At 44.0% G+C, this 71,925-nt stretch overlaps 2 protein-coding genes and 1 non-coding gene across 4 annotated transcripts; all 3 read right to left on the reverse strand.

Moving 5' to 3' along the window:
- Positions 1 to 779: 779 nt before the first annotated feature.
- LOC129394101 (centrosomal protein 20-like) lies at positions 780 to 37,282 on the reverse strand. 2 transcript variants are annotated; one of them, XM_063597582.1, is made up of 7 exons: positions 33,354 to 37,282; positions 22,924 to 23,556; positions 19,009 to 19,206; positions 17,948 to 18,019; positions 14,817 to 14,901; positions 8,506 to 8,642; positions 780 to 2,579 (listed from the first exon to the last, which is right to left on the reverse strand). In XM_063597582.1, exons 2-7 carry the CDS (start codon positions 22,958 to 22,960, stop codon positions 2,503 to 2,505), a joined length of 606 nt encoding a protein of 201 aa, XP_063453652.1. In that variant the 5' UTR covers positions 22,961 to 23,556; positions 33,354 to 37,282; the 3' UTR covers positions 780 to 2,502. The 2 variants fall into 2 exon arrangements, with proteins under 2 accessions (XP_063453652.1, XP_054955282.2); XM_055099307.2 differs by lacking the exon at positions 17,948 to 18,019 and having other exon boundaries at positions 33,354 to 37,277.
- Positions 12,175 to 12,278, reverse strand: LOC129394354 (U6 spliceosomal RNA). The gene has a single exon (XR_008621557.1). It is a non-coding gene; the product is annotated as a U6 spliceosomal RNA (small nuclear RNA).
- Positions 37,283 to 55,958: 18,676 nt separating the features above from the next.
- On the reverse strand, positions 55,959 to 62,947 carry LOC129394278 (large ribosomal subunit protein eL15-like). The gene is given in 1 exon segment (XM_055100206.2): positions 55,959 to 62,947. A coding segment is annotated over 1 exon segment (600 nt). The 5' UTR covers positions 60,990 to 62,947; the 3' UTR covers positions 55,959 to 60,389.
- Between the last annotated feature and the right edge of the window lie 8,978 nt (positions 62,948 to 71,925).

Here is a 71,925-nt window from a genome sequence, read left to right on the forward strand (position 1 = left end):
TGACCTCAGGTGATCCGCCCGCTTCGGCCTCCCAAAGTGCTGGGATTACAGGCCTGAGTCACCAAGCCCGGCCAGCAGTTTTATTTCACTTTTATTTTAATAAGATTCCTGAACACCACACAATCCTCGAATCGTGGTTGTTACCAAAAAATCAAGTACCAAGTGGCTGGGAAGCATTGTCCCAAATGCCTTTAAAGGCATATTCTCACAAATGTTCATCTTTCATGTACACTTGGCTTTAAAAGAACACATCAAATTTTACATCATCATAAAGGTATGTGAGTGATACACAAATGTGTTCTTGCACATCATCATAAGGCTATTAGTTTGTTCTGTGCAAGCATATACGCTAAGCTTCCATTTATCTTCTTCAAAAGCCACCTCTGCTCCTGCTATGAGGTTTTAGATCACCCAAGTTGTACATTTCCTAAATCCCTCTTCAGTTCCCATTCCCATCCTGTTTTTGTGTAAATCCAAGTTTTCTCCTAAAACTTCTGTAGCATCTCTAGAAGATAAGTTCTCCCAACAATTCCAAGAAACCCACGAGTAAGGTACTTAACATAACACGTTTATGAGAAGGGTTGGCTTGTCCTCTGTGCTTTTCCTTCCTTCCTATAAACATGTACAGATGGCAGGAAAATACCCCCGCCTCCACCCCTCGACAGCGAAGCTTCTGAAGATCCCGACGGAAGGCCTGGCAGCCATCTCCAATCATTCTTCTGTTTTTGATGTGTGGCTTTTGATGAGAGAACAGTGATATGAACACCCTTTGCACCAAAGTGACTTGCTTATTTTTTTTATTAAATGATACATTGAAAGTATAAAAAGTTGCCGCAGTACAAACAAATTACAGAATAATGCATATAAAAGTGCTATGGACTACACGTGACAATTCTGTTTAACTTCCATCTTGATGATTTTATATCAGTATCCAAAATTATATACACCAGCATTTTTTCCCAATATAGTCTTACATGATTGCAATTCCTGAGGTAAACTAAGTGTCCGCTGCCAACATCCTTGGACGAAAACCAAGTCCCCCGGGAGAATTCAGATATTTATATTCACACATACAATACAACGGAATTCATCAATGTAATCAGATATTGCAGATTTAAAAATGGAAAATGGACTCTTGCAATACTTCTGCATCCATATATAATTTTACCAGCAGGGCCTCCCGAAATGTTGTGTAAGTATAGTTTAAATGGATTTCATTAATAAGTTTCTGCATTTAGATAAAAATTCTTGGCTAATCTGTAAGAAGTGAACACTGACTAGCATTGCCGAATAGAAAATCAAAAGTTTCAACAATTTGCAAAGCAGCACAGAATTGACACCCTAAAGAGGATGCCAATTTTGCTAACTACAGCTCTTACCACTCTTCTCCATGGAAAACCTTTAAGCTGAATGTTGTCAGTGTTTAGGTGCGCAGGCAAAATTTAATTCTGAATATACCATCGAACTTTTGCCAATCAGGAGCTATCTATCATCATAGTCAGTTGTTTTCAATGAAATGAGCCTGTGGACACTACATTAAAAATACTTCTTTAATAAATATCGAAGTAGCGTATTAGAGATAGCACATACTATTTTTCTATCCCAAGAATAAAAATTGATGTTTGATAAGAGTTTCGGAGCCCAAACAAGTAGGGGGCTGGCCCTCTTCTGGCTCATCTGTGATTGCACAACCGAGGGCCACACGGAGATTAAACAATGCCATCTTTGAAAAATCCCTTTCTGGTATTTCTTCCAAAGCCTGTCTCTTCATGCTTACTTCACATTCTTTATCTAATAAAATAAACTCTTTGTTTTATTTACAGCAAAATTATTACAGCAAATTTACTTCTCCTCTACCTTTTAATTAAATCTTCCAGTAAGCCAAAGTCTAAGGAAAGAAAAAGTACATTGTTGCCTATTGAAAAGGTAATACAAAGCCCTTTCATTTCCTTACAAACTTTAAGGGCCTTTATAATACTTCCTAAATGGCTGGGCTCAGTGGCTCACACCTGTAATCCCAGCGCTTTGGGAGGCTGGGGCACACAGATCACCTGAGGTCAGGAGTTCAAGACCAGCCTGGCCAGCATGGTGAAACCCCATCTCTACTAAAAATACAAAAACTACTCCGGTGTGGTGGCACAGGCCTGTTTTCCCAGCTACTTGGGAGGCTGAGGCAGGAGAATCACTTGAATCCGGGAGGCGGAGATTGCAGTGAGCCGAGATCGTGCCACTGCACTCCAGTCTGGGTGACAGAGCGAGACTCCATCTCAAAAAAACAAAAAATACTTTGTAAAAACAATACTTTTTTTTTCCAAGTCAAATCCAATAAGCTAGATGACAAGAGTTAGCTTTTATTCACCAATGTAGTTAAACATGAGGGGTGTTTTGTAGAAACTCAAATTTCTACAAACATTAGTGGTGCATTTTGGTAACATTGGGACAATAAATAAGTTATTTAATTAATAATACAATTTTAAGACGAAAGATACCCCAAACAAAGCATTATCTGTTGACTGCCTGAGAAACATGAAGATCTTCAATGTTAGTACTTTTCTGCTCCTCCTTTCTTAGGTGGTCATCTGAAATGCACAGAAACCAATGTTAATACTTATCCCAAGTCAAAACACACAGATAGGTAGACATAGCTACAAATATCTTAGGATGTTACATATTTAATATTCTATGAGTACTTTAGATGGTTTAGGACAATGAAAAAAACCCATTATTTTTTAAACACTGTTGAAGAAATCAGAGGCCAAGTGTTGTGGCTCACGCCTGTAATCCCAGTACTTTGGGAGGCCGAGGTGGGTGGATCACCTGAGGTCAAGAGTTATAGACTAGTCTGGCCAACATGGTGAAACCCCGTGTCTCCTCAAAATACAAAAATTAGCCGGGCGTGGTGGCAGGCGCCTGTAATCCCAGCTACTCGGGAGGCTGAGGCAGGAGAATTGCTTGAACCCGGGAGGCAGAAGTTGCAGTGAGCCAAGATCGTGCCATTTCACTCCAGCCTGGGCAACAAGAGTGAAACTCGGTCTCAAAAAAAAAAAAAAAAAAAAGAAAGAAAGAAATCAGAAATGTCTGGCATTAGGGACTCTAATTATTCAAAAGAGTTTCTTGACTTTTTTTTTTGAGTAGAGTACAACCTGCAGTAAACCCATGCATAAGTAGTTACAAACCTCTCTCTTACATGTAAGGAATGAAATTTGCAACAAAGGACAAGGTGTTCAATCAGCATTTTGAGGGTTGCCAAAGCTCTTCAATTACAACACAATGAAAACCACTTCAAATAGGATCACCTGAGGTCAGGAGATAGAGACCCTGTCTCTACTAAAAATATAAAAATTAGCCAGGCGTGGTGGCGGGCACCTACAATCCCAGCTACTTGGGAGGCTGAGGGCAGGAGAATCGCTTGAACTCAGAAGTGGAGGTTGCAGTGAGCCGAGATCGTGCCACTGCACTCCAGCCTGGGCGACAGAGCAAGACTCTTGTCTCGAGAAGAAAAAAAAAGAACCTAGAGACTTAATATCCTAATGCAACAAAAATGTAATGCAAAAACTAGATTCTTGAGAATATATGAACCCCAAACACTTTCTACAACTGACAAAACATCTTTCTTGCAACAATTTTGATAATAGGAAAAAAATATATACATAAATTTAGATAAGCTGCTAGAAAATGCAATTTTATCACTGGGTTTTCTAATTCTACAATGTGATTATACACACGCTTTATTAGTTCTCAGCTGCTTATTCTCAGTGCCAATACTACTTTAAGGGTCTGGCAAACAGATGGAAATCTCTCTCCCTTTATTTTAGGTAACTTTGCTGGACAGAAAAAAATTAACAATTTCCTCAGAAGGCAACAATTTTAGGTCTTCTAGAAAAGTGTTATAAAAAATGAAGTCTAGTATGCTTGATAGATGTGCAATAAAGTTAAGCTGATGACTGTCCCTATTATAAAAATCTGGTCTTTCATTTACAATAAAAATCTTCGCCAGGAATGTAGTCCCAGCTACTTGGGAGGCTGAGGTGGGAGGATCACCTGGGCCTGTGAGGTCAAGGCTGCAGAGAGCCATGATTGTGTCACTGCACTCCAGCCTGGGAGACAGAGTGAGACCCCATCTCTTAAAAAAAAAAAAAAAAGAAAAAAATGTGTGTGTGTGTATGTATATATAAAGTTGAATAGCAAAAACTACTTTGCCTTCAAGATTACAAGCACTAACAGCAGCAGTACAAATGCACTGGCTGTCATTTCAAAGGTGGGTGTGCCTACATAAACCCTCTTCATTTTTTTTCAGCACTGAAAACTTGGATGAGAGAAGCACTTTTTCATCTTGGCATGCTTTGGACTTACTTCTTTCTTTCCTTTTTTTTTTTTTTTTTTTGAGACAGAGTCTCGCTCTGTCGCCCAGGCTGGAGTGTAGTGGCGCAATCTCGGCTCACTGCAACCTCCACCTCCTGGGTTCAAGCGATTTTCCTGCCTCGGCCTCCCGAGTAGCTGGGACTACAGGTGTACACCACCACGCCCAGCTAATTTTTGTATTTTCAGTAGAGACAGGGTTTCACCATGTTGGCTAGGCTGGTCTCGAACTCCTGACCTCAGGTGATCTGCCCACCTAGGCCTCCCAAGGTGCTGGGATTACAGGGGTGAGCTGCCATGGCCTGGCCTGAACTTATTTTCAAGTAAAAGCCAATTTAGTTTCAGGGTTTGATATTTCTGTTGAATGAGCTTCTGTGGAGACAAGGTGCTGTGATGTAGAGAATAAGGATTTTAGTATCTTCATAACCTTTTCAATGCTGTCAAATAAGAGTTACGGAGACAGTGAGCTAGAGTTGAGGAAGTAAATGGAAAGCTTAAGTGTGTTACTGAAACATGATGCAATTCTGGCTGACAACTTTCAAGGCACTACACAAAGAGGTTGTGTCAATAAAATTTTTGATGACCAAGAAAATAATTTGCAAAATCACTGTTCTTCCCCGATTCATTCAGCAGTCATCCTCATTTCTGAGCTGTCTGCAGAGCTTTCCACAGAACAGGCACCCAAGGTGGCTTTACTGACTTGAACTCGATTCTGATGTTCCTGGCACTTTAGTGGTGTACAGGTCGTGTGTCTAGGTGTCTCTTTCCCTCCCTCCCTCCATAAATACCTTTCTCTCTATGGTGTATGCGTAATCTACCGCTTTCATCTCAGAAGAACAGAAATTGGTTAGGAAATAGTGTTCCTTATAACTTTCTTACTAGTCATGAGCCGTGAGTATTAACAAGGCTGATTATGAAACTTACAAACCAGAAAGTTATTTCTCAAGCGGTTATTTTTCTTTATGGGACTGATAGTATCAATGACTTGGGGTTGCTGTGTTAAGAAGTGTTAAGGTGTACAATATCCACTGGTGACAACTGAACTCAGAAACCCATATTGTCATATATTCTTGGTAAGTGTATAGACTGATAAAGCCTTTTTGGAGGGGAATTAGACAATATCTACTACATTTTTAAATATGCATATCCTGTGAACCAACAACTCTACTTTAGGCATCCACACAAGAGAAACGTGTAGACAAAGATACAATGTTACATCACAATACTGTAATGTGTGGACAAAGATACAATGTTACATCACAATACCGTAAAAGCAAAATATTTAAAACTAAATAAGAGTGATTATAAGATGGGAGACTAGCCTGGGCAACAGGACAAGACCCTGACTGCAAAAAATTAAAAAATAAGCGAGGTGCAGTGGTGCACCCCTATAGTCCCGGCTACTTGGGATGCTGATGTGGAAAGACTGACCCCAGGAGTTTGAGGCTACAGTGAGCTATGATTGTGCCACTGCACTCCAACCTGGATGACAGAGTAAGACCTCATCTCTAAAATTAAAAAAAGGATGATTGTAATAATACTCTGGAATATGAAACAAAGTTAAAAACGAGATCTACACGTATCAACAAGTGAAAAAAAGCAAATTGCAGGATAACGTGCACCATAACAATGTATATATATTTAAATACACAGAAATGAGTCCCGAAGGGGCTGGGCATGGCCAGATGCAGTGGCTCATGCCTGTAATCCCAGCACTTTGGGAGGCCAAGGGGGGTGGATTGCCTGAGGTCATGAGTTGGAGACCAGCCTGGCCAACACAGTGAAACCTCATCTCTACTAAAAATACAAAAATTAGGCGGGTGTGGTAGCACATGCCTGCAGCCCCAGCTACTTGGGAGGCAGGAGAATCACTTGAACCTGGGAGGCGGAGGTTGCAGTGAGGTGAGATTGTGCCATTGCACTCCAGCCTGGGTGACAGAGTGACAGTCCATCTAAAATTTAAATAATAATAATAAAATAAAATAAAATAAATAAAATAAAATAGAAATGAGTCCCAAAGAATACCCTGCAAACTGCTAACAGGGACACCTTCTATAAAAAGGGAGAAGAATTGAGGAGTTAGGGAGAGGCAAGAAGGAAGAAAGGAAAGTTAAAGGGAACTTTTTACTATTTAAAAAATTTAGAGATTTACTCATGTACTTGCACTATTAATGTTTTATTTTGCTCGTTAAGTACTTGCCAATTAGTAGGCAGTAATGTCAGTTCCTTACCAATCCCTAAAAAGAGAATTTGGAAAACTTCTCCATAATCTATATGTGGAAAGGTATACGGGAACAGCAATCAAATGTGCTGATTCTGCTACTAATTATCTGCTACAGGCCTTAGATGAGTTACTTAACCTCTTAGTATTGGAACCTTCTTAAAGTTTTCTCAACTATGAAATAAGTAGGTGGGAATGACTTATTTTCCAACATTCCATCCAGTTCAGCATTCTAACATATATAGAAAGATATCTCCTAGTGCAGTCAGAAACCACCTCCAAAATAGGTTATCCTGATTCACTGTTTACTTTCAGACCTCAAGAGACACCAAGCATCTAACATGGTCACTACTGGTCATAGCAGTTTAGGAAACTACAAAGGCAATCCACATTTTAGGCGTTTCCTAAAAGTTCGTGTCAACATTCAAGATTTACATTTGTTCTGATAATTGGCAGCCTAAACCCCACCTTTAACTGTCCTTAAAAATTGACCAGCTCTTGGCTGGGCGCGGTGGCTCAAGCCTGTAATCCCAGCACTTTGGGAGGCCAAGGTGGGTGGATCATGAGGTCAGGAGATCAAGACTATCCTGGCTAACACAGGGAAACCCTGTCTCCACTAAAGATACAAAAAATTAGCCGAGTGTGGTGATGGGCCCCTGTAGTCCCAGCTACTTGGGAGGCTGAGGCAGGGGAATGGCATGAACCCAGGAGGCAGAGCTTACAGTGAGACGAGATCACACCACTACACTCTAGCCTGGGCGACAGAGCGAGACTCTGTCTCAAAAAAAAAAAAAAAAAAATTGATCAGCTCTCTACCACAACTGCAAACACTGAGCTATAACCCACTCAATTCAAATGGTGAAAATGGGATCCCATTGCTGGGATAATCAAAATAAGTCAGGGCCAGGTACAGGCTCGTGCCTGTAACCCCCACACTCTGAGAGGCCGAGGTGGGAAATCACTTAAGACCGAGTTCAAGACCAGCCTACTGAACACGGTTGAGACTTCCATGTCCACAAAAATTAAAAAATTAGCTGGGTGTGGTGCCTGAAGTCCTAGCTACTTGGGAAGCTGAGGCAAGAAGGTGAGAGGATTGCTTGAGCCCGGCAGTTCAAGGTTACGGTGAGCTATAATAGCACCACTGCACTCTAGTCAGGCGACAGAGTGACTAGAAAAAATACATAAAAATTTATGTATTTTTATGTCTCAAAAAAATACATAAAAATTTAAAAGCTACCAAAAGCTCATTTAAAAAACAGGCAATCTGAAAGAAATGTGGGCGATTCTCCTAACAATCTGTAACTTGTAGGTAACTTCCACTGTAACATAAACAGTATCCTAAAAATGCAAATGACTTCTCTATCTGTATTTAGCAATCTTACCTTTTATTTTGCAGTCATGGAGAGGAAAAAAAATAATCACTTGATAAAAAGCTATTTATTCAGTATACCAAGGATCTAAGCTGCTCCAAATACTTACAATTTACATGAAAATTGGAGTTTTCAGTATTTTTTTATTTTTTTAAAATTTAATTAATATAATTTTTTAATTAAAAAAAATAGAGATGGGGTTTCACCATGTCACTTAGGCTAGTCTCAAACTCCTGGCCTCAAGCGATCCACCTGCCTCGGCCTCCCAAACTGCTGGAATTACAGGCATGAGCCACTGTGCCTGGCCCAGAGTTTTAAATACTTCTATAAAGAAATGACATCTAAGAATTCTGCCCAGTTATGCCTCCCACCCTTCCCTGTCCAAGATTCTTTACAAAAAGCATTCTGTTTCTTGGAGTAACATAGGCTAGCCATATTAGATATAAGCAGAATTAAACTATGACTCAAAAGCTCAGTAAAGACTCCAAAAGAAAAATATATAGGAAGAAAACATATTTGCTGACAGCTAAATGATGAATCTTGGAAAACTCATACCCATTGGCTTTCTTCTACTAGGTTGTCTGCCAAGACTTGGGTCTGAAGGCTGAAGTGAAGGCCCTTTCAGAAATGCATTCTGGATGCCATCCTTAGTTCCACGCAAGAAATGGGCTAAAATCCCATATAAAAGAGGTCTATAGCAGGAAGAAAACAAAACAAAACCAAAAGCTAATAAATCTGCATAAACGGGAAAAGCTTAAAACATTTATTCTTTAAAAGGTAACCTCTGACATCAAAAAGACCAAGTGATTCACTAGACTTTAAAAAGCTGCATGATTATCCAAAATGCAAATTGTTCATACTTTTAAATTTAAGAGTACCACTTAATTTCACGACAATTTTAAAACCCAGAGAAAACATGTTAACAACTTAAACCTCATCTACACTGAAATATCATTTCTATCAATCCACAGGAATCTATCTTTTAAACTCCAAAGTCCAGTAGAGTATTTCCCAATACCTAACCCCATCTAATACACAACAGGTATTCAATAAACACCTCTTGATTAATAAGTCCTTGCCCTGAAAAAGTCTTAGGTCCTGAGAGCCAGGTGACCTGAGTTCAAATCCTGGCTTTGCCATTTGCTAGCTGTGGGACTCTGTGTAAGATTCTTAACCTCTCCAGCCTCATAAATGTTTCTTCCTTTATAAATTAGGATAAGCACCGTCCCTCCCTTATAGGGCTGTTATGCACTAAATGAGTTAATAAATGTCAAGTGTTTTTTACTGTGCCTGGCACATATGAAATGGTATATAAATGTTAGCTCCTGGGTAGCTAACATTTATTTAGATTAATATTTATATTACCTAATATTTTAAAATCTTCTTTATAGTTTACAGAACATATACCTCTTCTCATCTAATCCTCATCGTGTAATGTCAAGATCATCAACCGCAATTTATAAAGGAGAAAACCACAGCCAGGAGATTTGCTAGAGATTCCCCCAGATAGTAAACAAAGTTTACACTTGAACCCCAAATCCCATATTGTTTTCCTTACAGTGTGCTGCCTGGGAATTTATATTAGTACTCCTGCATCAAGGAAAGCTGCTCTGCTGACAATCAAGAGTGGTACAATGGAAATGTTTTCCTTTGTTTCCAATCTCAAGTTTGAAAACACAATTAAAAGGATTTAATCTTTATTTTTAATTTTTGTGGGTACATAGTAGGTGTATATATTTGTGGGGAGGATTTATTTTTTGAGATATGTATCTATTTACTAGCTGGTATAATGGTTTACAGTACGACACTCCCTTCCAAAGATGGAATCTCATTGCCCTCTGAGTGTGAGCTGAACTCACTTCTAACTGGCACAAAGCTGACTTCAGAGGCCACGTGGTAATGGCCCTGCAGCTTCCTCCTTGCTTTCTCTCTTGGATTGCTGCCTTTGGGAGAAGTCAGATGCCTCAGGACACTTCAGCAGCCCTGGAAAATTACATGCACTAAGGAATTGAGGCCGCCTGTCAATATCATTATGAGTTTGGAAGCAGATAGTTCAGCCACATTCAAGGCTTCCGACTACAACCCTGGCTGGCATCTTGACTCCAACCTCAAGGGGGAGCCTGAGCTAGACTTACGTGACTAAGCCAATCCCAAATCCCTGAATATTCCACAAATAATCTATGTTGTTGTTTTAAGCTACCAAATTCTGGAATAATATCACACTAATTTTTCCATGCCACAGGGAAACCAGGAAAGTAAGTTTTTTTATTTAATAAGATGCCGCAACTCTTATGAAAGCGTCACCTAGTAATATAAAACAGGTCTCTTTGTTTACTTTAATCTTCTCCAAAGTGTTAACTGGTTCAAGATGATTTTTAAATGTTAAAAGTTTTATTTTTTAAATAAATATTCAAAAAAATTTACTTGTGATTAAAATTTTGGGTTGGACATGGGGGCTCAGGCCTGTAATCCCAGGACTTTGGGGGGCCAGCCTGGCCTCAAACAGGAGTTTGAGACAGCCTGAACAACATAGCGAGTCCCCTAGCTCTACAGCAATTTTATTTTAAATTAGCCACAGAAGGTAATATGCACCTGTGGTCCCAGCTACTTGGGAGGCTGAGGTGAGAGGATCGCTTGAGTGCAGAAGGGAGAGGCAACTTGCAAATTCATGGATTAAGGTTTATCTTTTAAAATAAGTTTCAAAAAGATAAAGAAAAGTGCGGCCTCACAATAACTTGCCTGTAATTCTGAAATGCAAAATTCTGAAAACTGGATTCTCTTCATATATCTGGCAAAAAATCATCAGATGGCAAGGGTTGACCTAACAAGGCTATTACAGACTTTATCTTACTTTGTGTGAAAACATTAATGTGCTGGGTGTGGTGGCTCAAGCCTGTAATCCCAGCACTTTGGGAGGCCAAGGCAGGAGGATCACCTGAGGTCGGGAGTTCAAGACCAGCCTGACCAACATGGAGAAACCCCATATCTACTAAAAATACAAAATTAGCCGGGTGTGGTGGCATGCTCCTGTAATCCCAGCTACTCAGGAGGCTGAGGCAGAAGAGTCACTTGAACCCAAGAGGCAGAGGTTGCAGTGAGCTGAGATCATGTCATTGCACTCAAAAAAAAAAAGAGAAAGAAAATATTAATGTGATTGTGGAATACTACTTTAGGACTCCCTGGCACATACATGTAGTATTTGGTAGATGTACCATATTACTTTTTTTTTTTTTTTTTTAAAGAATTGAAGTCTCGGGCTGATGGCTCACACCTGTAATCCTAGCACTTTGGGAGGCCGAGGCAGGAGGATCATGAGGTCAGGAGATCGAGACCATCCTGGCTAACACGGTGAAACCCTGTCTCTACTAAAAATACAAAAAATTAGCCAGGCGTGGTGGCATGCGTCTATAGTCCCAGCTACTTGGGAGGCTGAGGCAGGAGAATCGCTTGAACCTGGGAGGCGGCACTTGCCGTGAGCCGAGATCACGCCACTGCACTCCAGCCTGGACGACAGAGCGAGACTCTGTCTCAAAAAAAAAAAAAAAAAAGAACTCTCGCTGTGTGGCCCACACTGGAGTGCAGCAGCAAGATCATGGCTCACTGCAGCCTCAATCTCCTGGATTTAAGTAATCTTCTTGCCTCACCCTCCTAAGTAGCTAGGACTACAGGCATGTCATTTTAAAACCCGAAAGCATTTGGATTTTCAAACATGTATCTGGCCTCAGTGGTTTCAGATGCAGCACTGCAGATCTGTAAGTAAATAATATGAGTAATATGTGACTATGGCAAACTCTGTGAATGCCAATCACTGAAGTGTGAGAAACAAGGGCTTAAAGAAGTTACCTAACTTTTAAAAAATAAAGCCGTTTTAGCACCTTTTTTTTTTTTTTTGCTTCCTCATCCTCTCTCAAACTTACTTCTTTTTTTTTTTGAAACGGAGTCTCGCTTCTGTCGCCCAGGCTGAGTGCAGTGGCACGATCTCGGCTCACTGCAAGCTCCACCTCCCCGTTTGATGCCCATTCTCCTGCCTCGGCCTCCCAAGTAGCTGGGACTACAGGCATCCGCCACCTTGCCCGGCTAATTTTTTGTATGTTTAGCAGAGACGGGGTTTCACCGTGTTAGCCAGGATGGTCTCCATTTCCTGACCTCGTGATCCGCCCGCCTCGGCCTCCCAAAGTGCTGAGATTACAGGTGTGAGCCAATGCACCCGGCCTTCTTTTTTAAAAAAATATGAAACATTTCACGAATTTGCGTGTCATCCCTTTGCCGGTGCCATGCTAATCTCTGTACCGCTCCAATTTTAGTTTATGTGCTGTTAAAGTGAGCACAAACTTCTTAATACTTTCATCTGAAGTAGGTATCTCAAAAGCTACCAAGAAGCCAGTAGGAGTATAGTCATTGCTTATTTCCATCAACTGCTAAATGTAAAATGATGTCTTGTATTAAATGATGTAATAACTCACTGCTCATCCTAAGTCACGCTTAGATTCCCCCAATTTTTTTTCCCACTGTTCTCAATTATACAATTTTTATACTTTTCAAAACACTTGTTACCAGGTGCAGTGGCTCATGCCTGTAATCCCAACACTTTGGAAGGCCAAGGTAGGTGGATAACTTGAGCTGAGGAATTGGAGACCAGCCTGGCTAACATGGTAAAAAAAATACAAAAATTGGCCAGGCATGATGGTGCATGCCAGCGTATGCCTGTAATTCCAGCTACATGGGAGGCTGAGGTGGGAGAATCGCTTGAGCCCAGGAGTTCGAGGCTGCAGTGAGCCATGATCAAGCCGCTGCACTCTAGAGACCTGGGCAACAGAGTGAAACCCTGCCTTGAAAAAACAAACAAAAAAACCTCACAGCACTTTGGGAGGTGGAGGTGGGCAGATCACTTGAGGCCAGGAGTTCGAGACCGGCCTGGCCAACATGGTGAAACCCCATCTCTACAAAAAAATATGAAAAAAAATTAGCTGGGCATGGTGGTGCACACCTGTAATCCCAGCTACTCAGGAGGCTGAGGCAGAATCGGTTGAACCCAGGAGGAGATTGCGGTGAGCTGAGATGGGGCCACTGCACTCCAGCATGGGCGACAGAGCGAGACCCTATCTCACAAAAAGGAAAAAAGAAAAAAAAAGAAACACGGGAAGATGAGAGGAAGAGAAAGAGGAAAATGCCATAAAGGAGTTACTATCTGAACAGGGCCAAAAGAAAGGAAAGATGCTCCAATAGAAGTTAAGATGCTCCAATAGAAGTTAAGAGGGAGAAAGGTGATGTAGGGTTTCTAGGATAAGGGAATGGTTTACAAGGCAAAGCAGCATAAAGTTGCAAAGTGTCTTCCAGACACAATCAGAAATCAGGTGTGAGCAGATACAACAACAGACGGGTAGAAAGAGGTGTAAAGTGCTACGCTAAGCAATAGGGACTTCACTATACACACAATGACAAAGGTAGTATATGATCCTGGAACATTAATTTTACACAAGGATTTGTGGGAGAGTTAGATTTAACTGGAATGTCATTTAAAACATTTATATAGTAAAGCAAACAACTTTCAGAACTTTTTTTTTTTTTTTGAGACAGGGTCTGATTCTGTCACCTAGGCTAGAGTGCAGTGGTGTGATCTTGGCTCACTGCAACCTCTGCTGCCCAGGTTAAAGCGATTCTCATGCCTGAGCCTCCCTAGCAGCTGGGACTACAGGCACACGCCACCATGCCTTGCTAATCTTTTTGTTATTTTTAGTAGAGATGGAGTTTCGCCATGTTGACCAGGCTGGTCTCAAACTCCTGACCTCAGGTGATCCGCTTGCCTCAGCCTCTGAAGTGCTGGGACTACAGGCATGAACCACCGCGTCTGGCTAGAGATGGGGTTTCCCCATGTTGTCCAGGCTGGTCTTGAACTCCTGAGCTCAAGTGATCCATCCACTTCAGCCTTCCAAAGTGCTGGCATTACAGGCACGAGATACCTCACTTGGCCTTAAGAACTTTTAAGATGAGAAAACGTAAGGCTTCAAAGAAAGTTCTAGATTTAAAAAAAGGCTGCTTTAAGCTATGTTCTCAGGTCTCCTATGTACTTTTTTTTTTTTTTTTTTTTGGCTATACAGGGACTCTCCAGAAAAAGTTTAAGAAACACTGAAATAGAAAAAAACTAAGAAAACTAGAAAGTGGTCATCCTCCTTTTCAAGAGCATAGTTGGTGAGAGGAGGTACACAGAGGGCAAAGGACAGAGTAATAGTAACGAAAGCAGTGGGCTGATTCAGTAATCTTGGTAGAAAAAGGTATTCAAGCAGAAGCTTGGGGTTGGAAGTTCATAGTTTTTGTTTTTGTTTTTGTTTTTTTTTAGGAGAGGAGAGATCTGAGTACATTCCTAAGTTGGAGTGAAGGAAGAGTTAAATATGAAGAAAACAACTGACAAGGCAAAGTCTCAGAGGCCAGGCATGGGGGGCTCACGCCTGCAACCCTAGCACTTTGGGAGGCCAAGGCAGGAAGATCACTTGAGGTCAAGAGTTCGAGACCAGCCTGGGCAACAAAGCAAGGCCTTGCCTCTACAAAAATAATTTGAAAATACAAATAAAAGTTGAAATTATGAATTTAAAAACAAACAAACAAAGCCTTAGAAGGACAAAGGATCAAGAAGTCAAAAGGAGCTAACTCCAGAAAGAAGATGCTTTGTCACTCTGAAGCCATGTAATTTTAGCTTCAGCAAACACAGATCTCATCTGACTTATTCACTGCTGCACACCCTGGATTTAGGACAATGCTTGACACACACTAGATCTGAATAAATACTTGAATTAAAATGAAGTAAAACCACCATGGTGCAATTATGACTCAATACAATATGTGGAAACTTCTTTAAAAAAAATTCTTACATTGTATTATCCTTTGATTCTTCAAATGCATTTAGTTCATGGATGAGAAACTGTCTGTCCAATGGAACTACAGGTTGACCAGATTCTGGGAGAAATAAATTCATGAGAACACTGAGTCTATTAAACTAAAAAGCAAATAAGATTTTGAAAAGAATCACATTTACCAGACATACACTTTTTAGATTTTGGAAGAATGATGACAACACACACCAAGACAGATCAAATTGCCTGTGATTTGATGACTTTCAAAATATCTCTTTTGTTAAATGCATGTCTTAATACAGTTTAACATAAATTCACTTTTTAAATTCCCCAGTGTTTGGTTGGAAAAATACCATTTCTATATCCAAATTATAATACTAAATTTTGGAAGTCTGTTTATCAATAACTTATTTTTGAAAAGAATATCCACTTGGTGACAATACTTATAAATAAAAATTAAAGTTAACCTGAAGTGTGGGGCAGCTGGAACTTTCACACTTTGCTGGTGGGAAAGCACAATGGTACAGGCACTTTGGAAAACAGTTGAGCAGTTTTCTTATAAAGGTGAGCGTGCACTTAACCACACAACCCAGCAATCTCACTCTTAGCTTTCTACCCAAGATTAATGAAAACTTATGTTCTCACAAAAACCTGTATGTAAATGTTTATGGCAGCTTGATTCCTAACTGCTAAAACTAGAAACAACTCAGTGCCCATCAACTGGTCATAGATGAGCAAACTAGCACAGCCACACAATAGAACAGTGTTCAAAGGAAAAACAAACATGGCTGAATCTTGAACGTATTACACTAAGTGAAAAAAGGCAGACTCAAAAGGCTACATCATGTACGGTTCCATCTACAGCAGGGGTCCCCAACCCCCGGGCCACAGATTAGAAACTGGGCCACACAGCAGGAGGTGAGGAGTGGGCAAGCAAGTGAGGGAAGCTTGATCTGTGTTTACAGCTGCTGCCCATCACTAGCATCACTGCCTGAGCTCTGCCTCCTGTTGGCAGAATTAGATTCTCATAGAAGTGTGAACCCTATTGTGAACTGCGCATGCGAGGGATCTGGGCTGTGCACTCCTTATGAGAATCTAAGGCCTGATGATCTCTCACTGCCTCCCATCACCCCCAGATGGGACCATCTAGTTGCAGGAAAACAGGCTTAGGGCTCCCACTGATTCTACATTATGGTGAGTTATAATTATTTCATTATATATTACAACATAATCATAGAAATAAAATGCACAATAAATGGAGTATGCTTGAATCATCCCGAACCATCCTCCCAGGTCCATGGAAAAATTGTCTTCCACGAAACCAGTCCCTGGTGCCAAAAAGGCTGGTGATATCTTGATTGTGATCTGGTAGTCATTACACAACTGCAGGCATTTGACTAAAGTATAGAACTGTACAGTTTAAAAGGTAAATTTTATTGTATGTAAATTATATCCCAGTTTTTTTAAAAAAGCCAAACCATTTAATATGAAAACTTGACTAACTGTCACTATATTTCATTCTGGTGAAGCCCAAGTCCCCGCTATTTTCATAATTTCTTCTTTTCTGGGTGTAACTGGTATCATACAGCCATCTATAACAAACAAAGGAAAGCAGAGATGCTGATATCAAAGATCCTTAAACCATAAAAATCATGAGTCTTTATGTAGTTCAGACGTATGTTTAATATTAAATAAAGGATCTGTAATGAAAAATTCTAACTTCACAAAGAATTCATTCTCTCTTGCAAAATCTACTTCCTGGCCTCGCTTCTTTGCTGAGGCATGAAGTAGTCAAAGCAGAGATGGAACCTGAAATGAGGGAATCCGATGACACACATTCAAGGTGCCTCAGACCAACCCCCAGCTGCATCCCCCACCCCACCAAGTCCAGGGGTAACCAGGATTCTGACTTATTTATATCCATCCAGTCTCTCCTCACTTTTTTGAAAGAAGACATTTAAAAAGTCAGCAGAAGATATTAAAAATATTCTCACCACTCAATAACTGTTACACTTGAAGAGCAAATTTATTTCTCAAGAAATAAAATTCAACAGATAAAGGGAATTTATCTTTATCTCCCCACCCCCAACCCCCAATATCATTCTCTGCCTCCTATCACTAGGATGAGTTTGGAGTTTCCCGCTGCTAGAGTCTGGATATTTGTCTCCGCCCAAATCTCATGTTGCAATGCACTCCCCAGTGTTGGAAGTGGGACCTGGCGGGAGTTGTTTGGGTCGTGGGGGTGGATCCCTCATGGCCTGGTGCTGTCCTTACCACAGTGAGTGGGTTCTCATGAGAACTGGTCATGTATAAGTGTGTGGCACTAACCTTCCCCACCCTTGGCCCCTGCTTTCACCATGTAACGTGCTTGCCGCAGTGAGCAAAAGCTCCCTGAGGCCTCCCAGAAGCTAAGCAGATGCCAGTGCCATGCTTGTACAATCTGCAGAACCGTGAGCCAAGTAAACCTCTTTTCTTCAACCGGGTGCGGTGGCTCACGCCTGTAATCCCAACATTTTGGGAGGCCGAGGCGGGCGGATCACGAGGTCAGGAGACTGAGACCATCCTGGCTAACGGTGAAACCCTGTCTCTACTAAAAATACAAAAAATTAGCCGGGCATGGCCTGTAGTCCCAGCTACTTGGGAGGCTGAGGCAGGAGAATCACTTGAACCCAGGAGGTAGATGTTGCAGTGAGCCGAGATCAATCCACACTCCAGCCTGGGTGACAGAGCAAGACTCTGTCTCAAAACAAACAAACAAACAAACAAACAAAAAAACCTCTTTTCTTCATAAATTACCCAGTCTCAGGTGTTTATTTATAGCAATCCAAAAACAACCTAATATACCAGCCTAGTCCTTTATAAATACCATGCTTTTAGATACATACATTTGTAAATGTACCTAAGCACTACATAGTAGTAATATTTCAAAGTTTTATCTCTATCTATCTATCTATCTATCTATCTATCTATCTATCTATCTATATAGATACACACACACACACACAAATAGACATATATCTACATATCTATATATAGACAGGGACAGGTTTTTTTTTTTAAGAGACAGGAGTTGGACCAGCCTGTCCAATATGGTGAAACCCCGTCTCTACTAAAAAATACAAAAATTCTCCGGGCCTGGTAGCACACACCTGTAGTTCCAGGTACTCGGGAGGCTGAGGCAGGAGAACTGCTTGAACCCGGGAGGCGGAGGATGCAGTGAGCTGAGATCACAATAGAGTGAGACTCCGTCTCAAAAAAAAAGAAAGAAAAAGAAAGAGACAGGGGTTGGGTGCAGTGGCTCATGCCTGTAATCCCAGCATTTGGGGAGTGTGAGATAGGTGGATCACCTGAGCCCAGGAGTTCAATACCAGGCTGGGCAACATAGTGAGAGCTCATCTCTATAAATAATTAAAAAATTTAGCTGGGCATGGAGGCATGCACCTGTGGTCCCAGCTACTCGGGAGACTGACGCAGGAAGACTGCTTGAGCCCAGGAGGTGAAAGTTGCAATAAGCCATGATCGCACCACTGCAGTCCAGCCTTTGCAACAGAGCGAGATTCTGTCTCTGGAAAAAGAAAAAAGAGACAGGGTCTCTCTCTGTTGCCCAGACTGGAGTGCAGTGATGCGATCATGGCTCACTAAAGCCCAGAGCAATGGGCTCACATGATCACCCCCTCCCCGACCCCTGCTCAGCCTCAGCTAGGACAACAGACACGTGCCACCATGCATGGCTAATTTTAAAAACTCTTTTCAAGAGATGGGGTCTCCCTGTGTTGCCCAGGCTGGTCGCGAACTCCTGGGCTCAAGTAATCTTGCCTCGGCCTCCCAAAGCACTGAGATTACAGGTGTGAGCCACCTACCCAGCCTATTTTTTAACAAATAATATACTTAATCAGCGTATATTTTTAAAGCTTAATACACAGGAAAAAACTGGTGGCAAACAGGACAAAACGTCAACAATTGTTTATTCTCGGTTACAGGAATTATAGATGATTTTTCCAAGTATATGCCTAGTTTAAGTCATTATTTAGTTATGTATTTTCTCTTGTAAGAATCTGTTTAAGCTACAGAAAGAACCCATGTGATTTTTGTGTCCCAGTCACCCAGATGGCACTATCTGGTAAGGGAATTAGATTTCTAGGATAAACAGTTTCTGAGAATTGGGGAAAGGGGAGAAACAGATTTTATGTGATAAATAATAACCACTTACCTGCTATGAGGACAGATGCTGTATACTTATATTTGTTGAATTCTAAATACTCTCGAATTAATTCATTAATTAGAAGGTTTTCATGAGACAATGATGGTCGGGGTTCACGGTCATCATCTAGGGCATTGAAAACTTCAGCTCGGATCCTTGCTTTTAAATGCCCTAATACCCCCTTTTTTTCCAAGGTGTCCTTTAAAACTGTTCGATATAAAATATTAAGGCTTCAGTTACAGAGTAAATTTGTCATTCTTAGGCATACTTTGAAAAGAAATGTTGAAAAGATAAATGGTACAAAAACAGCTCTCAAGCAGCTCTTAATCTAAACATTGTGACAAATTATTAAACAATTACACTACCACCAGCCATGTTTATACTAAAACATATAGTTCTCATGTTGCAGTGATTTAGTCTTAATATATTTGAGCAAATTCAAGTTTATTCCTACATCATCATCACTGTCAGGGGCTGTAGTCTAATACATATTCTTTTTTATTTTATTTATTTATTTATTTTTTTGAGACACAGTCTCGTTCTTTCACCCAGGATGGAGTGCAGTGGCACGATCTCAGCTCACTGCAACCTCTGCCTCCCAGGTTCAAGCAATTCTCCTGCCTCAGCCTCCAGGGTAGTTGGGACTACAGGCACGTGCCACCACGCCCAACTAATTCTTTTTTGTATTTTTAGTAGAGACGGGGTTTCACTGTGTTGGCCAGGATGGTCTCAATCTCCTGACCTCGTGATCCACCCACCTCAGCCTCCCAAAGTGTTGGGATTACAGGTGTCAGCCACCGTGCCTGGCCAATACATAATTCTTTAGTGAGGGGAAAAGGCAGGGGATAGGATTATAGTTGCTTACTGAGACCTGAACTTAAGCCCCAGTCTCTCATATATTTTCAAGAGTGTCTGCCACTGCACACAGGTTCTGCTTGTCACTAACAACCTCTGGTCTAGAAAGATGATTAAAGAAAACAACTACATTCCATAAAAAAAGTCTGTTGGGTTACTGTGTAAAAACCTTGATGGCAGGGCATGGTGGCTCATGCCTGTAACCCAGCACTTTGGGAGGCTGAGGCGGGCGGATCACGAGATCAGCAGATCGAGACCATCCTGGCTAACAAGGTGAAATCCCCCTCTCTACTAAAAAAATACAAAAAATTAGCCGGGTGTGGTGGCACGCACCTGTAGTCCCAGCAACTTGGGAGGCTGAGGCACAAGAATTACTTGAACCTGGGAGGTGGAGGGTGCAGTGAGCTGAGATGGTGCCACTGCACTCTAGCCTGGGCGAAAGAGTGAGACTCTGTTTAAAACAACCAACCAACCAACCAACCAAAAAAAAAAACACAAACCTTTGATAATCCACAACCCTTTAGGGAGTGAAAAGGTGTTGGGTTTTTCGTTGTTGTTATTTTGAAACAATCTCGCTCTGTCGCCAGGTTGGAGTGCAGTGGCACGATCTCGGCTCACTGCAATCTCCAGGCTCCCTGGTTCAAGCAATTCTCCTGCCTCAGCCTCCCGAATAGCTGGGATTACAGGTGTGCGACACCACGACTGGCTAATTTTTGTATTTTTAGTAGAGACAGGGTTTCACTATGTTGGCCAGGATGGTCTCCATCTCCTGACCTCATGATCCACCCGCCTCAGCCTCCCAAAGTACTGGGATTACAGGCATGAGCCACTGCGCCCACTGGCCTCGTTGTTTTAAAGACAACTATGAGTTAATTCCTTAGAACAGTAGGATTCTGACAGTGGGGTGCTGCTGGCACCTTAGTGCTTAACTTTAGCCAGCTGAGTTTTTCGTTGTCTCTGCAGCCTCAAGTACCAACTGCTAGTAGTTACCACCTATTAACCCTGCGGTTCTCAAACTTGAGCATGAATCCTCATCACCTCCAAGACTTGTTTAAACGGATTGTTTGCTAGTCCTCCCCATAGAGTTTCTGCACGCGCAGCTCCGCCCCACTCACCCTGCGGCGTGGTCTGTAGCCAATAGGCGCACAGCTCTCGCCCCGCCTACTTCCGCCCCTCTCAGTTTATGAGCTCTGCGGTTGAGTGGGTGGTGAATGTCGACCAGAGACTCCACCAATCAGCGAGCGCTCTCGGAAGGCCCAGTTGAGTGAGACGGCAGGGAGGGCGGGGACTGAGGCAGTTGAGAGCCTGGCATCTAACTCCCATTCTCCTCATTATAATGTTGAGGCATTTAGCCCTCAGGAAACAGAATCTCCCTCTCTGATCTTCTCCTGTCCACCTCTGACCTGCCTCAAGCAGGACTCTAATCTGACTGTGGGTCAAAAGACCCTCATTCCAGAAAGGGTTCTGCCCGGTACCCTCACGGAAGAAATGCTGCACAGAGAGGCCAAGAAAAGTCTGAGCAGACAGCCTTTGCTGGGTTTAGATCATGCACTTTCTGTCCAATCAGATTTCTTTTTTTTTTTTTTTTAAACGGAGTCTTGCTCTGTCGCCCAGGCTGGAGTGCAGTGGTACAATCTCCGTTCACTGCAACCTCTCCCTCCTGGGTTCAAGCGATTCTCCCGTCTCAACCACCCAAGTAGCTGGGATTACAGGTGTGCACCACCATGCCTGGCTAATTTTTTTCAGAGTTCCACTCTTGTTGCCCAGGTTGGAGTGCAATGGCACGATCTCGGTTCACCGCAACCTCTGCCTCCTGGGCTCAAGCAATTCTCCTGCCTCAGCCTCCCAAGTAGCTGGGATTACAGGCATGTACAACCACACCCAGCTAATTTTGTATTTTTAGTAGAGATGGGGTTTCTCCATGTTGGTCAGGCTGGTGTTGAACTCCCGACCTCAGGTGATCCGCCCACCTTGGCCTCCCAAAGTGCTGGGAATACAGGCGTGAGCCACCACGCCTGGCCTGTCCAATCACATTTCTATACGGTGTTCAATCACACCTATGTAATAAAGTGTCCCATAAAAACCCAAGAGAACTGGGTTGGGAGAACTTCTGGATAGCAGAACACATGGAGGTTCTTGAAGGGTGTTGCATTCAGGGAAAGCATGGAAGCTCCACACCCCTTCCCCTATACTTTGCCCTATGTGTCACTTCATCTGTATAGACAAAATTAAGTTTCCCTGAATTCTTCGAGCCACTCCAGCAAATTAATGGAACCCAAAATGGGGGTTGTGGAAGCTCCAACTTGAAGGCGGTCCATCAGAAGTTTCAGAGGCCCAGACAGACTTGCGACTGGTGTCTGAAGGAGGGCAGTCTTGGGGACTGAGCTCTCACCCTGTGGGAAATGACACTATTTTCAGGTCGAAGATGTCAGACTTAAATTGAAGGACACCCAGCTGGCATCAGCTGCAGAAATGATTGTTTGCTGGCCAGGCGCAATGGCTCAAGTCTGTAATCCCAGCATTTTGGGAGGCAAAGGTGGGTGGATCACTTGAGGTCAAGAGTTCCACACTAGCCTGGTGACATGGTGAAACCTTGTCTCCACTAAAAATACAAAAAATAGCTGGGTGTGGTGGCATGCACCTATAATCCCAGCTACTCAAGAGGCTGAGCCAGGAGAATCGCTTGAACCTGGGAAGCAGAGGTTGCAGTGAGCAGAGATCATGCTATGGGTGACAGAGTGAGGCTAAACCTAAAAAAAAAAATTGTGTGCTTGCTGGTGGGGGGATTTCCCCACACATTTCTGGGGTCCACAGAAGTATTCTGTGTTGATTATTGGTGTGTTGATGTGCGAGCAGAGCAAAAACACGGTTTGAGAAAGTTTATATCCAAAAAACTCCTGAATATGTTGATGAGGAACTCAGAGAGAGAGGCAAATAATAATGTGATTGACTGATTGGCAGTGGTAATCATACGGTAGCTAACATTCATTATACTCTCTGTATGGCAACGACTGCTGTAAAAGCTTTACATTAAGTATTCACTAACAACCCTATGAGATGGATACTTACATGCAATTGTCTCAAGTAAAATTGTATTTAAAAACATACTGGCCAGGTGTGGTGGCTCATGGCTGTCATCCCAGCACTTTGGGAGGCTGAGACAGGCGGATTGCTTGAGGCCAGGAGGAGTTCAAGACCAGCTTGGTCAACATAGTGAAACCCTGTCTCTACTAAAAATACAAAAAATTATTTGGGTGTGGTGGCACACACCTGTAATCCCAGCTACTTGGGAGGCTGTGGCATGAGAAACACTTGAACCTGGGAGGCAGAGGTTTCAGTGAGCTGAGAATGCGCCACTGCACTCCAACCTGGGCGACAGAGAAAGACTCTGTCTCACAAACAAACAAAAAACATGTACTAATGACCAGGCACAGCACTTCATGCCTGTAATCCCAGCACTTTGAGAGGCTGAAGCGACAGGATCAGTTGAAGCCAGGAGTTTGAGACCAGCCAAACCAACAAATCAAGAACCCATGTCTTTAAAAAAAAAAAAAAAGTAGCTGGGCATGGTGGCACACGCCTGTGTTCCTAGCTGCTCAGGAGGCTGAGGCAGGTAGATTGCTGGAGTCCAGGAGTTCAAGGCTGTAGTGAGCTATGACTGCACCAGTGGACTCCAGCCTGGGCAGCAGAGCAAGACCCCATCTCTGAAAAAATAAATACCTTTATACATACATTAAAAACATGCACTGACATTGAGTAACACACTGAATTGCTGGGGATATGTCGAAACAGGCACTGCCATACATAATTGGTAGGTAGGCAATCAACACCACCATCCAGAAGGCAGTTTGTCAATATCTAATCAGATTTTCACACCCTTTGACTCATCAAATCTACTTCTAAGAATGTATCTTACAGATATAATCACACCTACTTACAAAGGATATAAGTATAAGAATATTCATTCACTGTTGATAGTAGAAAAAACTATGCACACCTTTCAGAAAGGCTAAAATAAAGACTACTGACAATACTGTTGGCAAACACACATGTACTGCTGGTGGGAAGACAAAGTGGTATAGTCACTTTGGAAAGCAGTTTGGCAATTGCTTATTAAGTCATAGGTACACTTGGCCCAGTAATCCCAAAACTAGGTGTTTGCCCAAGTGAAGTAAAAACTTGTAGACCGGGCGCGGTGGCTCACGTCTGTAATCCCAGCACTTTGGGGGGCCGAGGAGCGTGGATCATTTGAGGTCAGGAGTTTGAGATCAGCCTGAGCAACATGGTGAAACCCCGTCTCTACTAAAAATATAAAAATTAGCCAGGCATGATGGAGCATGCCTATAATCCCAGCTACCCAGGAAAATTAGCCAGGTGTGGTGGCACATGCCTGTAATCCCAGCTACCCAGGAGGCCGAGGCAGGAGAATCACTTGAACCCGGGCAGCAGAGGTTGCAGTGAGCCGAGATCGTTTCACTGCACTCCAGCCTGGGCAACAAGAGCTAAAGTCCATCACACACACACACAAAAAAAGAACTTGTAGCCAGGCACAGTGGCTTATGCCTATAATCCCCACAGTTTATGAGGCCAAAGCGGGATGAACGCTTGAACCCAGAAGTTTGAGACCGGCCTGGGCAACATGGTGAAACCCCATCTCTACAAAAAAAAAAATTACAAAAATTAGACAGGCATGTAGGAGTGAACATGTAGTCCCAGCTACTCCAGAGGCTAAGGTGAGAAGACCTGCAGAGCCTGGGAGGTCCAGGTTGCAGTGAGTAGTGATCACACCACTGCACTCCAGTCTGGGCAACATAGTGAAACTGTGTTTCAAAAAAATAAAAAATGTCCTCTGGTGAGGACTTGGTGATTGAGGGTCAGTGTTCAATGGAGACTTACTTTTTTTTTTCTTTTTGAGACAGTCTCTGTTGCCCAGGCTGGAATGCAATAGCACCATCATAGCTCACTACAGCCTCGACCTCCAGGCTCAACTGATCCTTCAGCCTCCCGAGTAGCTGGGACCACAGGCACGTGCCGCCACGCCCAGCTATTTTTATTTTTTGTAGAGATGGGGTCTCACCATGTTGCTCAAGCTGATCTCAAATTCTTGGGCTCAAGCAATCCTCCTGCCTCGAACTCCCAAAGGGCTGGGGTTGCGGGCATAAAACACCACACCCAGCCTTACTTTTGTCCATAGACTTATTTTAATTTATTAATTAATTAATTTATTTGAGACTTGCTCTATTGCCCAGGCTGGAGTGCAGTGGCACAATCTGGGCTCATTGCAACCTCTGCCTCCCAGGTTCAAGCAATTCTAGTGCCTCAGCCTCCTGAGCAGCTGGGATTACAGGTGCACACCATCATGCCTGGCTAATTTTTGTATTTTTAGTAGAGACAGGGTTTCACCATGTTGGCCAGGCTGGTTTTGAACTCCTGACCTCAAGTGATCCTCCTGTCTCGGCCTCCCAAAGTGCTGGGATTACAGGTGTGAGCCACCATGCCCAGCCTAATTTTAAATTTTAACTATGTACATGCATTACTGTGCACAACCAGCTGTGGGCAAGTACAGCCCAATAGCCCCTCCTCTTCACTGTCTTGAGTATCTCTTGCTCGTTGTTGAGGGCCCGTCTAGCACCATGCCCCATAGGCTGCCTATAGGAGTCCTTTTGACCCTTCAGGCACCCACACAATTCTGGAAATGTGGCTGGACCAACAAATAGTGGGAGCGAGTGGTAATCCATGTGTGACATGCGAGAGGTGCACATTTTTTTTCTCTCTCTTTTTTTTTCCGTAGAAATATAAAATGTTTGTAGAAATGTAAAATCTTTTGTTTTTCTTTTTTTTTCTTTTTCCAGACAGGGGTTAACTCTTTCGCCCAAGTTGGGCTGCAGTGGTGCAGTCACAGCTCACTGCAGCCTCAACATCCCAGTCTAAGGGATCCTCCCACCTCAGCCTCCTGAGTAGCTGGGACTACAGGTGTGTGTCATCACACCTGGCTACTTCTTTTATTTTCTGTAGAAGCAGAGTCTCGCTATGTTGCCCAGGCTAGTCTTGAACTCCTGGTCTCAAACAAATTCTCCCACCTCAGCCTCCCAAATGCTGGGATTACAGGCATGAGCCACTATGCCCAGCCTGTAATCTTATTAGAATACAGCCATGCCCCCCACTTTTTTTTTTTATTTTTGAGACAGGTTCTCACTCTCACCCAGGCTGGAGTGCAGTGGCATGATAAGGGGTCACTGCAGCTTCAACCTCCCCTGGCTCAGGCAATCCTCCCATCTCATCCTCCCAAGTAGCTGGGACTACTTGTGCATGCCACCATGCCCAGCTAATTTTTTGTATTTTTTGTAGAGATAGGGTTTCGCCATGTTGCTCAGACTGGTCTTGAACTCCTAGATTCAAGCATTCTGCCCACCTCAGCCTCCCAAAGTGCTGGGACTAATTACAGGCGTGAGCCACCGCATCTGGCCGCCTGCCTGTTTCTTAATGCATTGTCTATGGGCGCTTTTACACGGCAACAGAGGAATTGAGAAGCTGCAACAGAACTCACTTAAAATATTTTACCCGGCACTTGAAGAAAACATTTGTCCACTCTTGAGTTCTTTTTCATACTTTTTCTAGGCCACAGGTATATTATTAACAGATTAACCATTATTTTTTTCAGCTATAGCCAATAATAATAAAAAAGAGCAACTCACATTGATGGTGCCCTTATTGTGTGTGTGTCGTTTCATGGCATCCTGAAGACAGCTGAGAGACAGATGTGATCATGCCTGTTTTACAGATGGAAACTGAGGTTTGGAGGGTTGAAGTTGCTTCTGAGTAAATGGCTGATTCAGTGCAACTTGACCCCAGTTCTGCTCCACTCACCCAACGTTGCTCAGCCGTTTTCGGTTGTTTCAGTTTCACTGCAGACACTTCTCTGTTCTCCCCCTGCCCTCCTTCTCTCCCCCAAACTCTCTCTCTTCCTTCTCCTCCTTTCTCTTCTTCTGCTCCCCAATCCCCCTCCTCCTCTTTCATCTTCTTCCTCCTCCTCCTTCCTCCACCCAGCCCTCCTCCTCCTCCCTCCTCCTCCCAGCCCTCCTCCTCCTCCTCCTCAACCTCCTCCCCTTCTATCTCCTCCCCCTCCTCCTCTTTCTTCTCCCTCGCCCTCCTCTCTTCTTTTCTCTCCCCCAGCCCCCTCTCTACTGGGCCTTTGCATGTGCCCATCCCCCAGCCTGGAAACTTCCTCCTGTTCTGGTTAATTTCTGCTCATTCTCCAGGTCTCAGTCTACCTTTTTGTTGTCGTTGTTGTTGTTGTTGAGACGGAGTCTCGCTCTGTTGCCCAGGCTGGAGTGCAGTGGTGCGATCTCGGCTCACCGCAAGCCCCGCCTCCCAGGTTCACGCCATTCTCCTGCCTCAGCCTCCCGAGTAGCTGGGACTACAGGTGTGCGCCACTGCACCTGGCTAATTTTTCGTATTTTTAGTAGAGATGCGGTTTCACCATGTTGGCCAGGCTGGTCTCAAACTCCTGGGCTCAAGCGATCCACTTGCCTCAGCCTCCCAAAGTGCTGGGATTACAGGCATGAGCCACCGTGCCTGGTCTCCAGGTCTGTTTAAATGTCATTTCTTCCTAAAGCTTTCCTGGCTAATTCGATTCTTCTTCTCAAATATATCTTGGGGGGTGGAAGGTCTGAGAAGAGGGAGGGGCATAGAGATAAAGGAAGCTTCCAACAGAGGCGCATCATCAATGCCCTTCTCCCAGGTCCAAGGTCATACCCCTGGCTCGAGGGGAGGCCGCTTCCGATGCCTGGTCCATGCTGGGGTATCAAGTTCCAGCCCTCTCACCCCAGTTTGGGACAATTCTGTAGGATCGCCTCAATGGCAGAGCTTGCTGAGGGATTAAGCTGAGGCCTTTGTAGGCCGCAAGTTTGAGACCAGCCTGAGCATCATAGTAGGACCTTGTTTCTATGAAAACATTTTTTTAAAAAATGAAACTTCCCACATGACAATTTTTTTTTTTGAGACGGAGTCTCACTCTGTCACCCAGGCTGGAGTGCAATGGTGCGATCTCAGCTCACTGCCACTTCCGCCTCCCAGGTTCAAGTGATTCTCATCTCAGCCTCTCGAGTAGCTGAGATTACAGGTGCTCACCACCACGCCTGGCTAATTTTTATATATTTTAGTAGAGATGGGGTCTCGCCATGTTGGCCAGGCTGGTCTTGAACTCCTGACTTCAAGTGATCCGCTCATCTCTGCCTCCCAAAGTGCTGGGATTACAGCCATGAGCCACAGCGCCCGGCTTCCCCATGACAATTTTAAACATGAGAACTATGTACATGCCACAGTCTGGAACTTGGGATCTCACATAATCTTGGATTCCTTGTTCTCAGTCCCCATACAGAAGGGAGGAGGGCTGGCCTTTGGACTCCCCCAAATCTGGGTTCGAATCCCAGCTCCACCACTGCAGGTCTGGTTGCTCTGGACCAGTTACTTAACGTTCTCTAAATGTCAGTTACATCCGTGAGATAAGCTACCTCGCGGGACTTCATTCAGTCCTTCTTCAAATATCTGTAGAATATTTGTAGGCTGAGGCCTTTGCTGGGACCGTGGAGAAGCCCAACTTCCTCCTCCCTTTCCCCCACTTCCTAGGCTTTGATCCAGCCCAGGAGCCTTGATCGAATTGATCTCTCTTTCAAGTCTTCCAGGGAGGCTGTGACTCAATTGTAGAAACCAGGGGCAGGTCCGGGCTGCCTGTGGTCTACTTGCTCCACTTCCTCAGGTGCTCAAGGGTGACTCATCACTCAGTAAGTTCAGAGCAGAGGGTGTTCTCCTCAATGTGTGCCAGGAGCACAGCAGGAATGTAGGCACCCTCAGAGCTCCCCAGAATTCCCTGACCCTGGACCACACTGTGGCATTGCAGCCTATGTGGGGCTGAGGCTCTGTTTCACATTGGGTGCCCAATGGACTGCTTTACAGGACAGATGCCTTGTTATCCCGCTCTGCTCCGGTAGAACAAATATTTGTAGAAGGACCGAATGAAGTCCTGCAAGGTAGCTCATCTCACAGACGAAACTGATGTTTAGAGAACATTAAATAACTGGCCCAGAGCAACCAGACTTAAAGTGGTGGAGCTGGGATTCAAACCCAGATTTGGGGGAGTCCAAAGGCCAGCCCTCCTCCCTTCTGTATGGGGACTGAGAACACGGAATCCATGACCATTTGAGATCCCAAGTTCCAGACTGTGGCATGTACATAGTTCTCATGATTAAAATTGTCACGTGAGAAGTTTCATTAAATTTTTTTTTTTTTTTTTTTTTTTTGTAGAGACAAGGTCTCACTATGTTGTCCAGGCTGGTCTCAAGCTCCTGACCTCAAGCGATCCTCCTGCCTCAGCCTACCAAATTGTTGGGATTGTAGGTGTGAACCACTGTACTCTGCCCAGAGGTTTCAAAGTGGACTTTTTTTCTTTAATCGAGATGGGGTCTCGCTATGTTGCCCAGACTGGTCTCAAACTCCTGAGCTCAAGCGATCCTCCCGCCTTGGCATCCCAAATTGCTGGGCTTACAGGCATGAGCCACTGCACCTGGCCTCAAAGTGGAATGTTTTTAGTGGGGAGAAGGTGCTGGATATTACTGTCAGTCCTTTAGAGGAAGTAAAATAAATCCTACAGGTACATTGACATTCTCAGGTCACTTTCAGAGGGATGAGCAATAAATTCATTCAATGCCTTCTTTACTAAAAGCATTAGAAATAAAGAAATTCTGGAAGTAAATCTTGCTGAAATGCATTTTGTCAGGGGAACTCAGTTGAACAAAAACTAAAGGTTGAGTTCAGAAAAGGTAAATGTCTTTTACCAAGATTTAGTTCTTTTCTTCCAGGTAGATATGCCTTTTCTTAGGATCTGGAGTGAGAGGCTGTTGGAAAATAAGGGTTGGGGAAAGCCACAGATGGAATTTGACAAATTGGAGACAGCTACTTAATAGAAACGGCATCTCATCAGACAAGTCAAGGCAACTGTTGAAAATATGACATGTCTCTCTATCAGCCATTCATGGCCCAGGACACTATGGCAACCAAATCCAAACTGCTGGTTCAAAGAGATTAGTCTGAATCCCAAAAGAATCCTAATTCTCTCCTGATTTATTAAGGAAGAAAACAACAACCGCCTTTATTTGCAATATTATTGCATTGCATGCAATCCTAGGAAAAGGTGTGGCTGTTATTTTTGAAGAAGTACTCACCCTATACTAGATACAGTATGAAACATTATTCATGCATCATTGCATTTATTTCTCATGCGATCTCAAGAGGTAGACGCTACTGTCATCCTGATTTTAAGATGAAGAAAGCAAGCCTTAGGGAGTTAAAGGGAACTGCCCAAGGTCAAACAGCTGGAAAGAGACTTGGCCAGATGCAAAAACAGTCTGATGCCCGGTTCAAGGTCCTTTAGTTTCATCTGTCCAGCAAGTAGACAGAGTATTTGATACTTGGGCTGGACTAGACAAATCTATGATGTGTAGTTGTTCTATGAACTCACAGATCCTAGCGTGAAGAGTTTTTTGTTTTGTTTTGTTTTGTTTTTTTTAGATGCAGTTTCGCTCTTCTTGCCTAGGCTGGAGTGCAATGGCGTGATCTTGGCTCACTGCAACCTCCACCTTCCGGGTACAAGTGATTCTCCTGCCTCAGCCTCCTGTGTAGCTGGGACTACAGGCACCCACCACCACGCCCGGCTAATTTTTTGTATTTTTAGTAGAGATAGGGTTTCACTATGTTGGCCAGGCTGGTCTCAAACTCCTGACCTCAAGTGATCCACCCGCCTCAGCCTCTCAAAGTGCTGGGATTACAGGCGTGAGCCACTGTGCCTGGCCTTTTTTTTTTTTTTTTTAGACAGGGTCTTGCTCTGTCGCCCAGGCTAGAGTGCAGTGGTACAATCATAGCTCACTGTAGCCTTGAATTCCTGGGCTCAAGCGATTCTCCCACCTCAACCTCCCTGAGTGGCTGGGACTACAGGTGCATACCATTACAACACCTGGCTAATTTTTTTTTATTTTTTAATGTTTTGTAGAGACAAATTGTTGTTATGTTACCCAAGGTGGTATTGAACTCCTGGCCTCAAGTGATCCTCCCACCTTGTCCTCCCAAAGTTCTGAGATTACAGGTGTGAGCCACTGTGCTTAACCAAGTGAAGACTTTTTTGGCTAGCTCAACGCTGTAATTCCAGCACTTTGGGAGGCCGAGGTGGGTGGATCACCTGAGGTCAGGAGTTCGACACCAGCACGGCCAACATGGCAAAACCCTGTCTCTACTAAAAATACAAAAATTAGCTGGGCATGGTGGTGGGCGCCTGTAGTCCGAGCTACTCAGGAGGCTGAGGCAGGAGAATTGCTGGAACCTGGGAGGCGGAGGCTGCAGTGAGCCGAGATCACACCACTGCACTCCAGCCTGGACGACAGAGCAAGACTCTGTCTCAAAAAAACCCCAAAAACAAAAAACAAAAATCAAAACAAACAAAAAGCCCAAAGGAGGACTTTTTCATACTGATAAAGAATGTAGGATAAACCTGATACCCTCTCCAAAATCTCTTCCAATTTTCCTAACCTCTGTACCAATGAGGACTTCCTTTCCTTTCTGACTTTTGATCAATGTAACAAAAATAAAATTGAAGCAGAGAAGGGTTAAGTATGTTGCTCAAGGTCTTGCAGGTGATTTGGGTTAGAGCCAATCTTGAACTCAGCCAGGTGAGGTGGCACCTGGTTCCATGACTGGACCCTCCCTGCTGCACTGGTTCGTGAGAAGATTCTTACACACATGTCCCTGATCTTGAAGCTTTGATTTTCCACCTAGAGCCCCACTGCAGCATCCTGGTTATCTGCGCAAGCTCTGTTGTTACACTGAACTGGATGGTGAATCCTGGGTACCTGTGTGGCCTTGGGCAAAAAAAAAAAAAAAAAAAAAAAAAAAGCACCTCTCTGAGCTTCCATTTCTTTCATTCTTTCTTTCCCTTTCCCCTCTCCTCCCCTCCCCTCCCCTTCTCTCTCTCTCTCTCTCTCTCTCTCTCTCCCTCTCTCTCTCTCTCTCTCTCTCTTTCTTTGTTGGAGTCTCCGTCTGTTGTGCAGGCTGGAGTGCAGTGGTGCAATCTTGGCTTGCTACAACCTCTGCCTCCTGGTTTCAAGTGATTATCCTGCCTTGGCCCCCCGACCAGCTGGGATTACAGGCATGCACCACCATGCCAGCTAATGTTTGTATTTTTGTAGAGATGGGGTTTTGCCATGTTGGCCAGGCTGGTCTCAAATTTCTGACCTCAAGTAATACGCCCATTTTGGCCTCCCAAAGTGCTGGGATTACAGGTGTGAGCCACCACACACGTCCTTGAGCCTCCATTTCTACAGCTATTAAAAGGAGGCCATAATAGTACCTAACTCCTGGGATATTATCGTGGCTAAAATGAACTAATGGGCCAAGTGCGGTGGCTCACATCTGTAATCCCAGTACTTTCGGAGGCCGAGGCGGGTGGATTACCTGAGGTCAGGAGTTCGAGATCAGCCTGGCCAACATGGCGAAAGCCCATCTCTACTAAAAATACAAAAATTAGCCAGGTGTGGTGGCTTGCACCTGTAGTCCCAGCTACTCGGGAGTCTGGGGCAAGAGAATCGCTTGAACCCAGGAGGTGGAGGTTGCAGTGAGCTGAGATTGTGCCACTGCACTCCAGCCTGAGTGACAGAGCTAGACTCCATCTCAAAAACTAATAATAATAATAATAATGATAATAATAATAATAAGATGGGCCGGGCGCAGTGGCTCATGCCTGTAATCCCAGCACTTTACTCTACTAAATCTCTACTAAAAATACAAAAATTAGCCAGGTGTGGTGGCGGGTGCCTGTAATCCCAGCTACTTGGGAGGCTGAGGCAGGAGAATCACTTGAACTTGGGAGGTTGAAGTGAGCCAAGATGGCGCCATTGCACTCCAGCCTGGGAAACAGGAGTGAAACTCTGTCTCAAAAAAATTAAATAAATAAATAAATAAAATGAACTAATGCATGAAGAGCACTTAGTTAAGTTAAATAAATAAATAAAATTTTAAAAAGTTAAATAAAATTAAATAAATAAATAAATAAATAAAATGAACTAATGCATGCAACAACTTAGCACAGTGCCTAGGACATAATAGGCACTCGACAAGTGGGCTGGGCGTAGTGGCTCATGCTTGTAATCTGAGCACTCTGGGAGGCTGAGGTGGGCAGATCACCTGAGCTCAGGAGTTCAAGACCACCCTGGGCAACATGGCGAAACCCCATCTGTACAAAAATTACAAAAATTAGCTGACCATGGTGATACCCACCTGTAGTTCCAGCTACTTGGGAGGCTGAGGTGGGAGGATCACTTGAGCCCAGGAGACTAAGGTTGCTGTGAGCCGAGATCATGCCACTACACTCCAGCCTGGGGGACAAAGCTAGACCCTGTCACACACACACACACACACACACACACACACACACACAAAAGTGGCTATTTCCTCACCATTCCCCCCTTGGCAGGTCACAGCCCAGTCCACTCCACTCCTCCATGGTCTCCATTCTTGTCGCCTCAACACCAGACGGCCTGGATTAGGTGTGTAAGAACATATTTATGCTCCAGTTTTCTCTTGTCAAATTCCTCATCCTTCCTCTCCCCTTCCCAGATGTTCTCCATTCTCCGCAAATCCTCTACCTCACCTCCATCTTCCACCTGCTCTTTGGTCACTCTGTCTCCTACTCAACTAGGAAGACCCTAGGAACCCTCCACTTGGACCCTAAATCTCTTTGCATTTTAACCTTTCATTCATTCGAAAGATATTATTGAGCATCTACTATGTACCAGGCACTAAGGATACTAGAGTAAATATAATAAACAGAATCCTGGCTGGGTGAGGTGGCTCATGCCTGTAATCTCAGCACTTTCGGAGGTAAAGGTGGGTGGATCGCTTGAGGTCAGGAGTTCGAGACCAGCCTGGCCAACATGACAAAACCCGTCTCTAGTAACAATACAAAAATTATCTGGGCATGGTGGTGGCACATGCCTGTAATCCTAGCAACTTGGGAGGCTGAGGCAGGAGAATCGCTTGAACCCAGGAAGTGGAGGTTGCAGTGAGCTGAGATCACACCACTGCACTCTAGCCTGTGCAACAGAGCAAGACTTTGTCTCAAAAAAGTAAACATGGTCCCTATTCACACAGAGCTCACTGGCCAAGAGAAAGGGCAGCAATTCATCAAATACTTATTTACAAACTCAGATAAATACTATAATGAAAAATGCAGAGATTCTGAGACAGACAGGGGCCATAACCTAGCCTAGGTTGGTGGTTATGGAAGGCTTCCATATCAGCATGTGTTTCTTTCTTTCTTTTTCTTTTTTCTTTCCTTTTTTTTTTTTTTTTTTTTTTTTGAGATGGCGTCTTGCTCTGTTGCCCAGGTTGGAGTGCAGTGGCACCGTCTCATCTGACTGCAACTTCCACCTCCCAGGTTCAAGCAATTCTCATGCCTCAGCCTCCCAAGTAGCTGAGGTTACAGGCATGTGCCAACACACCTGGCTAATTTTTGTATTTTTAGTGGAGTGCAGTGGAACCATCTCGGCTCACTGCAACTTCTGCCTCCCAGGTTCAAGCGATTCTCATGCCTCAGCCTCCCAAGCAGCTGGGATTACAGGCGTGTGCCACCACACCTGGCTAATTTTTGTGTTTTCAGTAGAGATGAGGTTTCACAAAGTTAGCCAGGTTGGACAGCATGTGTTTCTATGCAACAAACTGTCCTAAAACTTAGTGGCTTAAAATAACAACAATCATTGATTTCACCCCCAAATCTGCAATTTGGGCAGGATGTGGCCTGGACAGCAAGTCTGTGTTCCACATGCCATGCTCAACATGGGGCAGCTTGACAGGGGCCGGAGGACCCACTTTTTTTTTGGTTGTCTCTGAGATATAATTCACATGCCATAAATTTCACCATGTGAAACCATACAATTCCATGTTTTTTAGTATATTCACAGGATTGTACAACTATTGCTATCTAATTCCACGATATTTCCTTTTCCCTAAAAAGAAATCCTATACTTATCTGGATGTGGTGGCGCACACCTGTGGTCCCAGCTACTCGGGAGGCTGAGGCAGGGGGATCAATTGAGCCCGAGAGTTCCAGGCTGCAGTGAGTTATGATCGCACCATTGCACTCCAGCCTGGGTGACAGAATGAGACCCTGTTTCTAAACAACAACGACAAGAACAACAACAACAGAACATATACCATTAGCAGTCTCTTCTATTCCCTCTTCCCCTAGTCCCTGGAAACACTCATCTATCTTCTGTCTTTATAGATCTGTCTGCTCTAGACACTTCAAATGGAATATACACTACGTGGCCTATTGTGTCTGGCTTTTGTCACTGAGTACAATGTTATCAAGATTCTGGAAGACCCACTTTGTGGGTCCACTTTGTGGATGGCTCAGTCACATGGCTGGCAATTTGGTATTTGCTGTCAGGTGGGAACTCAGCCAGGGCTGTGGGCAGGGATCCCAGTTCTTCTCTATGGGGGCCCCCTCCAGGGGCTGCTTGAGCTTCCTTATGGCATGGTGGTTGGGTTCCAAGATGGAGCATCCTAAGAGAGCCAAGTGGGAGCTTTTCATATCTTTTTTTTTTTTTTTCAATTGAGACAAAGTCTCACTGTCACCCAGGCTGGTGTGCATGGGCATGATCTTGGCTCACTGCCACCTCCACCTCCTGGGTTCAAGTGATTCTTGTGCCTCAGCCTCCTGAGTAGCTGGGACTACAAGTGAGCACCACCACGCCTGGCTAATTATTGTATTTTCAGTAGAGGCTAGGTTTGCCATGTTGGCCAGGCTGGCATCTTTATTAAAAAAAAAAAGAGAGAGAGAGAGACAGGGTCTTGCTTGTTGCCCTTGGCAGGTCACAGCCCAGTCCACTCCACTCCTCCATGGTCTTGAACTCCTGGTCTCAAGTGATCCTCCTGCCTCATCTTTCCAAAATGCTGAGATTACAGGTGTGAGCCACGATGTCCGGCCAGGTTTTCACCTTTTATGACCAGTTTCAGAAGTCACACCATGTCACTTCCACAGTAGCCTCAAGCTTGTCTGGATTCAAGGGAAGGGAACACAGACCACCCTTCACAATAGGAGTGTCAAAGTCACCTTGTTTGCGTTTTAACCTTTCATTAATGCATTCATTCATTCAAAAGATATTATTGGCCAGGTGCAGTGGCTCAAACCTATAATCACAGCACCTTGGGAGGCTGAGGCGGATGGATCACCTGAGGTCTGGAGTTAGAGACCAGCCTGGCCAACATGGTGAAACCCCGTCTCTACTAAAAATACAAAAATTAGCTGGGTGTAGTGGCATGCGCCTGTAATCCCAGCTACTTGGGAGGCTGAGGCAGGAAAATCGCTTGAACCCGGGAAGTGGAGGTTGCAGTGAGCCGAGATTGCGTCATTGCATTCCAGCCTGGGTGACAAGAGTGAAACTCCATCTCAAAAAAAAAAAAAAAAAAGTCACACCATGTCAGTTCCACAGTAGCCTCAAGCTCATCTGGATTCAACGGAAGGGAACACAGGCCACCCTTCTCAATAAGAGTGTAAGATCACTTTGTTTACATTTTAACCTTTTATTCATGCATGCGTTCATTCAAAAGATATTATTGAGCATCTACTCATGAATGAATAATTGTGGCCACTTTTGGAAAATACAAGTGCTACAGCTTCCCTGAGAAGATGATGTTGGGGCTGACAGCTGAAGGATAAGCAGGTGTTACTTAGGCACAGGTATGGAAGAGCATTCAAAAAACACAGAACAACATGTTCAAAAGACCCGGGGGAACAATTAGCACACTGGAGGAACTTAAGGCGGCCTTGAGTGGCAGAGGCAGAGAGAAAGGCACTTGTCTGTTGTGTGCTTTCCATGACTGCTGTTTCCACTCAGCCTTCATTGTCCATTTTTTCAGAAACAGTACCCTAAATTCCCTTTGGGGAACCATTGACTCACCCGCCCTCAGCCCTCTCAGTGGGGCTGGCTGCAGGGGTGGGTGTTAAGACCCACGTCTAGCCATTCAAGACGGTTCACCCAGCCTCGCCAGTCTCACTGATTGGTTCGAGTGTGGTCATGTGACACTCAGAAGGGCCAATGAGGCTCAAACCCAAGACATCTGCTGCAGCTATTGGACAAGACAGAGTGTATTGCCTTGGGGTTGCTAGGTAGGATAGAGGCAGGAGTGTTGGGTGTCACCTTTGCCTCTGCCAGAGAATAACCTGTTGAAATGACACCAACAAAGAGAAAGTAGAACGAAGTGACACAGACCATTGAGCTCCTGGACTATGACCAAAGCCAGCTCTGCCACTGGACATTTTAGATTCATGGGCCAATACATGATGGTTTAGGCTAATTTGAATTTCTGTCACCTTCAATCAAGAGTACTGTTTAAAGGCACCATCGGTGGGGGCAGTGGCTCATGCCTGTAATCCTAGCACTTTGGGAGGCTGAGGCGGGTGGATCACCCGAGGTCAGGAGTTTGAGACCACCTTGGCCAAAATGGCGAAACTCCATCTCTACTAAAAATACAGAAAATAGCCGGGCATGGTGGCACGTGCCTGTAATCCCAGCTACTAGAGGGTCTGAGGCAGGAGGATGGCTTGAACCTGGGAGGCAGAGGTTGCAGTGAGCCATGATTGTGCCTCTGCACTCCAGCCTGGGCAACAGAGTGAGACTCCATCTCAAAAAACAAATAAATAAATAAATAAATAAATAAAGACACTATGGTTAGGATTTTTCTCTTCCTGTCCCTAACTACACATTCTCCATTCCTGGTTCTTACGTACCACTTCAGAAGCCTCCAGCACTTCATCTGGCCTCTCTTCCTTCTCTCTCTCTTTCATTTCTTATTTTTTGAGACAGAGTCTCGATCTGTCACCCAGGCTGGAGCGCAGTGGCGCAATCTTGGCTCACTGCAACCTCCACCTCCAAGGCTCAAGTGATCCTCCAGCCTCACCCTCCTGAGTAGCTGGGATTACAGGCACACACCACCACTCCAAGCTAACTTTTTGTATTTTTAGTAGAGACTGGTTTTTGCCATGTTGCCCAGGCTGGTCCCAAACTTCTGGCCCCAAACTTCTGGCAGATCAAGTGATCCACCTACCTCGGCCTCCCAAAGTGCTGGGATTACAGGTGTGAGCCACTGCACCTAGCCTTCTCTCTTTTTTTTGTGATCAATAAATGTTTGTTTATTGCATCTTGGTCTGAATGTCATATTAAATTTGGGGTTCCAAAAAACTCTAGAAAACATTTATGAGAACTTGGGAGGTGGAGGTTGCAGTGAGCTGAGATCACGCCACTGCACTCCAGCCTGGGTGACAGATTGACACTTCGTCTCACCAAAAAAAGAAAAAAAGAAAAAAAGAACTAAATGTCCCTGAATATAAAATGGTAGGTAAGAACAGTAATTGGCTTGTCGATCAATGATGAATCAAACAGAAAATGCATGACAGATTATGGGGAAGTTTAAAATGTCCAAATATTATGTCCCAGAAGAATTTGTCTAGATAATAGATCTTCCTCAGTCCCTTTCAGGGGATGGATGGATAGTGGACATACTTGGGCAGGTTTATTCAGGGTAAGCTGGAGGAATGTGTCAAATAGGTAGCTACCTATCTGATTTATTTTCATCCTATTTTTTCTGCTCTTAAAACAAAATAACCTCCTATTGGTTAAACTTTTTTTTTTTTTTGGTTGCAAATCAAACTCTCTTACTGGTTTTAAAATATCAATTTCTTTTCTTTTTCTGTTTCTTTTTTTTTTTTTTTTGAGGCGGAGTCTCACTCTGTGACCCAGACTGGAGTGCAATGGCATGGTCTTGGCTCACTGCCACCTCCGCCTCCCGGGTTCAAGCGATTCTCCTGCTTCAGGCTCCTGAGTAGCTGGGACTAGAGGCATGTGCCACCACACCTAGCTAATTTTTGTATTTTCAGTAGAAACAGGGTTTCACCATGTTGGCCAGGCTGGTCTCGAACTTCTGATCTTGTGATCTGCCCGCCTTGGCCTCCCAAAGTGCTGGGTTTACAGGCGTGAGCCACCGTGCCTAGCCTATGTTTTTTCTTTTTCTTTTTCTTTTGTTAAGATGAAGTCACTCTCTGTTGCACAGGCTGGAGTGCAGTAGCACGATCTTGGCTCACTGCATCTTTTGCCTCCTGGGTTCAAGCGATTCTCAGCCTCCTGAGTAGCTAGGACTATAGGCGCGTGCCACCACGCCTGGCTAATTTTTGTATTTTTTTACAGAGGGGGTTTCACTATGTTGGCCAGGCTGGTCTCGAACTCCTGACCTGAAGTGATCCACCCACCTTGGCCTCCCAAAGCGCTGGGACTACAGGCATGAGTCACCACGCCTGGCCAAAAAAAAGATTAATCTTAAACATAACCAGAAGTCTAGATGTTTGACAGGTTTATTTATTTATTGAGACAAGGTCTAGCTCTGTTGCCCAGGCTGGAGTGCAGTGGCGTGATCTCTTGGGTCACTGCAACCTCCACCTGTGGGTTCAAGACACCCTCCCATCTCAGCCTCCTGAGTAGCTGGGACTACCTGCCTGGCTAAGTTTTGTATTTTTAGTAGAGACCAGGTTTCACCATGTTGCCCAGGCTGGTCTTGAACTCCTGGCCTCAAGTGATCCAGCACCTGGCCTCCTAAAGTTCTGGGATTACAGGCGTTGGCCACCATGCCTGGTCAGTTTGGCAGGTTTAAGGGTTGACTTATGCCTGTGACTGTGGCTATCTTTCTTTATATTCTCATGGCTTACCCCAGGCTGGCCACTTGTAATATATGGTCATCTTAACCAAATTAGAAAAAGGTATTCCAGTTGATGTGGTGGCTCACGCCTGTAGTCCCAGCACTTTGGGAGACCAAGGTGGGTAGGTCTCTTGAGCCCAGGAGTTTGAGATCAGCCTGGGCAACATAACAAGACCTCGTCTCTACAAAAAATACAAAAATTAGCTGGGCATGATTGTGCATGCCTGTAGTCACAGCTACCCGAGAGGCTGAGGTGGATCCCAGAAGGCAGAGGTTGTAGTGAGCCAAGATGGGACCACTGCACCCCAGCCTGGGCAACAGAGCCAACCTGTCTTAAAAAACAAAAAACAAAAAACAAAAAACCTGACATGGGACTTTGAATATTCTAGTATTGAATGAATGAGGAATAAAGAGATGGATGGGTGGATGGATGGATGGACAGATGAATGAATTGATAGATGGATGAGTTGAATGGGTGATGGAAGGATGGATGGATGGACAGGTGGATGAATGGATGGATGGGTGGTGGATGAATGGATGGACAACTGAATGAATGAATGAATGAATAGATTGACAAGTGGATGGGTGATGGGTGGAAGGATAGATGGTCAGATGGATGGGCCATGGACGGATGAACAGAGAGAGAGATTCCTCTGCGCAGCAGACAATTTCCTTAAAAACAAACAAAAAAAATCTCCTTTTTCGGAAAGATACAACCACACATACGGGCTGAATGTCAGCCCCCAATCATCTACTCGGCACTTCCATAGCACAGGGCACAATTTTGGGCAAGTGCCCATTTCATGAGGACCACAGACAGGCACCATTTTTTTAAGGGTTGGTGGGATGATCACCACTGTTTGAGGCCTTATATTCAAGGATTACAATGTTCAGAGGAGAAAATAGAACGACTTCCAGGATCTCTGCCAGAGCGCCAGGAAGAACTTCCTCGGAAACATTTAACAAAACTCTCCTCGTATCTCATTAGCCTGATTTGAGTTACATTTCCTTTCTTTTCTTTCTTTTTTCTCTTTCTTTCTTTCTTTCTCTCTCTCTCTTTCTTTTTTCTTTCCTTCCTTCTTTTTTTTTTCTTTTTTTTTGAGACAGGGTCTAGCTTTGTCGTTCAGGCTGGAGTGCAGTGGCACAATCTTGGCTCACTGCAACCTCCGCCTCTGGGTTCAAGCAATTTTCCCTGCCTCAGCCTCCTAAGTAGCTGGGATTACAGGCACCCATCACCACGCCTGGCTGATTTTTGTATTTTTTAGTAGAGATGGGGTTTTACCATTTTGGCCAGGCTGGTCTTGAACCCCTGACCTTAGGCGATCCGCCTACCTCGGCCTCCGAAAGTGTTGGGATTACAGGCGTGAGCCACCGCGCCCGGCCTTCTTTCTTTTTTTGAGGTAAGATTCACAAAACATTTTTAAAAATCACCCTTTGGGGCCAGGCATGGTGGTGTGTGCCTGTAGTTCCAGCCACTAGGGAGGCTGAGGCAGGAGGATCACTTGGGCCCAGGAGGCTGAAGTGCGCTATGATCACTGTACTTCAGCGTGGGTGACAGAGTGATACCCTGTCTCAAAAAAAAAAATCACCATTTAAAATGAATAGTTCACTGTTTTTTGTCACATTCACAATGTTCCACAGCTATCATCACTATCTAGAACATTTTTACCACAGCAAAACAAAAGAAAAAAACAAAAAGCAAAACAAAAAACAAAAAACCATAACCATTAAGCAAACATTCTCCATTCCGCCCCTCCTCCTAGGCCCTGAGAACCACAATCTACTTCCTGTCTCTCTGGCTTTGCTTATTCCGTGTGTTTCATCACATATAAATATATTCATAAAATATGTGGTCTTTTGTGTCTGTGTCTGTTTCCTTCCTCTCCCTTTCTTTCTTTCTTTCTTTCTTTCTTTCTTTCTTTCTTTCTTTCTTTCTTTCTTTCTTTTTCTTTCTTTTTCTTTCTTTCTTTCTACTTTCTTTTCTTTCTTCCTTTCTTTTTCTTTTTCTTTCCTCTTTTCTTTCATATCATGGCTCACTACAGCCTTGACCTCCCAGGTTGAAGAGATCCTGCCACCTCAGCCTCCCAAGTAGCTGGGACTACAGGTGTGCACCAGCACCCCTGGCTAATTTTTGTATTTTTTTTGTAGAAACGTGCTGTTGCCATGGTGCCTGGGCTGGTCTGGAACTACTGAGCTCAAGCAATCTGCCCAACTCGGCCTCCCAAAGTGCTAGGATTACCGGTATGAGCCACTGCGCCTGACTGGGGTTCTTTTTTGTAGCATGATGTTTTCAAGGTTCATCCCAGTTGTAGCATGCATCAGTATTTTCTTCCTTTTCATGTCTGAATGATATTCCATTGCATAGATAAACTAAATATTATTTATCCAGTCGTTAATTGATGGGCATTTGATTTGTTTCCACTTTATGGACCGTTACGAATAGTGCTGCTATGAGCATTTGTGTGCCAGTTAATGTTTGAACACCTGTATACTAGTATACACCCAGGCATTAAATTGCTGGGTCATATTGTAATTCTATGTTCAACTTTTTGAGGAACTGCCAAACTGTTTTCCATAGAGGCTGTACCATTTTACATTCCTAGCAGCAATGTACAAGGCTTCCAGTTTCTCCATATCCCCATCAGGCTTGTAATTTTCCTTTTTTTTTTTTTTTTTTTTTTTTGACACAGAGTCTCACTCTGTCGCCCACGCTGGAGTGCAGTGGTGTGATCTCGGCTCATTGCAACCTCTGCCCCCCGGGTTCAAGCGATTCTCCTGCCTCAGCCTCCTGAGTAGCTGGGATTACAGGGGCCTGCCACTGTGCCTGGATGATTTTTTTGTATTTGTAGTAGAGATGGGGTTTCACCATCTTGGCCAGGCTTGTCTTGAACTCCTGACCTCGTGAGCCATGGCGCCTGGCTGTAATTTTCCATTTTTAAAAATTATAACCATTCTATTGTGTGTGAAGTGGCATCTCTTTGTGGTTTTTATTTGCATTTCCCTAATAACGAATGACGTTGAGCATCTATTCACGTGCTTGTTGGCCATTTGTATATCTTCTTTGGAGAAATGTCTTCAAATCTGGGGCCCATTTTTAAAAACTGGGTGCTTTGTTTTTTTTGTTGTTGAGTTGTAAAGTTCTTTACATATTCCAGATAGTAGAGCCTTATCAAATATGTGATTTGCAAATATTTTCTCTCATTCTGTGAACTGCCTTTTCTGTCCTTCGATACTGTTCTTTGATGTATAAAAGGTTTTAATTTTGATGAAGTCTAGTTTCTCAACCTTTGCTGTTGTCACTTGTGTTTTTGGTGTCATATTTAAGAAACCATTGCCAAGCCAAAGATAATGAAGATTTCCCTCTAGGCTCTCTTTTAAGTATTTTATAGTTTTAACTTTTATAATTTAGATGTTAATATTATGGCATGAGTTCAAAGTCCAATTTCATTCTTTTGCATGTGGATATCTCATGGTCCCAGGGTCATTTGTTGAAGAGACTGTTCTATGAAATTATGTCTTTTAGGCTGGGCACGATGGCTCATGCCTATAATCCTAGCACTTTGGGAGGCCAAGGTGGGTGGATCACCAGAAGTCAGGAGTTCAAGACCAGCCTGGCCAACATGGCGAGACCCTGTCTCTATTAAAAGTGTAAAAATTAGCCAGGCATGGTGGTGTGCACCTGTAGTCCCAGCTACTTGGGAGGCCGAGACAGGAGAATTGCCTGAACCCGGGAGGTGGAGGTTGCGTGCGCCGAGATTATGCCACTGCACTCCAGCCTGGATGACAGAACAAGACTCCATCTCAAAAAAAAGAAAAAAAAATATGTCTTTTTCAGCAACTTGGATGGAGCTGGAGGCCATTAATCTAAGTGAAGTAACTCAGGAATGGAAAACCAAATATTGTATGTCCTCACTTATAAGTAGGAGCTAAGCTATGAGTACCCAAAGGCATACAGAGTGATATAAAGGACTTTGGAGTCTCAGAAGGGGGAGGATGAGAGGAGGGTATGGATGAAGACTACATGTTGGGTACATGTGTAACTACTTGGGTGATGATGGGTGCATTAAAATCTCAAAATTTACCACTATATAATTCATCTATGTAACCAAAACCCACTTGTACCCCCAAATCTATTGAAATTTAAAAAAAAAGAGAGAGAGGGAAACTGTTCTTTCGCCTATTGAATGGCCGTGGCACGCTTGTCAAAAGCCAATTCACTGGCTGGGCATGGTGGCTCACACCTGTAATCCCAGCACTTTGAGAGGCCGAGGTGGGTGGATCACCTGAGGTCAGGAGTTCAAGATCAGACTGGCCAACAGGGTGAAAGCCCATCTGTACTAAAAATACAAAACTTAACCAGGCGTGGTGGTGGGTGCCTGTAGTCCCAGCTACTTGAGAGGCTGAAGCAGGAGAATTGCTTGAATCCAGGAAGTGGAGGTTGCAGTGAGCCAAGAATTCGACACTGCACTCCAGCCTAGGTGACAGAGCAAGACTCCATCTCGAAAAAAAACAAACGAACAAACAACAACAAAAAGCCAACTGACCACACTGGGTGCAGTGGGTCACAACTGTAATCCCAGCACTTTGGGAGGTCAAGGTGAGAGGATTGCTTGAGCCCAGGAGTTTGAGACCAGCCTCAGCAACATGGCGAGTCTTCATCTCTACTAAAAACAAAAAACATTAGCCAGGTGTGGTGGCACGTGCTTATACTCCCAGCTACTAGCTATGTGGGAGGCTGAGGTGGGAGGATTGCTTGAGCCCAGGAGGTAGTGGTTACAATGAACTGTGATTGCGCCACTGCACTCCAGCCAGGGCAACAGAGAAAATGCTGTCTCAAAAGAAAAAATCAATTGACTATAGATGTATGGGTCATTTCCAGACTTTCAATTCTATTCCACTAATCTATATGCCTATCCTCATACCAGTATCACACCTTTTGATTATTGTGGCTTTGTAGTAAATTCTGAAATCACCAAGTGTGAGTCTTCCAACTCTGCTCATTTCTCAAGATTGGCTCTTGGGTGCAATACCATGTGAATATTAGGTTTGAATTTTCCAGGTCTGCAAACAAGGACGTTGGGATTTTCATAGGGATTATATCAAGTCCATAGATCACTTTGGGATAGTATTATCATCTTAACAATATTAAGTCTTCTAATTCATAAACACGTGTATTAGTCTGTTTTCATGCTGCTGATAAAGACATAACCAAGACTGGGGAGTTTACAAAAGAAAGCGGTTTAATGGTCTTACAGTTCCACGTGGCTAGGGAGGCCTCACAATCATGGTGGAAGGCGAAAGGCATTTCCTACATGGCGGTGGCAAGAGAGAGAATGAGAGCCAAGTGAAACGGGTTTCTCCTTATAAAACCATCAGATCTTGTCAGACTTATTCACTACCACAAGAACAGTACGGGAAAAACTGCCCCCGTGATTCAATTATCTCCCACTGGGTCCCTTCCACAACACGTGGGAATCATGGGAGTACAATTCAAGATGAGATTTGGGTGGGGACAAAGAGCCAAACCATATCAACATGTGACGTCGGCTTTCTATTTATTTAGGTCTTCGTAATTGCTTTCAGCCACGTTTTGTAGTTTTCAGGGCACTAGTGTTACTCCTACTTGGTTAAATTTATTTATTTTTATTCTATTGGAAGTGAAATTGTTTTCTTAATTTTACTTTCTGATTGTTTATTGCTAGCTTATGGAAATGTGGCTGATGTTTGTGCGTTGATCTTCTTTTTTTTTTTTTTTTTTTTTTTGAGATGGAGTCTTGCTCTGTCGCCCAGGCTGGAGTGCAGTGGCATGCTCTTGGCTCACAGCAACCTCTACCTCCTGGGTTCAAGTGATTCTCCTGCCTCAGCCTCCCAAGTACCTGGAACTACAGGTGCCCCCACCACGCCCAGCTAATTTTTGTATTTTTTACTAGAGATGGGCTTTCACCATGTTGGCCAGGCTGGTCTAGAACTCATGACCTCAAGTGATCCACCCACCTCGGCCTCCCAAGGTGCTGGGATTACAGGCATGAGCAACCACGCTCAGCTGCAAACTACCTTTTCAATGACAGTTGTCTCCTAATTTGTTGGCCTCAGCATAGGTAGATAATAATAAAACCTACAATTTAAAACATTAAAGGGCAATGTTCAGCCAGGCACAGTGGCTCACGCCTGTAATTTCAGCACTTTGGGAAGCTGAGGTGGACAGATCACCTGAGGTGAGGAGTTCGAGACCAGCCTGGCCAAAATGGTGAAACCCTGTGTCTACTAAAAATACAAAAATTACCTGGGCATGGTGGCCGACACCTGTAGTCCCAGCTACTTGGGATGCTGAGGCAGGAGAATTGCTTGAACCCAGGAGGCAGAGGCCACAGTGAGCCAAGATCGTGCCACTGCATTCTAGCTTGGGTGACAGAAAGAGAAGCGGTCTCCAAAAATAAATAAATAAAAATAGATGAGTCACTTCCAAGATGGCTAAATAGGAGCAGCTCCGGTCTGTAGCTCCCAGCGAGATCCACACAGAAGACAGGTGATTTCTGCATTTCCAACTGAGGTACCTGGTTCATCTCATTGGGACTGGTTGGACAGTGGGTGCAGCCCACAGAGGTGAGCTGAAGCAGGGCAGGGTGTCGCCTCTCCCAGGAAGTGCAAGGGTTCAGGGGATTTCCCTTTCCTAGGCAAGGGAAGCAGTGACAGACTGCACCTGGAGGAATGGTACACTTCCATCCAAATACTGTGCTTTTCCCACGGTCTTAGCAACTGGCAGACCAGGAGATTCTCTCCCGTTCCTGGCTCGGCAGGTCGCACGCCCACAGAGCCTTGGTCACTGCTAGCGAAGCAGTCCAAGATCAACCTGTGATGCTGCATCCTGGTCAGCAACTATCATCAGACTGAACAGGCAATCTACAGATTGGGAGAAAACTTTTGCAATCTGCCCATCTGACAAAGGGCTAGTATTCAGAATCTACAAAGAACTTAAACAAATTTACAAGAAAAGAACAAACAACCCCATCAAAAAGTGGGCAAAGGATATGAACAGACACTTCTCAAAAGAAGACATTTATGCAGCCAACAGACACATGAAAAAATACTCATCATCACTGGTCATCAGAGAAATGCATATCAAAACCACAATGAGATACCATCTCACGCCAGTTCGAACGGCGATCATTAAAAAGTGAGGAAACGACAGATGCTGGAGAGGGTGTGGAGAAATAGGATGCTTTTACACTGTTGGTGGGAGTGTAAATTAGTTCAACCATTCTGCTCAATAGCCACACACTGTGTGGCTATTCCTCAAGGATCTAGAACCAGAAATACCATTTGACCCAGCAATCCCTGCACTGGGTATATACCCAAAGGATTATAAATCATGCTACTATAAAGACACATGCACACATATGTTTATTGTGCCACTATTCACAATAGCAAAGACTTGGAGCCACCCAAATGTCCATTAATGATAGACTGGATTAAGAGAATGTGGCACATCTACACCACGGAATACTATGCAGCCATAAAAAAGGATGAGTTCATGTCCTTTGCAAGGACATGGATGCAGCTGGAAACCGTCATTCTTAGCAAACTATCACAAGGTCAGAAAACCAACCACCACATGTTTCACTCATAGGTGGGAACTGAACAATGAAAACACATGGACACAGGGCAGGGAACTTCACATACTGGGGCCTGTTGGGGGTAGTGGGGGTGGGGAGGGAGAGCATTAGGACAAATACCTAATGTAAATGTCGAGTTGATGGGTGCAGCAAACCAACATAGCACATGTATACCTATGTAACAAACCTGCACGTCGTGCACATGTATCGTAGAAGTTAAAGTATAATAAAAAAAGAAAAAAAATCCATTCATATATCAATAAAAAATAGATCAATCAATCAATAAAACATTAAAGTGCAATGTTGACAAGAGGTGGTAAAAGCAGGCATCCTTGTGTTGTTCCTCGTCTTTGTGGGGAAATCTTTAAATTTGTAAGCCTTTCACTGTTGCATATGGTGTAAGTCTCTTCCTTTCTTTCTTTCTCCTTCCTTCCTTCTTTCTTTCCTTCCTTCCTTCCTTCCTTCTTTCTCTCTTTCTTCTTTTTCTTTCTTTCTATAAATAGAAACAGCAGGCCGGGCACGCTGGCTCAGCCTGTAATCCCAGCACTTTGGGAGGCCGAGGCAGGCGGATCACGAGGTCAAGGAGATAGAGACCATCCTGGTTAACACAGTGAAATCCCATCTCTACTAAAATACAAAAAAAAAATTAGCCGGGCGTGGTGGCGGGCACCTGTAGTCCCAGATACTCGGGAGGCTGAGGCAGGAGAATGGCCTGAACCCAGGAGGCAGAGCTTGCAGTGAGAGGAGATCATGCCACCGCACTCCAGCCTGAGCGACAGAGCGAGACTCTGTCTCAAAAAATAAATAAATAAAAATAAATAAATAGAGCCAGCATCCCACTATGTTGCCCAGGCTGGTCTCAAACTTCTAGGCTCAAGGAATCTTCCCAAAGTACTGGGGTTACAGGAGTGAGTCACCATGCCTGGCCTGGTGTAAGTTTTTTATATATGCCCTTTATCCTGTTGAAGAAGTTCTCTTCTGGTCTTTATTATTTCAGTATTCTTTGTTGTTATTGTTGTTGTTTTGTTTTGTTTTGTTTTTAAATCCTGAAAAGGTGTTGGGTTTTGTCAAAGGCTGTTTTCTACATTATCCCTTAATTCTATTAATGTTGTGAATAATATTTATTTATTTATTTATTTATTTATTTATTTTGAGATGGAGACTCACTCAGTCTCCCAGGCAGTGGCTCACTGCAACCTCCATCTCCTGGGTTCAAGCAATTTTCCTACCTCAGCCTCCCTAACACCTGGCATTACAGGCGTGTGTCACCACGCCCAGCTAATTTATTTTTATTTTTTGTATTTTTAGTAGAGATGGGGTTTCACCGTGTTGGCCAGGCTGATCTTGAACTCTTTACCTCAAATGGTCCACCTGCCTCAGCCTGCCAAAAGTGCTGGGAATACAGGCGTGCACCACCGTGCCTGGCTGAGTTTTTTCTTTTTTGAGACAGGGTCTCACTTTGTCACCCAGGGTGGGGTGCAGTGGCACAAACATGGTTCACCGCAGCCTCAACCTCCCCAGCTCAAGCGATTCTCTCACCTCAGCATGCCAAGTAGCTGGGACTACAGTTGTGAGCCACTGCGCCCTGCCCTGATTTTCTTATAATGAATCACCCTTACATTCTTGGGATAAGTCTCATCTGTTAACACATATGTATAATATGTTTCTATGCTGCTGGATTTGATTTGCTAGTATTTTCTTTAGGATTTCTGCATCTATATTTATAAGGGACATTGGTCTATAGTTTCCTTTTCCTGTAATGTCATTGTGTGGCTTTGGTATCAGGGTAATGCTGGCCTCATAGAGTGGGTCAGAAATGTTGCCTCCTCTTCTAGTTTTGGGAAGATTTTAATAAGAATTGGCCTTAATTATTCAAATACCTGGTAGAATTCACCAATGGAGCCATCGGGTCCTGAGCTTTTCCTTACAGAACTTTAAAAAATTGTTACCAATTCCATCTCTTTCCTTGTTATAGATCTATTCTGACTTCCTAGTTTTTCTTGGGTTAGTCTTGATAATTTGTGTGTTTCTAGAAATTTGTACATTTCATCCAGGTGTATTCAATTAATTGACATGTCATTGTTTATAGTATTCTCTTATAATCTTTAATTTTTGTAAGGGTTGTAGTAATCTTTGGTTCCTGATTTTAGTGGTTTGGGTCATCTCCATTCTTCTTTTGGGGGGATCGGTATTTCCAAAAGTTTAGCAATTTTGCTGATTTGTAAAAGAACCAGTTTTTGGTTTTGATGACTCTATTGCTTTTATAGAATACTATATTTTATTTATCTTCACTGTAGTTTTTATTGTTTTTTTGCTGCTGCTTGCTTTCAGCATAGTTTGATCTTTTTCTAATCATATAAGTTGGAAGAATGTATTATTTATTTGAGATCTGTCTTTCTTTTTTTTGCTTGAGACAAGGTCTTGGTCTGTTGTCCAACCTGGAGTGTAGTGGTGCAATCATGGCTCACTGTAGCCTCAAACTCCTGGGCTCAAGTGATCCTCCTGCCTCAGCCTCCCAAGTAGCTGAGATCACAGGCATGTGCCATGATGCCTGGCTAGATTTTTTATTTGTATTTTTCATACAGATAGGTCTCGCTATATTACTGAGGCTGGTCTCAAACTCCTGGCCTCAAGTGTTCATTTTTTTTTTTTTTGAGATGGAGTTTCACTCTTGTTGCCTAGGCTGGAGTGCAATGGCACGATCTCAGCTCACCACAACCTTCGCCTCACGGGTTCGAGTGATCCACCTGCCTCAGCCTCCTAAGTAGCAAGGACTACAGGCATGTGCCACCATGCCCAGCTAATTTTGTCTTTTTAGTGGAGATGGGGTTTCTCCATGTTGGTCAGGCTGGTCTTGAACTCCCAACCTCAGGTGATCCACCCGCCACAGCCTCCCAAAATGCTGGAATTACAGGCGTGAGCCACCGCGCCCGCCCTCTTTCATTTTTGATGTAGGTGTTTACAGCTATAAATTTCCCTCTGAGCATTGTCTTTGCTGCATCTCATAAGTTTTGGTAAGTCGTACTGCTTTTTCATTCATCTCAAAATATTAAAAAATTTTTTTATGATGTCTTATTTTACTCATTGTTTATGTTAATTTCTACATAATCGTATATTTGTGAATCTAAAAATTTTCTTTCTCTTGTTGATTTCTAGTTTTATTCCGTTGTGGTTGAAGAAATTCCCTTTTTTTTTTTTTTTTTTTTTTTTTTTGCGGGGTCTCTCTCTGTCGCCCAGGCTGGAGTGCAATGGTGTGATCTCAGCTCACTGCAACCTCCGCCTCCCGGGTTCAAGCAATTCTCCTGCCTCAGTCTCCCAAGTAGCTGGGATTATAGACAGCCGCCACCACACCCAGCTACTTTTTGTATTTTTAGTAGAGATGGGGTTTCACCATGTTGGCCAGGCTGGTCTCAAACTCCTGACCTCAGGTGATCCGCCTGCCTCGGCCTCCCAGAGTGCTGGGATTACAGGCGTGAGCCACCGCACCCGGCCAAAAGTACTTTGTATAATTTCAACTTTTTTTTTTTTTTTTTGAGACAGGGTCTCTCTCTGTCGCTCAGTCTGGAGTACAGTGGCGTGATCGTGGCTCACTGCAACCTCCACCTCCTGGGTTCAAGCAATCCTCCTGCCTCAGCCTCCTGAGTAGCTGGAATTACAGGTGCCCACAACCATGCCCAGCAAATTATTGTACTTTTAGTAGAGATGGGGTTTCACTATGTTGGCCAGGGTGGTCTCGAACTCCCGACCTCAAGGGACCCACCTGCCTTGGCCTCCCAAAGTGTTGGGATTACAGGCGTGAGCCACTGCGCCTAGCCGATAACTCAAAAATTTTCAAGAGGCAAAGACTTATTTTTCAACAGATGTGAGACTCAGTGTTTTAAACAAGACCCAATAAAGACAGTATGAGGCTAACTGAATCTGTCTCTCCTGCAAAGAAAAATTTTTTTACTATTTTTTAATATTACATGAAAATTTTGTTTAAAAAACTAAATTTTACCTTTGTATGTAAAATTGTTCCTTTAGTAGTTTTAATTACATATATTATAATGTTAACTCTTAGGCAGTCTCTGCCTCTCGGGTTCAAGCAATTCTCTTGCCTCAGCCTCCCGAGTACCTCAGACTACAGGTGTGCACCACCATGCATGCCCAGCTAATTTTTGTATTTTTTGTAGAGACAGGGTTTCGCCATGTTGGCCGGGCTGGTCTCAAACTGCTGACCTCAGGTGATCTGTCCGCCTTGGCCTCCCAAAATGCTGGGATTACAGGTGTGACCCACTGCACCCAGCCATTACTAACTTTTATTTTTAATGAAAAACTAAGGAGGTAGGCAATTTTAATTATGTACCAGGTACAGAGTCTAGGACAGTAATAATATATGTCAATAATATATGATGCTTTTTAGGATAGGCAGGGGACATGGTTAATTCTACACATCCCCAGGCCTTATCTACAATCTAAGGGCTTTAAAATAGACAAGTCCAACAATTATTTAAAATATTATAGAAGGGCCAGGCACGGTGGCTCATGCTTATAATTCTAGCACTTTGGGAGCAGAGGCTGGTGGATGCCTTGAACCTAGGAGTTAGAGACCAGCCTGGCCAACATGGTAAAACCCGATCTCCACTAAAAATACACAAATGAGCCAGACATGGTGGTACGTGCTTATAGTCCCAACTGCTTGGAAGGCTGAGGTGGAAGGATCACCTGAGCCCAGGGAGGTTGAGGCTGCAGTGAGCATGCCACTGTACTCCAGCCTGGGCAACAGAGTGAGTCCCAGTCTAAGAAAAAAATTTATAAAAGTAGTTTAGGACCTGAAAGGTCTTAGTAAAGACAATACCAGACTTGTCTAATTTACACCAAATGTTCACATTCTGAAGATGTTTTTATTTTACTAATAATTGAAAAACTGTCTTTATTTACTAAAGATTATTAAAGTCATGTGAACTAAAAGATATTTAAATTAAAGTTTTTATTTTTTGATAAAATATTCAATTTAAGTGGTTAAGTCAACTGATTAGAGCTTTTAAAAATATATTTCAATAGTGAAATATTATATATTCATGGCACATATAAACATAGACATAACAGACAGTAGATCTTATAGACTTGTAAGACTTTCTTTCAATTTTAAAATTTTTATTAATTAATTAATTTATTAGAGACAAGGTCTCACTCTGTCACCCAGACTGGAATGCAATGGTATAATCATAGCTCACTGTAGCCTCAAATTCCTGAGCTTAACTGATCCTCTCGCTTCAGCCTCCTGAGTTGCTGGGACTACAGGCATGCACCACCATGCCCAGCTAATTTTAAAAATTTTTTATAGAGATGGTGTCTCACTTTGTTGCCCAGGCAGGACTCGAACTCCTGGCCTCAAGTGATCCTCATACCTCAGCCTCCCAAAGTGTTGGAATTACAGGCTTAAGCCACCACATCTGGCTGGTTTTAATTATTAAACAATAACAAAAAAATTCATTTTCTAAAAAAAAAGAGTACTGTGGCCTCTATACAAAAATAAAGAAAAACAATTTAGCATAGTGAAAACAAGATAGAGTCAATAATATTAAATTTGTATTTTTGAGACAGAGTCTCGCTCTGTTGCCCAGGCTTGAGTGCAGTGGCTTGATCTCAGCTCACTGCAGCCTCTGCCCCCATGGTTCAAGCAATTCTAGTGCCTCAGCCTCTGGAGTAGCTGGGACTACAGGCGTGCACCACCATGCTTGGCTTATTTTTCTATTTTTAGTAGAGACAGGGTTTCACCATGTTGGCCAGGTTGGTCTTGAACCCCTGACCTCAAGTGATCCGCCCGCCTCAGCCTCCCAAAGTGTTGAGATTACAGGCGTGAGCCACCGTGCCCAGCCAATTGTGTTAAATTACCCTTATTACTATGATTTTTATAAAAGTGGTCTCGGCATATAAAGAATGTTTGTTATTACTATTATGTATTATTTTCTTTATCATGATACTTCAGACAAAAGGAACTGCTTAGGACAGCTTGAATATGTCCCATAGTTACAGCCTGCAAGCCTTTTTCTTTGCTGTGCCATGTGCCTAAGACACCATCCTTCGTTTGTGTGTGTCAAAACCCCACTAGTCTGTCCTCTAATCCCAACACCAATGTCCTGGGCGCCAATAAAGGCTTTCCTCACCTCCAAATTGAGACTTTATTGACCTCTCTTGGGGTGCTTATACTGGCTTTGGGTTGAAATCTATTTTTTCTCCTCTCCCCTTGAAGAAGCACGTCTCTTTGCTTAAGGGAACGTAGAAGCCACAGCAGATCCTAGCCGATATCTGTTACCCTGAAGAAGAGGTCAGGGCCCAGGCATGGTGGCTCATGCCTGTAATCCCAGCATTTGGGGAGGTCGAGGTGGGCGGATCGCTTGAGCCCAGGAGTTCGAGCCCAGCTTGGGCAATATGGCAAGACACCACCCCCCGACTCTACAAAAAATACAAAAATTAGCCAGGCGTGGTGGTGAGTGCCTGTAGTACCAGCTACTTGAAAGGCTGAGTTGGGAGAATCAGCTGAGCCCAGGAAGTTGAGGCTGCAGAGAGCCGTGATCGCACCACTGCACTCCAGCCTGTGCAACGTGGCAAAACCAGAGTGGGGCCTTGTCTCATTTTAAAAAGTAATAAGAGACCGAGCACGGGAACTCAGGCCTGTAATCCCAGCACTTTTGGAGGCTGAGGCGGCCAGATCACTTGAGGCCAGAGAGTTGGAGACCAGCCTGGCCAATATGGCAAAACCCTGTCTCTACTAAAAATACAGAAATTAGCCGGGTGTGGTGGCAGGCACCTGTAATCGCAGCTACTGGGAAGCTGAGGCAGGAGAATCGCTTGAATCTGGGAGGCGGAGGTTGCAATGAGCAGAGATCGAGTCACTGCACTCCAGCCTGGGCCACAGAGCAAGACCCTGTCTCAAAAATAAATAAATAAATAAATAAATAAATAAATAATAATTTAATAAATAAGAAGAAAGGGTCAGGGCCATTTTTAAAAGGCACTAGATAAGGCCTGGTTGCAATCAGGGAGTGCGGGCAACTGATTTCTTTGAAGCCTCCTCTTGTTCTGTTTCCGTGACATTGACAGGGACCAGCTCCCATGGTTCAGGAGCTGCTGTTAACATCCTGTCCCAGGAGGGATCTAACCACACCAATGGCTTTATCATTGCCTAATCGGGGAGGCCCTGTGGGGGATTTTTCAAGGACTGAGAGTGCAGAGGAGCCTCCCACATGCAGTTACGCTGATGGAAACACAATGGGTGGGTTGCCACAGGGGCCGGCAGGCTCGCTGGCAAACAGGATGCACAGGTGGAAACCTTCCCCGCTGACCAAATACTTTGTTTCCTTTCTGGGGAGGCACATAAAACAGTTACCATAACCCAAACCCTGCCCACTCTTCATTTGCAAACTGCAATGCTCTTAGACATCTTCCTTAGGTAAGCGCTTTGAGAGCTCCTGTTCATTTCAGAACTAAAATGAACAATAATAGCGACCGTCCTTCAGAGCCTGCTGGATGCCAGGCCCCTCACAAGTGTCTCCCAGTGCTGGGTGCAGTGATTCACACCTGTAATCCCAGCACTTTGGGAGGCTGAGGTGGGTGGATCGCTTGAGCTCAGGAGATCAAGACCAGCCTGGGCAACATAGTGAGAACTCTGCCTCTAGAACAAAGAAAAAGGAAAAAGTAAATCCTGGTGAATTTCCAACTTAGAACAAGAGTGGGAGGTGTCCTATTCATGATCTTTAATGCTTTGCTCAAATATCACCTTCTCCGTGAGGCCTACCCTGACCACTCTGCTTAAAATTGCAACCCTCCTTCACCTCCACCCCGCATCGCAAGTTCTCGTCACTGCCTTTCTCACCTGCTACACACTCCATGATTTACTTATTAAGTATGTTTGTTAGGCCGTGTGCAGTGGCTCATGCCTATAATCCCAGCACTTTGGGAGGCTGAAGCAGGTGGATCACCTGAGGTCAGGAGTTCAAGACCAGCCTGGCCAACGTGGCGAAACCCCATCTTTACAAAAATACAAAAAAGTTAGCCAGGTGTGGTGGTGCATGCCTGTAGTCCCAGCTACTCAGAAGGCTGAGGCAGGGGATTTGCTTGAACCTGGGAGGGAAGGTTGTAGTGAGCTGAGATTGCACCATCGTACTCCAGCCTGGGCGGTAGAGCAAGACTCCGTTTCAAAAAAAAAAAAAAAAAGTATTGCTAAGTCAAAAAGTATAAACAGTTTAAATTTTTTTTTTTTTGAGACAAAGTCTTGCTCTGTTGCCCATGCTAGAGGGCAATGGCACGGTTTCGGCTCACTGCAACCTCTGCCTCCTGGGTTCAAGCGATTCTCCTGCCCCAGCCTCCCGAGTAGCTGGGATTACAGGCATATACCACCATGCCCAGCTAACTTTTTGTATTTTTAGTATAGATAGGGTTTCACCATATTGGCCAGGCTGGTCTCGAACTTCTGACCTCGTGATCCGCCCGCCTTGGCCTCCCAAAGTGCTGGGACTACAGGCAAGAACCACCGTGCCCTGCCTGAAGAGTCGACATTTTTTTTTTTTTAAACAGTTTCACTCTGTCGCCCAGGCTGAAATGCAATGGCACATTCTCAGCCCACTACAACCTCCGCCTCCCAGGTTGTAGCCATTCTCCTGCCTCAGCCTCCCAAGTAGCTGGGATTATAGGCACCCACCACCATGCCTGGCTACATTTTGTAGTTTTTTTTTTTTTTCTTTTCTTTTTGAGACGGAGTTTTGCTCTTGCTTCCCAGGCTGTAGTACAATGGCGCCATCTCTGCTCACCACAACCTCCGCTTCCCAGATTCAGGTAATCCTCCTGCCTCAGCCTCCCGAATAGCTGGGATTACAGGTATGTGCCACCACGCCCAGCTAATTTTGTATTTTTAGTAGAGACGGAGTTTCTCCATGTTGGCCAGGCTGGTCTCGAACAACCGACCTCAGGTGATCTGCCCGCCTCAGCCTCCCAAAGTGCTGGAATTACAGGTGTGAGCCACCACGCCTGGCTCTACTTTTTGTAGTTTTTAGTAGAGACAGAGTTTCACCATGTTGGTCAGGCTGGTCTCGAACTCCTGACCTTAGTTGATCTGCCCGCCTCAGCCTCCCAAAGTACTGGGATCACAGGCGTGAGCCACTGTGCCCGGCCCAAACAGTCTAAATTTTAATAAATACTGCCAAATAACACTTTCAAAAGAGTATCCATTCATACTCCCACCAATGGTACATAAAAAGGCTCAATAACAATTGGTAAAATTGGTTTGGTGGGGAATTCAACTCTACACTGCTGAGCTGCCGCTATTTGCAACCATAGTTTTTTTTTTTTTTTTTTTTTTTTTTTTTTTTTTATTCTGAGAGAGAGTCTCGCTTTGTCACCCAGACTGGAGTGCAATGGCGCTATCCAGGCTCACTGCAACCCTTGCCTCCCGGCTTTAAGTGATCCTCCTGCCTCAGCTTCCCGACTAGCTGGGATTACAGGAGTACGCCACCATGCCCAGCTAATTTTGTATTTTTAGTAGAGACGGGGTTTCACCATGTTGGCCAAGATGGTCTCGAATTCCCGACCTCAGGTGATCTGCCCGCCTTGGCTTCCCAAAGTGCTGGGATTACAGGCGTGAGCCACCGTGCTGGGCCCTGCAAACATAGAATCTTAGAGTTGAAAGGGACATAAAAATTCATCAAATTCTTGTCCAGCTCCCCTCCCAAGGGAGCAATCCCCTGCAATACAGCCTTGTTTACAATGCTCTTGTCTGTGACTGGGGTCAAACTCCACATCTTTGATCTTAAGAATAAACCACCACTGACAGTGGGCTTATCACATCCAGTAAGTTTGTTATATCACTGGGCCAAAATCTACTTTCCTGGTGGGGCCCGGTGGCTCACGCCTGTGATCCCAGGACTTTGGGAGGCTGAGTAGGGCGGATCGCCTAAGGTCAGGAGCCAGAGACCAGCCTGGCCAACATTGCGAAACCCCATCTCTACTATAAATACAAAAACTAGCTGGGTGTGGTAGTGCCTGCCTGTAGTCCCAGCTACTCGGGAGGCTGAGGCAGGAGAATCACTTGAACCCAGGAGGCGGAGGTTGCAGTGAGTGGTGATCACTGCACTGCACTCCAGTCTGGGTAACAGAGCGAGACACACACACACGCACACCCACACGCGCGCGCACACACACACACACACACACACACACACCCTACCTTTCCTGCAACACACCCCACCTATCCTAGCTCAGCCCTGGGAAGTAACACAAAAGAGCTAATCCTTTTCCACATGACAGCCCTTAAAATATGTGAAGACTGTATCACATTTCCCCAGAGCCTTCTTTTGTGGGGTACAACTTCCCAGTTGTGACCAAACACGTCCCTTCCATAGGAAAGTGCTGACTGGAGTCTCTTCAGCTGAGTGGCCCAGCATAAGAGCTTTAGAGTCACTAGGCTTGGGTTCAAGTCCGTGTTCCCACCCCTTCCAGCCACCTGACCTGGGCTAAATCACTTCTCAGACTTTAGTTTCCTCCCTTGGATAAACTGCATAGCAATAGTACCCATGTCATAGGGTTGCTGGTTTGGCCACATTATGATTTTTTTTTTCTTTTTTTTTTTCTTTTTGAGACAGAGTTTTGCTGTTATTGCCCAGGCTGGAGTACAGTGGCACAGTCTTGGTTCACTACAACCTCCGCCTCCTGGGTTCAAATGATTTTTCCTGCTTCAGCCTCCCGAGTAGCTGGGATTACAGGCACCCGCCACCATGCCCAGCTAATTTTTTGTATTTTTAGTAGAGTCAGGGTTTCACCATGTTGGCCAGGCTGGTCTCGAACTCCTGACCTCAGGTGGTCCACCCGTCTTGGTCTCCCAAAGTGCTGGGATTACAAGTGTGAGCCACTGCTGGCCTTTTTTTTTTTTTTTTTTTTTTTTTTTTTTTGAGACAGAGTCTTACTCTGTCACCCAGGCTGAAGTGCAGTGGCATGATCTTGGCTCACTGCAACCTCCGCTTCCCAGGTTCAAGTGATTCTCCTGCCTCAGCCTCCTGGTAGCTGGGACTACAGGCACCCGGCACCACACTCAGTCACATGGATTTTTTTGGTGGGTTCCTTCCTCCATAAGAAAAAAGTGTTTTAAATCATATTTTATGACCGTGTTAGTACAAGGATGAATATAACAAGGCCTGGTGCAGTGGATCATGCCTGAAATCCCAGCACTTTGGGAGGCCAAGGTGGGAGAATTACTTCATCCCAAGAGTTCAAGAACAGCCTGGGCAACATGGCAAGACCCTTTCTCTACAAAAAATAAAAAAAATAAAAATTAGCCAGAAGTGATGGCATGTACCTGTGGTCCCAGCTCCTCGGGAGGCTGAGGTGGGAAGACTGCCTGAGCCCAGGGGGTCAAGGCTGCAGTGAACCATGATTGTGCCACTGTACTCCAGCCTGGGCGCCAGAGCTCCTGCTCAAAAATACCAAAAACTAAAAACTAAAGATAATATATATATGTAATAAAGGCAGGGTTATGTTTATTTTTTCTTCTGATTTTAAAAGAAGTAAAACATTTTCATGGGGCCCTAAAAGTATTGTGGGCCTTGGGCACCATGCCTTCTGTAAGTTCATAGGCCCTGGCTGCTGGAAGGAGTAAAAAAGAGAAAACATGCCAAATATGTAAAGTGCTTAGCGCAGCACTGGGCCTGGCTCTTTGTAACTTAATAAATGGTGATCAAAAATTAAAAAGGGCAATGCAGGCCGGGTGCAGTGGCTCACGCTTGTAATCCCAGCACTTTGGGAGGCGAGGCGTGCGGATCATGAGGTCAGGAGTTTGAGACCAGCCTGGCCAACATGGTGAAACCCTGTCTGTACTAAAAAACACAAAATTAACCAGGCGTGGTGGCACACACCTGTAATCCCAGCTACTCGGGAGGCTGAGGCAGGAGAATTGCTTGAACCTGGGAGGTGGAGGTTGCCGTGAGCCGAGATCACACCATTGCATTCCAGCCTGGGCAACAAGAGTGAAACTCCGTCTCAAAAACCAAAAAAAAAAAAGTTGGGGGTGTAGTGCAGAGAACAGAGTGTAACCTTGGAGAACTCTGCAGAGCTTTCCTTTTTTTTTTTTTTTTTTTGAGACGGAGTCTTGCTCTGTCGCCTAGGCTAGCACAATCTCGACTCACTGAAACCTCCGCCTCCCGGGTTCAAGTGATTCTCCTGCCTCAGCCTCCTGAGTAGCTGGGATTACAGGTGCATGCCACCACTCCCAGCTAATTTTTTGTATTTTTAGTAGAGACATGGTTTCACCATATTGGCCAGGCTGGTCTTGAACTCCTGACCTCAGTTGATCTGCCCACCTTGACCTCCCAAAGTGGTGAGATTACAGGCATGGGCCGCCACACCTGGCCTGCAGAACTTTCTTTATTGGCATGCATTGGGACTTGCAGACTCAGCTCCAGCTGAATGTAAGGAACACAGTTCCTGGGTCCATGTTTTCTCACTGTGTTCACAGAGTCTTGCAAGAGATTCTGCAAAAAGACACACAGTCTATGGCATTTATCTTCAGACGAGAGAAAGTATACATTTAAGGACATGTGTGTGAAGAATTCTGGAAGGATAAAGAAGATATTAATTTATAGCCATTACCTATTGAGAAGGAAGGATTGGGAATATTGTGAATAGGTCCAGGAGTGGGAGAGAGACTTTCCACTGCATGCCTACTTACAGTTTTGATGTATAAAGAATGATAATAGAATGCTGATTCAAAAATGTTAATAATTTATTTTCGTTTTTTCTTTTTTTTGTGTGATGGAGTCTGACTCTATCACCCAGGCTGGAGTGCAGTGGCGCAATCTCAGCTCACTTCAACATCTGCCTCCCGGGTTCAAGCGGTTCTCCTGCCTCCACCTCCTGAGTAGCTGGAATAACACTTGTGCACCACCACACCCAGCTAATTTTTGTATTTTTAGTAGAGACAGGGTTTCGCCATGTTGGCCAGGCTGGTCTCGAACTCCTGACCTCAGGTGATCTGCCAGCCTCGGCCTCCCAAAGTGCTGGGATTACAGGCTTGAGCCACTGCACCTGGCTCAAAAATCTTAGTAATTTTTTTGACTGTCCTAAATTGTTTATTAGGTATGAGTTTTACAAACTTTACTTATATTAGTGGTAACAGTGGAGATTGAGAGTATTGCGCCTTCTCCAAGCTGCCCGGGAAGAACCACCAATAGTGTGGTGGAACTTACGGCCCTTTCCAAGGTCATGGCTCTTTTGGCCTGCACATGCCAGGCCACGCATCTCCTTGTGCTTGTGGACTGGTTTGGTGATCCACTGGGTGTCAGGATTTCTTCCGATAGCTTTATGGAATGGATCAACGAGGATAACCTCAAAAAATTTGTGTGTGGAATCTTCACCCATCCAGTAAGAATTCAGGACTCTTAGAGCCCCACAGTGGCGTCCAACTCACTCCTCTGCAATCAACTGTAGGCTTCAGTTAATACCATGATGGACAGGATTGCCGTAAGTTGCACCCTTAGGAACTGAGCATTTTCGGCCATCACGGAGAATACGAATCCCGTATATAACATAATCTTGCTTGATCTTGTAGCCCAGTTGGTGCACTTTATCGGGCCGGGTGGGGCGGGGAGCCCTGTGGAGAGCAGAGAGCTGGCGGTACTGCCAGCAGCGGACCCTCAGAAGAAAGCTCATGACATCAGACTGCTTCTTCCTCCATAGCTCGTGGATGTACTTGTATGCACCCATCTTGGCTTACCTGATTGCTGCCGCCAGACAGAAGGGCCAAAAATCTTAATAATTTTTATTTTGAAAAATATATGCATGCGGTTAGAAAAAACTTCAAACAGTTCAAAAGGGTGAAAAGCAACTCTCCCTCTTGTACCCAGGGAGTACCTGGTAAGATATAACATCTCATACAGGACTTACAGAACCTCTATAAAAACTATTTAAAAATTTTGTTGAGAGACAGTAAAGAAGACCTAAATAAATGGAGAGATATACATGTTCATTGATTGGAAGAGCCTAGATTTGAAGGCGCCAACTCTTGTATTGATTCATAGATCAAATGTAATCCCAATGAAAAGCTCAGCTATTTTTTTTTTTTTTTTTGTAGAACTTGACAATCTGATTCCAAAACTGATAGGGGAATAAAAGGGAGTCAAAGTACCCAAGACACTCTTGGGAGGAAGAAACAAAACCAAAAATGAACTGTGGGCTGGGCACAGTGGCTGACGCCTGTAATCTCAACACTTTGGGAGGCCGAGGCAGGTGGATCATCTGAGATCAGGAGTTTGAGACCAGCCTGGCCAACATGGTGAAACCCCGTCTCTAATAAAAATACAAAAATCAGCTGGGCATGGTGGTGGGTGCCTGTAGTCCCAGCTACTTGGGAGGCTGAGGGAAGAGAATCGCTTGAACCCAGGAGGCAATCGTTGCAGTGAGTCGAGATTGTGCCACTTCACTCCAACCTGGCAACAGAGCGAGACTCCATCTCAAAGAAAAAAAAAAAGCTAGACATGAAGTTAGGGAGAGGAAGACAAACCAGAACCCACATTCCTTTTTGACGCTGTTGTTTACTTTTCCATTATAGCCATTCTAGCACAATTAGAGTAATATCTTATTGTGGTCTGTTGAAATACTTTAAAGGAAGTTACACAGATCATGATAGATTACTTTAAATGCCATGCTATATATCTCTAAAAACACACGTTTATGTATTAGAAGACTCAATATTGTTAAGATGGCAATACTACTCCAAAGTGATCTATAGACTTGATGTAATCTCTATGAAAATCCCAACGTCCTTGTTTGCAGACCTGGAAAATTCAAACCTAAAATTCACATGGTATTGCACCCAACAGCCAATCTTGAAAAATGAGCAGAGTTGGAAGACTCACACTTAGTGACTTCAGAATTTACTACAAAGCAACAATAATCAAAAAGTTTGGTATTGTTAGGAAGATAGGCATATAGATTAGTGGAACAGAATTGAGAGTCTGGAAATAACCCATACATCTATGGTCAATTGTTTTGTTTTGTTTTGTTTTCTTGACAGAGTCTCACTCTGTCACCCAGGCTGGAGTGCAAAATTATCACACCTGTAAGTTCTGAAATTTTTTCTCTTATTATTTCATCTACAGTTTTTTTCCCGTGTTTTGCCAGTTTTATTTTTCTGAAATGCTTATTATGTAGATGTGGGATCTTTTTGTGTGACCTTCTAATGTTCTCCATTTTCTCTGATCTCTGCAAGATTTCAGCAATTTTTTCTTCCCTTTTCTTTTTTTACTTCTTGCTTTCTTAATTTCTGAGAGCTCCTTTTTGTTCCCTGAATGTTTCTTTTAAAAGATATACTGGTCGGGTGCAGTGGCTTACACCCGTAATACCAGCACTTTGGGAAGCCAATAGGAGGATCATTTGAAGCCAGGAATTTCAGAGAAGAATTCTGCAATCTCCTCATTGAAGGTTGTGGTAGTCATACCTGACCCTGTGAATAATTCTAACCAAGGCTGGGCATGGTAGCTTATGCCTGTAACCCCAGCACTTTGGATGCTGAGGCAGGTGGATCACCTGAAGTCAGGAGTTTAAGACCAGCCTGGCCAACATGGCAAAACCCCATTTCTACTAAAAATATGAAAATTAGCTGGGCATGGCAGTGCATGCCTGTAATCCCAGCTACTTGGGAGGCTGAGGGAGGCGAATCGCTTGAACCCGGAGCCAAGATCATGCCATTGCACTCCAGACTGGGCAACAAAAGCGAAATTCCATCTCAAAAAGAAAATGAAATAAAAATAAAAAAATTCTAACCAATGAGGTATGATTGAAAATGACACACATCTTTGCCAATCATACTTCATTGGTTAGAATTATTATTATTATTTGAGACAGAGTCTCACTCTGTTGCCCAGGCTGGAGTGCAGTGTTATGATCTCGGCTCACTGCAGCCTCTGCCTCCGTGGATCAAGTGATTCTTCTGTCTCGGCCTCCCAAGTAGCTGGGATTACAGGTATGTACCATCATGCCCAGTTAATTTTTTGTACTTTTAGTAGAAATGGGGCTTCACTATGTTGGCCAGGCTTGTCTTGGACTCCTCATCTCAGTTATCCACCTGCCTTGGCCTCCCAAAGTGCTGGGATTACAGGCATGAGCCCACATGCCTGGCCTGGTTAGAATTATTCAGAGAATAATTGAACAATTATTCTGTGAACAACCTGTAAACGAACAACTTGAAAATTAAACTAAGAAAAGAAAATTAAGACAATCCACTTGCAACAGCACCAAAAACAATAAAAATACTTGGTAATAAATTTAACAAAAGATGTTCAAAATTTGTACACTGAAAGCCATGAAACATTGCTGAAAGACATTAAGGAAGACCTAAACAAATAGAAAAACATCCCATGTTCATGGATTAGAAGACTCAATATTGTTAAGATGTCAATACTACCCAAAGCAATCAACAGATTTAATGCAATTTCAGTGGTCTTTTCTGCAGAAATGGAAAGGCTGATTCTCAAATTCATATGGAATTGTAAAAGACTCCAAATAGCCACAACATTCTTGAAAAAGAAGAACAAAGTTGGAGGACTCATATTTCTTGATTTTAAAGCTTACTACAAAGCTACAGTAATCAAAACAGTGTGGTATTATCTTAAGAACAGACATATAAACCAATGAAATAGAATTGAGAGTCCACAAATAAACCTATACAATTATGGTCAATTGATTTTTGACAGGTGTGCTAAGACAATTCAATGGGAGAAAGAATAGCCTTTTAAAAAAATTGTCCTAGGACCACTGGATAAACATGTACAAAAGGATGAAGTTGGACCCTAACCTTGCAATTACCTTAAAAATTATTATAAATATAAGAACTAAAACTATAAAACTCTTAGAAGAAAACACAAGGATGAATTTTCATGATCTTGGACTTGGCAATGAATTCTTAGATATGACACCAAAAGTACAAGCCAAAAAAGAAAAATAGACAAATTAGACTTCATCAAATTAAAAACTTTTGTGCATTGAAGGATATTATTAAGAAAGTAAAAAGACGATGTACAGAATGGGAAAAAATATGTGCACACCATGTATCTGATAAAAGTCTATGTTTTAATGTAATTAAAACATGAACAAAGTTAATTTGTGCGGCAGCAATAAAAAAGGGAAACAAATATGAACAAAGGAATAGGCATTCCTAGAAGATAACGTAAATCACCAACAGGTGCATAAAAAGATGTTCAACATCATTAGTCTTTAGAGAAACACAGACAAAAACCACAGTGAGGTCTCAATTCACACACACTAGGACAGCTACAATTTTTTAAAAAAGTGTGTGTGTTGGGGGGTGCAGCTGGGAACAGTGACTCATGCCAGCACTCTGGGATGCCAAGGCAGGAGGATCACTTAAGTCTGGGAGTTTGAGACCAGCCTGGGTGACATAGCAAGACTGCCATCTCTCCAAAAAATTAAAAAATTAGCTGGGAGTGGTGGCACACCCCTGTGGTTCTAGCTACTTGGGAAACTGAGTCGGGAGGATTGAACCCAGGAGTTTGAGGTTGTAGTGAGCTATGATCATGCCACTGCATTCTAGCCAGAGCAATAGGGTGAGATCCTATCTCTAAATTACATAAATAAATAAATAAATAAATAAGTAAGTATGCAGAAAATAACAAATGCTGGCAGGAATGTGGAGATATTGGAACACTCATGCATTGCTGGTGGAAATGCAAAATGGTTCAGCTGCTGAGAAAAACTGTTTAATGATTCGTCAAAAAGTTAAACACAGAATTACCATATATCTCAGCAATTCTACTGCTAGAATATTCACAAAATAAATGAAAACATGCACTCACATAGATGCACATACACACGTCGACAGAGGCACTATTCACTGCACCGGGCCCAAAACATGTATTTTCTTAGGAACACCAGTGCTATGCTTGGGGGCCATTTCAAACAGCAAAATCAATAATAAATACCTGCCCATCCACTGAGTGTACCAACCTAGGAAATGGGGGAGATCGAAGTGTGTGTTTACTGTGTCTCATGATGCATGTTCCATGAGATGGAAGATGGTCTGGGCAGCGATTTTCAACCATTATGAACCAAGCAGGCTCCCGGGCTCCACTCTTCTCAAGATGATAGGGCAGTATCTTGTTTTTCTAGGTTTCATAGTTAGACCTCCCTCTGCAACATTTGATTTTTTTTTTTTTTAAAACGGGTGCCAAGGATCAAAAAGGCTGAAAACTGCTAGTCTAAAGCATCATTTTTGAGCCAATGGGCCATATTTCGACCTTTCTTTCTCAAGGTGCCATTAGAACAAGAAGGAATTGCCTTTTAGGACAGTGAACTAAGTACTGGAGTTCCTGTTTACACAGAGGTGATTGAACAACCTTAATAATTCTTGCATTAATAATCTATTGCTGGCCGGGCGTGGAAGATCATGCCTGTTATCCCAGAATTTTGGGAGGCTGAGGTGGGTGGATCGCCTGAGCTCAGTAGTTTGAGATCAGCCTGGGCAACATGGCGAAACCCCGTCTCTACCAAAAACAATAAAAATAAAAAATAAAAAAAATTAGCCGGATATGGTAGTGCTCACCTGTGGTCCCAGCTACTCGGGAGGCTGAGGTGGGAGGATTGCTTGAGCTGGGGAGGTGGAGACTGCAATGAGCCCAGATTGCACTACTGTACTCCACCATGGGTGACTGAATGAGACCCTATCTCAAAAAAATAAAAACAAAAAAATCTATTGCTGCATAACAAATTACCCCAAAAGTTAATACCTACAAACATCAATGTTTATTATCTCACAGTTTCCACAAGTGAGGCACAGATTTGCTGGGTCCTTTCACAGTTTCCAACAAGGCGGTAGCCAAGGTATCTGCCGAGGTTGCAGGCTCAACTGGGAAGAACTCACTTCCTGGATCACTCTTGTGGCCGTCGGCAGGAATTAGTTTCTTTGGGGTTGTGGGACTGAGGGCCTCAGATCTTCTCTCGCTGTTGGCCAGAGGCTGCCCTCGGTTCCTTGACACGCACATCTCTCCACTGAGCAGCTCATGACGTAGCATCTGGCTGCCATTAGAGGAGGCAAGCAAGAAAAGAGCGCGGGCAAGATGGAAGTCAAGGTCTTTTGGAAACCTAATCTTGGAAGTGACGTACCGTCCCCTTTGCTGTGTTGAGTTCATCAGAGGCAAGACGCTAGGCCCAGCCCATACTCGAGGGGAGGAAATCGTATACAGACATGAATACCAGGGGACCAGTGGGAGCTCTTCTTTTTTTTTCTTTGAGACGGAGTCTTGCTCTGGTGCCTGGCTGGAGTACAGTGGCCCAATCTCTGCTCACTGCAATCTCTGCCTCCCGGGTTCAAGCAAATTTCCCTGCCTCAGCCTCCCCAGGAGCTGGGACTACAGGCGTGCACCACCATGCCCAGCTAAGTTTTTGTATTTTAGTAGAGGCGGGGTTTCACCATGTTGGCCAGGATGGTCTCGATCTCCTGGCCTCACGATCCACCCACCTCGGCCTCCCAAAGTGCTGAGATTACAGGCGTGAGCCACCGCACCCGGCCGGGAGCTCTTCTAAAAGATGTCCACTGCACCTTCAAATCTTAGCTGTCAGGTAATCCTTGGAAGTATGGGATATGATGTGGTCAGCCACACCTGGGTTCAAATCTTGACCCTGCTACTTACTAGTACCACTACTGTTCATAATAACAACAACCACTCCTGCTATTCCTTGTTAGGTACTGTGCACATCTTCACAAGTGTCATTTCATTTGACCCCCCCAAAGCATCCCCTTGAGAAAGTCCTTTGACTATCCCCAGAGCATGAATAAGGAAACTAAAGATTAGGGGAATTCAGCAACTCACCAGACATCTCAGAGCTACCTCTATAAGCAGAAAAGGCCAGATTCCAGCCACAACGCCTCTGGTTCTGTGACTCTGAAGCTATACTCTGACCACTGGTGTAATTCCTTTGACCTCAACCAACCGTGAAACAGAGATGCTAACACTGGTCTTCAAGGGCTAGTGCAGAGGATGAAGTAAGTGAATAAAATAGTGGCCCATAGTCAGAAATCAGTAAAGGGTAGGTATTTTGTTTAACAAACATTTGCCAAGCACTTTATCTGAGCCAAGCATTGTGCTGATCCTGACTTTTCTTTTCTTTTCTTTTCTTTTTTTTTTGAGACGGAGTCTCGCTCTTTCGCCAAGACTGGAGTGCAGTGGCGCGATCTCGGCTCACTGCAAGCTCCACCTCCCGGGTTCACGCCATTCTCCTGCCTCAGCCTCTCCAGTAGCTGGGACTACAGGCGCCTGCCACCACGCCCAGCTAATTTTTTTTTTTTTTTGTATTTTTTAGTAGAGACGGGGTTTCACTATGTTAGCCAGGTTGGTCTTGATCTCCTGACTTTGTGATCCACCCGCCTCGGCTTCCCAAAGTGCTTGGATTACAGGCGTGAGCCACAGCACCCGGCGATCCTGACTTTTCTCATACAATCCTGTTCAGTTTCCACGCCAACCCCATGATGTAGCTAGAGGCAAGTTCTTACATTGACTTACTCAAGCCAGGCTCTGTTTGAGTGCTTTGTAAAATTCACTCATTGAGCCCTCAAAATGACCTTAGGAGGCAGGTGCTTGGAGCAGATGCCACAGGTGTCGCCACAGGTGTCCTCACCCGTGTCACTGCAGGGCACACAGGTTCAACTTCCAGTCTCCAGCACCTGCATTTCTTTGCCAGGGCTCTCTCGGGCTGGTGAAACTTGCTTTATCCTCATGTGACAAGCTGTGCCACCCCTGCTCCGGGGACATCCTTCAACAGATGACCGGTGCCCCAGGTCACTCGTCTCTCCTGAAGAACTATGAGTTGTGAGTTACACAATAGCTACCAGAGCTGCCCAGAGAAATTCCTGCCTGTGTTTCCTCTGTGGGGGCTGGCTTCATAGCACATCCTTCGTGCCTGCCTTCTCCCTACGTGTCCCCGCTCCTCTACCCATGTTCTCTGAACCTTCCAAATAAATTACTTGCCCCCAAATCCTTGTCTCAGTGTCTGCTTCTGAAGAAATCCAAATGAAGGCAGTGTTATCATCATCATTATCCCCATTTTCAAATAAGCAAAGTGTAGCACAGAGAGGTTAATTAACTTACCCAAGGTCACACAGCTGGGAAGCAGTGAAGTCAGGATTCAAACTCAGGCAGTCTGGCCCTTAACATTATGCATAGTGATTACATTTTTAAAAAATTCAACTTTTATTTTAGCCACAGGAGGTACATGTGCAGGTTTTTTACATGGGTATATTATACCCGGATAACAAGCACAGTACTCAATAGGTCACTTCACAAGCCATGCCCCCTTCCCTCTTTCCCCTCTCTGGTAGTTTTCAGTGTCTATTGCACCCATGCTTAAGTCCATGTGTGCTCAATGTTTGTCTCCTACTTATAAGCATTTTTCTTTCTGACTGAGCTGGGTAAATGGAGGAGAAGAGTTACCTTATGGTGCCAAGGAAAAACTGTCTACACCAAAGCTCTGTGTGTTACCAGTGGCCGGGCATGCAAATGGTTCCATGTATTACTGCAAAGACCAGCCCTCTTCTCTAATGAAAATGTCAGCTCCCCAACACAGCCAGCTGTGATTCCATTGAAAAATGTGATTACGGAAGCCATGCTAATGGTGTTAACATGTTGCAAGGATTTCTGGTGTGCGTGTAAACCTAAAACTGTAATTGCCAAAGAGAACTCGTCTCCCACAAATCAAACCCCTCTGTATTGACAATTACATCCGGTGTTGCACGGAATTTAATGCCTAAATAATGAAGTCGAAGAACAATGCTGGAGCCTGAGCATTTGAATATATTTGATTGATTCATTTCTCACTCCCATTTAATAACCCACTTAGTCAGTGACGGTTAAGTGCACCAGAGAGAAAACATTTCACAGATTAATAACTAGATGTGGGTACAAGCTGGCGCTCCCCTAATAGCAGCACAAAAATAGGTTATCGTCAAAAATCTGGATTTAATGTTCCAAAATGGGGATTTGTGCTTTTCTTTTATACGGTTCCATACTTATTACCACAGGCTAATGAAACAGAAATCAGAAATCAGGAGCTAATAAATGCAATTCCAGGGGAGTATTTTTTTTTATTTAATACCTTCCAAGACCGTGATCTTTGTTCAAGATCTTTAATGCTCAAATTACAATGTGTGAATATTAAGCATATTCGATTATGATTGAACTCTCTGAAAAGCTAATTTATGAACCCTGCAGCCTAACACATTCATGCCATTTAAAAAAGGAATATGACCAGAGTTCATTTATACCAATTTCTCCAGTACAGAGATAAACACTCCTAAACTGCCTATATGAATAAAGTTATGTGACTGTAACTTTATTATAGGCTGGGATGTGTGATTTCTGTGGAGAGATATATAATTAAATGATATTGACTCCGTGTGTAAAGCAACTTTGGCAGAAATTTTGCATTGGGGAATGTTCTCTTAAGTTCCTTTCTTGCTGTTCTAGTGAAAAAAAAAAAAAAGTGGTCAGACAAGGGACCTTACTCAGGGCAGACTGAAAAAATGGGGCCTCCTCCCTAGCTGTAATTCTCTTTCTGCAATAATTTCATGACCTCTTGTGGGAAAATATTTTCCCCTAATAAACTCAGTTTTAATACAAGTTTAACAAATCCTTATCCCTTTATTTGTTATGAGCTTTACTATCTTTTATTATGTTTACCATGGAATGCCCAAGCCATCAGGTATAATGAGAACTGCTTTGTGTCTTTCCACGTGTCCAGCCAGCCTGGAAGGACACATCGATGACACTGTGAGGAAGAATAAGGAACACATTTCTCATGTGCTGTGAAATACTCTGGCCTGGAGAGGTCCTGGTCCATTCATTCTCTGGGTTATTGACTTTTGCCACAGCCTAATTTAAAAAAAAAATGATTGGCCAGGCACGGTGGCTCACGCCTGTAATCCCAGCACTTTGGGGGGCCAAGGAGGGTGGATGACTTGAGGTCAGGAGTTTGAGACCAGGCTGGCCAACATGATGAAACCCTATCTCTATTAAAAATACAAAAATTAGCCGGGCATGGTGGCAGGGACTCGTAATGCCAGCTACTCAGGAGGCTGAGGCAGGAGAATTGTTTGAACCCGGGAGGCAGTTTGCAGTGAGCCGAGATCGCATCACTGCACTACAGCCTGGGCGACAGAGGGAGATTCTGTCTCAAAAGAAAAAAAAAATTATTGCAAAGTGTATATATGATACCAATTTGGTAAAACTGAAATGAAAAATTAAAACTCAGGCTCCAGTAAATATTAGGGCAAGACTGGGTAAAATGTAATGCGGAGATTTACTTCTCTAGACCCTACACATTTATTCCAGTGAAGGTTTTTGACTCAGCCCCCTGGCAGTCAAGATACAAAGGGACACTGCATCCATTATATGGGTTCCCCAGGCAAAGCAGACATTGCCTGGCCCTGAGCACATATTGCCACTAAGCTATAAAGTGCAGGTCAGGGACCTAGTAACTACTCTCCCTGCCCCTACTCTGCCACACACACACACCCACACACCCACACACACATATACACACACACACACATACACACACACACATACACACACACACTCCATGGGCAGGTTCCCCTTGAGCTCTCACTGTCTCTATGCAAATCAGTAATAAATTTATTTATTACTAAACAAATGGTGCCTTCACACAAGGAAGAAGACATCTCTTCCCCTAGAGGACACAGCCAGAGAAAACAGCTTGGCAAACAAATCCTGGCTTGATCTCAGCCTCTGTGTACTCCTTTGGCTGGATGGTGCGCAAGGACTCGGATTTAATTCTAAAACTTTGTCATGCAAATCTTGAATGAATGGAACCACAGAGAGATGGGATGGACATAGTTTTCAACAATGAGAACAATATTAGATTCCCTGAGGGAGTGTTTCAGTCCTTGGTGGAAGCCAAGATACATGTCTAGGAGAAAACAGTTCTACAGAGGCCAAGATAATGTGGTCCTAAAATCCCTGGTGGGCTAGTTCAAGGCTATCTAATATGGTAGGTGAGCTGAGGGTGCTTCACCCAGTCTTCCTAGTTATACTACTCTCAGCAAGTTCATAATACTTCAGGATAGATCACAGATGCTGGGAAACCGTTCAGCAAAGCCATGGTGCAAGAGGAACCATTAATAGATCAACGTCTGGCCCAGGAGCAGATCTACCAGGACCTATGAGAGTTTTCTTTTCTTTTCCTTTCTTCTTTTCTTTTCTTTTCTTTTTTTTTTTTGTTTTTTTTGTTTTTTTGAGACCAAGTCTCACATTATCACCCGGGCTGGAGTGCAATGGCACGATCTCAGCTCACTGCACTCTCCGCCTCCAGGTTCAAGCGATTCTTTTGCCTCAGCCTCCCGAGTAGCTGAGATTACAGGCACACGCCACCACGCCTGGCTAATTTTTGTATTTTTAGTAGAGATGGGGTTTCACCATATTGGCCAGGCTGGTGTCGAACTCCTGACCTCGTGATCTGCCCGCCTCAGCCTCCCAAAGTGCTGGGATTACAGGCATGAGCCACCGTGCCCGGCCCTCTGAGAGATTTCTACCCAGGGGCAAGAATGGAAGACTGGAGGCCTGAGATATTGGAACAAATTCTACCTTCTCTCTTTTATTTTCATAAATAAGCCCCT

Source organism: Pan paniscus, chromosome 18, assembly GCF_029289425.2.
Source record: "Pan paniscus chromosome 18, NHGRI_mPanPan1-v2.0_pri, whole genome shotgun sequence".
NCBI lineage: Eukaryota > Metazoa > Chordata > Mammalia > Primates > Hominidae > Pan > Pan paniscus.

What these genes read in the sequence shown, in the direction of transcription:
- LOC129394101 (XM_063597582.1), bottom strand. Translation starts at nt 22,960, where the DNA reads ATGTTTTTAAATACAATTTTACTTGAGACAATTGCAT. An exon ending in AGCATCTGTCCTCATAGCAG is followed by an intron (nt 18,020 to 19,008) that starts GTAAGTGGTTAT and finishes TTGTGATCTCAG; the next exon opens with CTCACTGCATCCTCCGCCTC. An exon ending in CCGAGTACCTGGAACTACAG is followed by an intron (nt 14,902 to 17,947) that starts GTGTGTGCTACC and finishes TATTTCTCCCAG; the next exon opens with AATCTGGTCAACCTGTAGTT.